Source organism: Macaca fascicularis, chromosome 14 (genome assembly GCF_037993035.2).
Source record: "Macaca fascicularis isolate 582-1 chromosome 14, T2T-MFA8v1.1".
NCBI classification, from domain to species: Eukaryota; Metazoa; Chordata; class Mammalia; order Primates; family Cercopithecidae; genus Macaca; species Macaca fascicularis.
Genome location: NC_088388.1, coordinates 34,693,255 through 34,765,343, shown reverse-complemented (window position 1 = coordinate 34,765,343; position 72,089 = coordinate 34,693,255). Strand labels below are relative to the sequence as shown.

Sequence of the window (72,089 nt, the reverse complement as noted above, 5' to 3'; positions counted from 1 at the left end):
TAGACTTAATGAGCACTACAAAGATAGCTATTGAAGGGAATTACATTGACTCTACATAGAGCCCTTCTAGTTCTTTCGCAGTTTCTTCGTGTCTCTGTTACTTACTTCTCTTTGTTATTCTATGTCTTTAAGAAAAGGTAGTTTCAAGTATTATCAGTGCTCTTAACCTCTTCTGCATTCTCTCCTTACATGATTTTGACCTGTTTTCTGGTTACACTTAGCTCCTGAGTGCTAATGACCCCCAGATCTTTACTTGGGGACTTGATCTATCTTCTGATACACAGATTTGCATTTCTAAGTACCATTTTCAACGAAAGACCCATCAGTATCCTAAATTCGACATGGTATAAATGGAAATATTTGTTCTCACCAAGAAATGGGTGAGATTAGGCAATAACTTGTATCATGGTTAATATTCATATTCCTTTTTATCCTGGCATGTTGTCTAGAAATGGTGGTATCATCTTCAATTTCTCTCTTTACCTCATCCACTTTTTCTCATCTCTGCAGCTAATCAGACTGTGTATGCTAGTTAAGTTGGCCTCTTTTTCAAGTTTCCTGTATTTAAATTCTGGCCTTGACAGGAAATAAGGGAACCCAGGCCAGTCATTCTACCTCTTAAATGTTACTTTCTTTCTTAGTTGGGTTGCACTGAGGATTAAAGGGGATAATGCAAGTAAAGTGCTCAGCACAACTCCTGGCACATAGCATGAACTCCATAAATGCTGCTGTTGTCTTTGCTTTTATTACATTTTCATTTTTCCCCTGTAATCCCTTGACATCCTGTGTTACTTTCTTTTAGCATGTGTATCATTCTGCCTTGCGATATCATTAGCTACTCGTGTATTGATTTTACCCAGGAGACTGTAAGCTCCTGGAAGCAGCCAGTTCAGCTGGGCCCTCAGCAATCAGCCATCAGTTGACCAGACAGAATGATAACTCATGAAAGATCATGTCTTATGGGCTGGACCTGAACATGGCAAGCTTCTCCTCAGCCATTTCAATAACCTACTTTACAATGACCAGAATTAATCACAAGGCCCCATTGTGGAGAGGGAGGGTAAGGATTTGCTATCTTCCCATGTGCTCCAGAGGGAAACAAAACAGTGTGGAGAGCTCATAACAGTGTCTCTGCCCCACAAAGTGTGTGAATGGGGGAGAGGGATACAAAAAATACAAGACAAAACAAAGACAATACAATTGTATTTCCCCCAGATGTCTCAAGTTCCTTTACTGTAATGTTTTCCAAACATTGGTCATTCCAGCACCACATAAAAAGTGTTGCTATGATGCTATGTGTCATTTTCTTTCTTTACACGGATTTATTTGATTGAATATGAGTTTTGTTTGTTTGTTTGGTTGGTTGGTTAGTTTTTTAGGGGGGGACAGAGTCTCGCTCTGTTGCCCAAGCTGGAGTGCAGTGGCATGATCTCAGCTAACTGAAACCTCCACCTCTTGGGCTCAAGTGATTCTCCTGCCTCAGCCTCCTGAGTAGCTGGGATTACAGGTGTGCACACCACCACGCCTGGCTAATTTTTGCATTTTTAGTAGACATGGGGTTTCACCATGTTGGTCAGGGTGGTCTTGAACTCCTGACCTTGTGATCCGCCCACCACGGCCTCCCAAAGTGCTAGGATTACAGGCGTGGGCCACCATGCCCGGCCATTTATTTTTAAAAATAGATTTTTTCATCACTGCGATAAGTAGAAAACCAGTATTATTCTAATCTGTGTCAAAATAAATCATGAGTACTAAAATAAATTCATCCATTGCTCACCTAAAACATTTTGCACAGCACTCACAGCACTCCACATTTTGGGAAACACTGCCTTACTGCATTACACACACACACATACATGCATCTATAAACATTTTAAGTGAAGAATGTTTACTATTGGGCAGATGTGTTGAGGAAATGTAAAACAAAAAAGAAATTGCCAGGTTTTTTCCTCAAAAAGTTTACCCCTTTTTTCTCTCTTTCCCTCTTTCTGCCTTTCCCTCTCCTTCCTTCCTTTTCTCTCTTTCTCTCTCTATCTCTCCCCGCATCTTCCCCTCTTTCTGTCACATTTTGAAGAGGATGAGAGAGGGCAAGATTTTGGAAGAAATACATCTTTTATTAGTTCCCCACAGTACTTTTCTTGAGACATGGTGAATTCTGGTCATGAAGTCAACATCCTAGCACAATGAAAAAGTCCTGTCCAATTAAATGAACTTTGAAGCTCTAGGGTGACCCCACTATCCTCCTTTCCACCTCCCACTCCTATCTTCATTTCATGAGTGAGCACCACCCTCAGCATGCCAGGCTTCTTATCAACATTTGCAACTCCACTCTTTAGAACAGAAAGCATGGCAAACTGTGCAGTCTTTCAAGGTGAATGTTAGCAGAAGTATAATCAGTTGGGGCCTTTGGGTGCGGGTCAGGTTAGCACTGTCAGACTTGGCCACAAGGCTGAAAAGCTGGAGTTGTTATATTTACCTGTCCTCAATTATGCTGAAATGACGAAAGCCTTCTAGCAAGGTCTGGGGATTCAGGACAGGGATCAAAATGGCCCAATAGGAGTGCCTGAGAAAACAGTTCATTTTCTTACCGATGGAGTTTTACATCTAACCAGTAAATTTTATCGGAGCCCTCTAACTCTAGTAAAATACAGCAAAGTGCAATAAATTTCACTTTATGGGTTTTATAGTTTAAAAACAGCCTCAGGCAGTGTGGCTACTGAGGGAACCTGGTTGGAGCAGTCACCAAGGGTTGGTTTCTATATGCAGGAATCCATGGAGATGACCCCATACAGTTTAGCAACCAACCATTCAGGTAAGGTGTTACCTCCCGCTTGAACACCACTGAAGGTACGATATAAGTTCTGTGTCTACACCTGTGAAGCTGGCTTTAAACAGTGAAGGAAGAAAGCAATTAAAGTACTAAGCAAAGGGCTTCTAGCTTCCCTGGGACAAGAATTAATGAAGTTCATCAAAGACAGGGATTTAGTTACTGACTTATTAGAAGATAGCTGACTTCTCCATAAGGTCCCTTGGCCATTTTTTTGTTTTTGATTTTGTTTTTTTTTTTTTTTTTTTTTTTTCCAAGTGGTTTTGGACTTCAATTAAATCAAACAACATTTCTTAAGGGAAACTCTTCCAACTGCTCCTCAACCAAAAATATTTTTATAATTTTCCCTGTGGCAGGCTTTTGTCTTTTCAATTGGACTTTAATTGACTGTTTTCCTTACCTTAATAAGTTGTTAAGACTTGAGAAGTTCTCTAATTCTAACAAGGCCTGGTCACAATAGCAATTTGCATCACATAGGACCTCCCCCTACCCAGACTTCAACCACCAAACTCTGATCCTATAGTTCCTTTATTTTCATTATTATTATTATTTTACTTTTTATTTATACATCTACATATTTTGAGAGGGAGTCTCTATCACTCAGGCTGGAGTGCAGTGGCACGATCTTGGCTCACTGCAACCTCTGCCACCAGGGTTCAAGTGATTCTCCTGCCTCAGCCTCTCAAGTAGCTGGGATTACAGGCGCCTGCCACCGGGTCTAACTACTTTTTTTTTTTTTTTTGTATTTTTAGTAGAGACGGGGTTTCACCATCTTGGCCAGGCTTGTGTTGAATTCCTGACCTCATGATCTACCCACCTCGTCCTCCCAAAGTGCTGGGATTACAGGCATGAGCCACCACACCCAGGCTATTTTTATTATTTTTTAATCAACTAGGATTCATGTTGAGTCCTTATAATGGATCCACTGTCTAAAGCCTTTTGCCTTTATGTAATGATAAAACCCACTGGCATTTACTATTTGGCAGGCATGATTGGAAGCACTTTATCTGTATTACCTTGTTTTATTCTTAAAAACAACAACAAACAAACAAACAAACAAAACGCACATGAGGTAGAGCTTTATTCCTGGCCCTTTTACAGATAAGGACACCAATTTTCCCAGCGTTACAAAGCTACCAAGCGGAAAAGTCAGATTCAACTGCCACTTAACGTCCTCTGTAGGTTCTCAGACACCGCTACTTTAAGCTAAGCGATATACAGCAGGTCTTCAAATAATGTTGTCTTCCTTCAATGTAATTTTGTTATAACACTGATGGAAAACAGATTGGTTCGTTATAGGTCATTTGACTCAAAGTTTCCTTTTTCAAGAACCTGTGGACAATGTTAAGCAAGGACTTAACATACTGCCTTCTGGTGGGCACCTGGGTGGTAGACGCAGTGTTCCCCATCAAAGCATTCATGTGCATGACTTGATAAGTATGAGGGCTTTTGTTTTGACCTGAGAAGGATCGAGTTGTTTTCAAAGACCATTAAGGAATACTTTAGTCTTTACAGTTGGGATGGAGGGGGTAGGGAAAGAACCTAACGGTTGGTTCTAGGTTAATAAAAAGACTAGGAGGCATCGCGCTTTGGGAACTGAGTGGTATCATTAAACCAAGTGGAAAGGGGGAAAATCCAGAATCAGAGTATCCCACTGCACTGGCAACTCCCTCCAACCACATACCACAGGCCCTCCCTCCTAAGAATGCATCAACAGAAGCAGTTATGAAGCAGATGGCTTAAGTGGCCGGCAGATATTCTCAATTATCTGTCCCCAGAAAGGCCTCAGGCACCTCACTCCCCATTCTCTATCTTCTACCCCAACCCTGTTTTATATTCCTTGGTATTCCTCATCATTGCTTAATATAAATATGCTTAACTTGTTTTCTTATCTCTCTTCTCACTAGAATGTCAACTCCACAAAAGCAGGGACCTTATTTGTCTTGTTCACTGATCCCCAGTTCCTGGCATCTGGTATGACTTTAATAAATATTTGTTGAATAAATGAATAAAATGTAGACAGGAGATGTACCTGGAAGTCCCAAAAATAATTCAGAGGTGGTCAGTTGTGGTGAGGGAGGGTGGTTACATGTGCTGAGATGGAAGTCACCAAGTAAGAATTAAGAGGCATAATCATTTTGGATTGGTGAAGTCTTGAAAAGTTTTGTTACAAACCACATTTCAATATAAGCATCACCATTTCCATTTTACAGATGAGAAAGCAAAGGCTCATAAAAATTAAATAAATTATTTGCCCCTGGTCCCACAGGCCATATGTGGAAGAACAGGAATTTGCAATTCTGTCTAGCTGTTTCTATAGCTCATGCTATTTCTACTCCACCTCGTTAGTGAATGTCTACCACTGGGGCCTGTCTTCTATCTATGAGGTGGATGGAGGGGAAGAGACAACATGGGCATAAATCTCTCAAAGAACAGCTGCAACATATCTTTTATTTTGACAGCACTATGCAGGGCCAAAATTAAAACAAAACAAAAACAAACACGGCCAAAGTTCATGGCCTTTGTCTGCCAAAGCACAGCCAAAACAAAAGGGAGATCTCTTTGATGTAGGTGAACTAAAATGATCTCTTCATGGTCAACTTATGACCTAAAAATGTTTATTAAGCTGCAGTTACACAAAAGTGACATTGAGCTATCCTTTTTCATGGACCACATAACTCTCTAGGTACCACAGCTTGGGAATGATAATTTCACAAAGAGAGATTGTGGTATTAAATGTGTGAGGTCTTCTTGTTTAAAGCTAGCTTATTTTCATTGTGGTTGACAATTATAGGATTTGTTGCTTTCACTGTCCTTGAAATATCTTTTCAAACAGCAGTGGTGGCGGTGTCTCTGCCCTGCCCCTTGTTCCCTCACAACTCCCAAGAGAGTTCTGAGCTTTATTTTGCCAAGTGCAAAGAGAGTCAATGAGTAGTCAATGGTTGCAACTAATCAATATCTTATCCCCAGTTCAATTTCAACAATGGAGAATGAAGTGGCTTTTAAAAGGAGACCAAAGGGGAATTCTGTTAAGAACATCTCAGGAAGTACATAAAGATAGGATTAAAATGAAATCTTCTATCTTTTGCTAAGAGATTTCATTTCTATAAACAATTCTTAGGAAAATAATACTAAATGCAGAAGTTTTATGCAAAAAGCTCTTTATTGAAACAGTACTTATGATAACGGGAAATTGGAGACAACCTAAGCAGCTACAGCAGGTAAATGGTATGTAAGTTATAATTACACTCATGCAGGAGACACGAGGCAATAATCAAAAGATTACGAAATAACATAACATAAGGAACTGCTTAGGTTTTAATGCAAAGTGGGAAAAAGTAGAAAACAAAAATTAATATTTGGTATCAGAGTAACTATTAAAAAACTTTAATACATAGAAAAAAGATTGGAAGAAAATATACCAAAATGTTTAAAGGACTAGATTTATGTGACAGGACTAGAGATTATTTTTCTTTCCTCTATTGGTTCATATAAATTTTTCAGGTATGTTTTGTGTTTATATAAGGAAAACATCTTGATACACTTTTTTTAAGCTTTGTTTTTAAAATAAATATTTCCAACCCTCTTGCAGGAAAACAAATTCATATCAAATAATTTCTATTTGTTGAAGAATGTGGCTTTCAGACTGCATGAGATGAATCATCCAACCTTTTTTAAAGCATTGGGTCTGAACTGGGCAGACATCTCTGAATATCCCTGAGAGAAGCAAGTGCTGTTTCAGCGGTATCCTGGTCACATGAGAAAATGAGAATGAGCAGACCACAGTTCTTTTCACTTCTGAGTCCTGTTAACATCACTAAATGAGAGAACACACTGAGCGTGGTAGCCAGAATTCCGAGAGCATCCTCAAAATTCTTGGCTCCTGGTATATACACTCCTTCTCTCATTACTCAGTCAACACTAATTTAAGTGTCGCTTTGAAAGGATTTCACAGATGTAATTGAGGCCTCAAGTTAGTCAACATTAAGATACAAAAAATTTTGAGGTGACTCAATCTAATTAGGTGAACCCTTTAAATTCAAGACTAGAGGGCAGCGTCAGAGAAGCCAGAGATTCCAAGCACAAGAAAGCTTTGATGCAGCCTTGGTGACTTGGAGATGGAAGGGGCCATGAGGCAAGGAATGTAGACAACTGTAAGGGTTGAAAGTGGACCTCGGCTGGCAGCCAGTAAGAAGAGAGGAACCTCCAGGCTATAACTTCAAGGGACAGAATTCAGCCAACAACCAGAGTAAGTTTAGAAATGGATTTTTCCTCAGAGCCTCCAAATAAGAGCCCATTCTTGCCTCTGCATTGATTTCAGACTTGTGAGATTAAGCAGGTGACCCAGCCACACGTTTCTGGTCTTCTGAGCTCCAGAAGAAATGCATGCTGTTTGAAGCTACTAAGTTTGTGGCAATATGTTACTCAGCAACAGAAAACTAATATACTTGAAATAGAATATTCATTGTGAATGAAGGAAGTTTTGAGCTCTATAAAAAGGGAAAACTTTATCTTACTCTTACTTCTAACTCATTTCCCAGATGCATTATCATTTCAGAACATTCTGCAGGGTATTAGCGATGACTTTTCTTCTTTACAGGGATCCAGTATTAAGTTAGAGAATAAATAGTCATAATAATAATAAATAATAATAATATAGATAACATTTAGAGAGTGTTTATCATGTGCTAGCAATTTGCTAGACACTTTATCTGCATTCTCTCATATACTTCCCACAATGGTCATTTTCAGACAGAGATTACTATTTTCATTTTCTGTTTTAGGAATTAGAGAATTGCAGACATGTATAAATCTTCATATATAAACCTGTGATATTGTGATATAATGGGAAATATATATTTTTGTCTCTGCCCCTGGTTCCTGGCACAAAGCTACTAAAACCCTTGTAGTTTCATGACTAATAGGGGTGCTAGGTATATCTTTGGTTCTGATATTGGGTCTTTCATTACACTTCCTGACATGGTGCTCCTAATCCGTTAGAATTTTCTGGGTAATACATGTGTCTTTTTTTTTCCTAAGGAAGTGACTCTTGATGGGCTACTGGATTGGGGATGGTCACCAGAAAGACCAAGCATTGATTAGAAGCTTGGAACTTTCAGCCTCAGCCCCTATCCTCCAGGAAGCAGAGAGGGTCTGGAGATTTTTAGTAATCAGTCTTGCCTATGTGATGAAGCTTCCATAAAAATCCCTGAATTCTGGGATTCAGAGAGATGCAAGGTTGCTGAACATGTGGAGATGCTAGAAGGATGGTGCCCTGGAGAGAGCATGGAAGTTCAAGCACCCCTTTCCCCATACCTTGCACTATGCATTTCACCCATCTGGCTGTTAATCTGTATCCATAGTAATATTCTTTATGATTAAATGGCAAGTGTAAATAAAGTGTTTCCCTGAATCCTATGAGCCACTCTAGCTAATTAAGCAAACCTGAGGGGGTTCTGGGAACCACCAATTTATAGATAGTCAGTCAGAAGTTCTAGAGACCCATACTTGTGATTAATATCTAGAGTGAGGGGCAGTGTTGTGGTGCTGAGTCCTCGCCCTGTGAGATCTGACTCCGACTCCAGGTAGGTATTGTCAGAATCGAGTTAAATTGTAGGACACCCCATTGGTGTCCACTGGAGAATTGCTTGCAGTGTAGGGGGAAAATTCCACAAATTTGATGTCAAAAGTGTTTTATGTTTGGTTGAGAATATAATAGAAGAAAACAGTTGCTTTGTTCATTTGTTTATTTGTTTGTTTACAACCATATAGAACCAAAATCCAAGTCTGTCTGATCTTAAACCCATTTGCCTGGTGGAAAGTTATGGATGGTGCTCAGAGTTCACTGTTCTCTTTCTGTTTCATATGCTCCGGTGTGTTGCTAAACATGAGATGCTGGGAAACTGAAAGGAATATATAAGAAAGATAGCAACAATTAAAAAATGCAATGAGGTTGATCTAAAATAAAGTTGACAACCAATGAAATGGATTCCTTAAAATTCATTTTTCATAGAAGAGCAGATAATGGAATTACATACTGAAGATACATAATTGCCTGGGCTTGGTTCACTGAGATTTTTCAACTGTATTTTATATTTGTGATTTTAAAAACTATCAGAGAAGCTTAACCGCAATGTGTTAAGAACCAACTACATAAATACAAATCATAGACTCCATCAAGAGGGACATAATCATCTGATTCTTTTTATTAAATTATGGTAGCATAGAGATTTAGAAAGCCAAGAAGTAAATTCTGTAGGACAAAGTAGGTCATATCTACACTAGAGCCATTAAGAATTATTGCCAACTATTGACAGTTATTATCAACTATGAGTGACAGGGTTATGTATCTCAGACAGGCCAAGTATGAGGAGCTCACTCCAAAGCAGTGCTGTTCAATAGAAATGTAATGCAGGATGTATATGTATTTACAAATATTCTAGTAACCACATTACAAAAGCAAAATGAAAGAGGTGAAATTAATTTTAATACTATATTTAATTTAACTTAATACACCCAAAATACCATCATTTCAACATGTAATTAATATAAAAATGTTGAGATAATTTGTGTTCTTTTTCATACTAAGTGTTCAAAATCTAGTGTGTATTTTATATTTATATAACATTTCAGTTCAAACTAGCCACTTTTTTTTCTTGTCTATAACTTTTTTAAATTTTATTTTACTTTAAGTTCTGGGATACATGTGCTGAACGTGCAGGTTTGTTACATAGGTATACACCTGCCATGGTGGTTTGCTGCACCTATCAACCTGTCATCAAGGTTTTAAGCCCCACATGCATTAAATATCTGTCCTAATGCTCTCCTTCCCCTTGCCCCCCCTTCCCCCAACAGACCCCAGTGTGTGATGTTCCCCTCACTGTGTCCATGTGTTCTCATTGTTCAACTCCCACTTATGAGTGAGAACATACAGTGTTTGGTTTTCTGTTCCTGTGTTAATTTGCTGAGGATGATAGTTTGCAGCTTTATCCATGTCCCTGCAAAGGACATGAACTCATTCTTTTTTATGGCTGCATAGTATTCTGTGGTGTATATGTGCCACATTTTCTTTATCCAGTCTATCATTGATGGGCATTTGGGTTGGTTCCATGTCTTTGCTATTGTAAATAGTGCTGCAGTAAACATGTGTGTGCATGTGTCTTTTAGTAGAATGATTTATAATCCTTTGGGTATATACCCAGTAATGGGATTTCTGGGTCAAATGGTATTTCTGGTTCTAGATCCTTGAGGAATCGCCACACTGTCTTCCACAATGGTTGAACTAATTTACACTCCCACCAACAGTGTAAAAGCATTCCTATTTCTCCACGTCCTCACCATCATCTGTTGTTTCCATACTTTTTAATGATCACCATTCTAACTGGTGTGAGATGGTATCTCATTATGGTTTTGATTTGCATTTCTCTAATGACCAGTAATACAGAGCTTTTTTTCATATGTTTGTTTTGGCCGCATAAATGTTTTCTTTTGAGAAGTGCCTGTTCTTATCCTTTGCCCACTTTTTAATGGGTTTTTTTTTTTCTTGTAAATTTGTTTAAGTTTCTTGTAGATTCTGGATATTGGACCTTTGTCAGATGGATAGATTGCAAAAATTTTCTCCCATTCTGTAGGTTGCCTGTATATGCTGATGATAGTTTCTTTTGCTATGCAGAAGCTCTTTAGTTTAATTAGATCCCATTTGTCAATTTTGGCTTTTGTTGTCATTGCTTTTGGTGTTTTAGTCATGAAGTCTTTGTTCATGCCTATGTCCTGAATGGTGTTGCATAGGTTTTCTTCTAGGATTTTTATGGTTTTAGGTTTTACGTGTAAGTCTTTAATCCACCTTGAGTTAATTTTTGTATAAGGTATAAGGAAGGGGTCCAGTTTCTGGTTTCTGCATATGGCTAGCCAATTTTCCCAGCACCATTTATTAAATAGGAAATCCTTTCCCCATTGCTTGTTTTAGTCAGGTTTGTCAAAGATCAGATAGTTGTAGATGTGTGGTGTTATTTCTGAGGCCTCTGTTTTGTTCCATTGGTCTATATTTCTGTTTTGGTCCAGTACCATGCTGTTTTGGTTACTGTAGCCTTGTAGTATACTTTGAAGTCAGGGAGTGTGATGCCTCCAGCTTTTTTCTTTTTGTTTAGGATTGTCTTGGCTATACAGGCTCTTTTTGGTTCCATATGAAGTTTAAAGTAGTTTGTTCTAGTTCTGTGAAGAAAGTCAATGGTGTCTTGATGAGAATAGTACTGAATCTATAAATTACTTTGGGCAGTATGGCCATTTTCACGATATTGATTCTTCCTATTTATGAGCATGGAATTTTTTTCCATTTGTTTGCATCCTCTCTTATTTCCTTGAGCAGAGGTTTGTAGTACCTTGAAGAGGTCCTTCATATCCCTTGTAAGTTGTAATCCTAGGTATTTTATTTTCTTTGTAGCAATTGTGAATGAGAGTTCACCCATGATTTGGCTCTCTTCTTGTCTATTATTGGTAAGTGCTCATAGCCACGCATGGCTACTGGCTGTCACAGTATTCAACAGCACCGTTCTAAAGTTCATTCTCATTGGGAGCAATGTTGTATACAATCAGGCAAAAGTTGAAATTGATTCTAGAGTGTGTTAATCTTACTCATTTTATATATAAGGCACAGATGTACATGCAGTACACAAAAATATATACAGGTTATCTGTGGTATTAAAATTCATGACAAGCATATTGGTCAAGAGTTCTCTAGAGAAACAGAACAAATAGGACATACATATAAATATAAAATATATGTAAGTATATATATAGAATTTACTTTTCTTCCTTTTCAAAATCTCATATATTTACATATATACATATGTATTTCATGTATATGAAAATGTAATGCCATAGATAAAATGTATATCTTCTTATGCACTGTATATAATCTTACTCGCTTTATATATAAAATGTGTGTGTATATATAATATATATAAAGTGAGTAAGATTTCCTCATTCTCTAGAATCAATTTCAACTTTTAACCCTTTGTGTACAACATCATCCCCAAAGAGAATGAACATTTTAGAACTCTGCTATCCAATACAATGAGAACTAATAGCCACATGTGGCTATAGAGTGCTTGAAATGTGACCACATTGAACTGAAATATTATATAAATATAAAATACTATGTTTTGAAGACTTTTAGTATGAAAAAGAATGCAAAATATCTCATATATGGAGAGAGAGAGAGAGAGGGAGATTTATTATAAGAAATTGATTGGCTCATGATGGAGGGTAGCAAGCCCCAAATTCATAAAGCTGCTGTCTCAGTTCAAGTTTGAAGGCCCATAGCCTACAGTAGAACCAGGAAGAGCCAAAGTCCCAATTTAAAGGACTTCAGGCAGGAGACTTCTGTCTTGTTGCGGGTAGGGTTAGCTTTTTTGTTCAGTTCAGTACTTCACCAATTGGATGAGGCCACCCACATTAGGGAAGACAATCTGCTTTTCTTAGTCTACAGATTTAAATGTTAATCTTATCCAAATAGACCCTCACAGAAACACCCAGAATAACATCTGACCAAATGTCTAGGCACATTGTGGCTTAGTCAAGTTGACACATAAAATTAACCATCACAAGGTTAACATTAAAAAAAAAAAGTCTAAAAGGCTCCTTAGTGGATAGGGGAAGTAGTAACGCTCAAAGGTTGAAGAAAGCTGTTCTAGAGAGACCACTACATGACTGAGGGCTGACCCTTCCTGTTTTGAAAACACAAAATACCCTAGAAAAGCAGCTGAAGCTTTAACAAAGCACAAAGACCAAGTTTACAGTTCCCAGAACTGTGCCGTCCAATGATTGTATTGCCACTATTCTAAGTGGCAATTTAAATGTAAATTGAATTAAATTAATAATAAATGTGGCACTAGGCACATTTCAAGTGCTCAAATAACTCCATGTGGCTAGAGGCTACCATATCCAACAACAGGTAGAGAATTTTCATCATCGCAGAAAGTTGTATTGAACAGTACTGCTCTTGGGTATGATGAGTCAGGAATCAAACCCCATTTCTGCCACTTGCTATGTGTAAAACCTTGGGCAGGTTGCCATATCTTTCTTTGTCTCTGTGTCTTTACCTGTAACGTGAAATAAACATAAAAGTACCACTTTAGAGAGAGATGTGAGTAGTAAATGAGTTAATGCGTGTAAAGAGCCTAGCACAGTACCTGGGATATAATTAAATATTTCATAAATGGCGGCTATTATTTCAATCATCTTCTTCCTGTCGAGTTTTCTTTTTGTATCACTTAATATTTGTAGTATTATTAAACCTGAAAAAAATAGGAAATAAAACATTCACTCAAATAACTTAATTTTGCTAATTAGACAAAAATTATCTTGAAATAACCTCAATCATTATTTAAGATGTGGTCTTGGTAACTCTATTATCAAAGTATTTAAAATACAATTTTTATTTCGGACTGTTTGTGTGACGGAAAACTTGACCTCATCAAAATTTTAATTAATACCTCAAATACTGATCTACTATAATTTCATCAGTATCAAAATGTAGCTGTTATAATGTCAAGAAAACAAATTGCATTAATTGGTGGTGTTTACTCACTCACACAGAGGTGGCACTGGAGCTGGATAAACCATTGGCAAGTATCATGTGGGAGGTAGCTGCTTTCTCTTCTTTCAGCATTGCCCACTTAGGTCACTTTACATAATCTAATTCAGAGCTTCTGCCCTTGTGTTTTTCTTTCCCCCAGTCACTTTTGCAATGGGTACAAACCTTGGTATTTCTTGTAACAAACCCCAAGCAACTCACCATCTCAGTCGGTATGTATTACTTATAAAATGCCACACCAATGAATACACCAGTTTCATTCCTGCATTTGAATACCTGGTGAAAATCAGAATCTCTGTTTGTGGCTCATGGTGATCAAAATATGTCTGGCTTCTAGCCAGCTAAGTTTGCGTATAGTCTGATGATTATTTAAAAATCTACCCAGAGATGCTTTTCCAGGAGAATGGGTGGTAGTAACATATCTAGGAGTAAAGAAAGTTGCCCAAATTTCAAATTCTATGCGATACAAAAATAGGTTTTATTTGTTTAAAGTGAATGTCAGGCACTGTTGGTTAAAGTAATTCTACAAATGAAATGTGGCAAGATACAACGTCTCCCTTAAGCAGTGGCTGCAAATCAGAATACATTTATAGTCAGTAAAAACTGGGAAAAAATAAAAAGCTGATCAGCAATGAGTACTCCATCTGCTTGTTTCAGGCCTGGAGAATATTTATTGCATAGAGCTCGCGCTGCTATTTTAGTTAGACTTTGGATTTAGATAAACTTTTTCACATAAGATATCCTAGATGCTTGCGTAGTTTGATGGGTTTCTGTGATCTCCAAACTTATTTTTTCCATATGTAATACTGTGTAGAACACAAACATATTTAAAGGAGATGAAAGTGGGACTGTTCTGGTTAGAAGATGGGTCCCCTTCCTTCCTTCCTCAATTCAGCCACCACCTTCCATCCAAATTGCTTAGTGCCCTAAGCCTCTCTCATATTAAAGTTTTGGAGCATATGTCTATGTCCTACCACGAGACAATCTTGTGTGACACCTCTGAGAAAAAAAAAACGTGGAACCTAGGGCTACACAGAATGTGGTTTGAAAATATTGTATTGAAATAGTATTGAGGGGTATTTATAGTGGAAGGAATTATTCAACTTATGTTATTTTAATGGAGAATACTCTCATTAGCTAGAGGTCCTCTTCGGGGGTGGGGGGAAAGCTAGAAAGTTGGAGCCAAGAGATTTGAGTTCTAGTCCTGAACCCCACTCATTAACTGGGTGTTCTCTGGCATGTCATTTAACCTCTAGCCTCTTTCTTATTTGACTTCTTCATCTGTTAAATGAAGGACTGAAATAGATATACATACCCTTGTCGCCAGGAATTAAGTTCTATGATGCCATGATTCAAAACCAAGACACATACAGGGAATTCAATTTGAATGGGTAGGGGATATAAATACCAATTGAATATTGGTAATTTCATATGGTTCAACCTATAGTATCTAGAGGAATCCAGGTAGTCACAAACTGAACACACATATATATTACAATGCTGTAATTTAAGAGTTTATTATATAGAACACAGTAGAAAATTCAAGAAAGAGAAAAGGAAATTATGGCAAATTTGTCTTGACTCATCTATCAGTAACTTTTTCAGGGAATAAAAGTAAGTTCTGAGATATGTAACGTCCCCAAGTCATTTTCTCTGTCATCTACTGTAAGCCAAAGAATGGTAATAGGAGCCTGTGTTAATTCTATCTGAAAACACCATCTGGTTCTAAGCACTTATCTAGGCCATGGATGTCATAGCCTAGATGTGGTCACCATGATATTCAAAGGTCAAAGAGGGGTCTAATTACATGCCCCAGTACTTAAAGGGCAGAGCCACCAGAGCATGAACATAATCACTCAGGCCAAACAAGACCCATTTATAATTTTAATTATCAGTGAATCAGACAACTCTATCAAATACCAATTATTTGGCTGTTGCTGAAAATAACTGTCTTGTCTTGTTAGTCTCTAGAATAACCCCTTGAGGGAAGTTGGAATGTTCCCCTTAATGTAAATATTTGATAAAATCCATCAAGCAGAATTAGACTCATTTAATGACACTCTGTATAGGTGGTTTATTTTATTTATTGTAAAGGAACTTCCAATATAGGAAGAATGTGGTTGAAAGCCTGTTACTGTCCAACATCACCAGCCAGGAATGTGTCTTGGGAACACAAGGCAGCTTCTACTTCAGAGCTCCCTTTATTTTTTCTCTGTTAAAAGAAATATTTCACCTCACAGCTCAGCAAAACTTTATTTGGGGTCTTATTTATCATAGTGATTTGATAAATAAGTAAACCTTTATGTGCCTGGGCACTTGGGCTATACATTAGAAAAGGCACGAAGCTTCCTCTCGAGAGTTCACAGCCTATATACATCCATGTTCAGAAAAAAATGAATACATGCTAAAGAAAAAATTAATTCAGCCTAGAAACAATTTTTTTTCTTTAATTATAAGATTGTGTTCTGCATAAAGAATCCAAGAAATGTTCCACAAATGATTAATCTTAATGTTAAGCAGTGGCTACCCTGAGCACTCTATTAAATGAACCGTATGAAACTGCCTGGTCAATAACAGTGGAAAATCAGTAATTTTGTATAGTTTAACCTAACAGCATCTGGGAGAAAAAAAAAAAAAAAAAAGAATATCCAGACTCTCCACACTTTTAGAAATTGGCTATCTTGAAAACAAATATCTTTGAATAAATTATTTTTCAACATGTCCAGGGCTGTCACTTTGAGATCTGCCTTCTTGCGAGTGGCTCTCAAAGACAAATATGAGCTCCACTTTCTGCTGTCATCATTTCTTCCCTTTGCTTTTTACCTACAGCAATTAAGACACAAGTAATATGTTATCTGCACTGCTTTGATATTTCCATTTCATTTGCAACTTCAGCACTCCTCAGTCATTTTTGACAATCTTATAATTTTTATCTGCAATTACGCTTTCATTATCTTCCTTCCTGATATTTTAGATGTCCAATAAGCCTCTCAATTTCCTTAATTACCAAGTAACCTTCCTTCTTCATGCCGAGGGCTATTTTTATTCCTACAATATTTATTACTAATTAGCACCCACACACTTTTATACTTATAATAATTTTTCTGTTCTGCCCTTTATTTACCCTCTGTTTCTCCCTTTGAGAAACATTTTACCCTCCTTGGTAATACTTGATGCTAATTCGTAGGAGTGGCAATATGATATCAATTTTCCTTGAACATAGTTTGAGGCCTTACTCTAAATTTACAGGTGTCATTTTATGCTTCTTGAATAGTTGCACCAGCTTCCTTCTTTCCTTCCTTCCTTCCTTCCTTCCTTCCTTCCTTCCTTCCTTCCTTCTTTACTTCCTTTCTCAACAAATATCATCATTCCAATCACAGGTCCTGCACCAGAACTGTAAGTTATTCCTATGTGCTGCTACTTGGTCTTGCAGTTCTTTCATTTACCATTCAAGTATTTTGCACTTTGCATTCTGACTTTGGAGCAAAGAGTTTGTAGCTAGGGACACACAGAAGCATTGACATCAATTTCCTGTACATTCGGAGCATGTCTCAGAAATGCTGTCTCAATTACAAGTTCATGTTGTCAGTTGTTTCTTCTTATAAGTAGAAAGTAGACTTGTGTGTGGTACCTTCTACATCGTCGAAAATTCAGTGGATATTAGTATGTTGAATGTGAGTCACCAGAACTTGCCCTTTTAGGAAAAGTAACACTACCTTTAAAATACATATCTTTTGAGGCTGGACACAGTAGTTCATGCCTGTAATTCCAGCACTGTGGGAGGCTAAGGCAGGAGGATCACTTGAGCCCAGGAGTTCAAGGCTGCAGCGAGCTATGATCACACCACTGTATTCCAGCCTGGGCAACAGAGAGAGACCCTGTCTCTCTCTCTCTCTCTCTCTCTCTCTACCCCCCTCAATCTCTCTGTCTCTCTCTCTCTCTCTCTCTATATATATATATATATAAATATATATATTTAATTAAATGAGAAATACTTATTAATTGCAGATATATCTATTCCATCTACATTGTATAATTGCAGATATATCATATGCATCTACATTGTAGATGGAATAGATAACGTAGAATAAAACATCTTGAATGTTTTTAATAACCTTTGTTTTAACGAACCAAGAAGGCTTCCTTCTCTGCACTTTGCCACTTTACAATTTATATTTATTTTTCTCTCTTAGTGTAACGTTTATTATTTCCTCAAGGGACTTATGAGGTGTTTTTGCTTTTTCTTTCATCTAAGAAGTCTAAGTTTTAATTTCTCTATGCCTCAGAATAACTTTCTCCCAAGTTCTTTGAATATATTAACTTTCCATTCAGTTAAATGAGTTTCTTTCTTGACTTTTCCTCCTCTGTTCTGCACTATACCCAAAACCAAAATACTTGGGGATTCTGCTTTCCCTTTACTTTAGATGAAAGTTTTGATTTCACACACTATTAACTCAGAGATTAAAGACCATCTCCTGTTCTTAGGACAGAATGAAGGACAACCAGTGATTACAAGGAGGTATCCGCTTTGCAAGTCAAGCATTTGCCCCAAAGCTGTGTGATTGGGAAATCTAGCAGGCTTGAGTCCAGTAAAAGAAGACTTGAACTAAAAGTGTATTATCCGAAAGTGCACATTTTTATTTAATTCAGGGCAAAGCAGAATGAATCATAATAGGTCAATAACAATGACTTATGGCTTCCTTCATATGGCACATTTACAATAAATGGTAATTTACCATTAAAGAGAGAGATATTTCTTTTGTGTGTGTGCAAGAAAAATTAGCACTAAGTCATACTGAGAAAGAACAGGTTTTCCATTCCTACATTTAGGATTTTATTCAGTTATTCAGGCTTAGAATATCATATGCAAACCACTTTCTTCCAAGTTCCCCCCTCCCTATTTCCATTTAGAAAATACAGGAAGGATTAAAATGTAACCATTTATGACATCATTCCAACTGTACAGTGATGGACTGCAGATCCATTCAGTGGAGCCATTTGGAAAATATTTCATGTTCTAGTCATTAGACTTGCTAAATAAGTTCAGACATGGAATCGTATAGGTAGAGAAAGAGAAAGGTAATATCTATAGATGACTGTATGTAAATAAAAGAAATACGTGCATATAATTCAGGCTCCTATCACTCTGATGGTTTAGGATCCTTTGTGCTTAGATTCCTCCCTCCTTCCCTTCCTCCCTTCTTTCATTCCTTCTATATAATACATGCTGATGCTTTACCTGAGATATGAACTGTTCATTGACAAAATTATAGGCCATTATTGTTTTCACCAATAAATAAAGATCTCAGACTTGGACTATCCTAGCGAAAACTGATCGACTCTAATTTGTTTGGTATATACTCTCCAGGAAAAGAAGAATCAGTATAAAGTAGACTACAAAAATATAATTCTAAAAGTTCAATCTCTCTACTCACCTTTTGAATATTTGGCTAAAACTCTCCTCCAGCTCAGAGAGACGCCAAATTAAATTATAGAGAACATCCTACCACTTTAAAACCTGCATATTTTATGTCTGTGGTCTATAAACTGGTTCACAATAACTTGATTAGAGAAAAGTCTTGAGTAATTGGATGAAGTCAGGCACAGACGATTTGCCCAATAATCAATGAATCTCAGGCGCCTAGCTCTGCTGCTTCCATACTGCTTTTCTATCTGTCCAAATGGTCCTTTGAAAGCTGAAGCTTCAGAGGAAGAATATCAAATCCTCGAAAGTGAGCTAATTTCATAAGCTTTTTGAAACTAGATTGGATTTAACAGGGCTGCGCTTTTGGAAATGAATGGTTGATATAAATCAGAGGTACTGGAAAGGTAATATTTATCTGATTTGATTTAGCAGCAATCTGGTCCAGATGGCAATGTGGAATTTAAAGATATTGAAATATATGGTTGCAGCTGGAGACTGTATAAACCTAAATATAAATAATTCAGATGTGCTTATGCATTTAACAATGTCAGTTTTAAATATAGATAAGAGCCAAGACTTTAGGCTCACATTTGAAAACGGGAAGATGACTAAATGCAGGTGCTCTTATGTATGTGACCATATTTTAATGCCTAATTTAGCTCCAATCTGAAAATCAAGGTGGAGTTCATCAGATGTATCTGTCTGGTCTAAGTGCATGAAGCACATATTAGTATAAGGTTAAATCTGGAATATCAGAAGCAAAAGGGTTGATAAAACAAAACTGTGTACAATGAATACACCAGATTGACTAGGACTTGGAAAGATATAAACTTTCTCTCCATGCTAGGATCACAGAACTATCTTTTTGAAAAGGAAAAAAAAAAAAAGATGGAAATATGTCAGCTTGAGCCAACAAAGGTTTGACACCATCCTAAAAGGAGCTTGAAAAAAATCCCAGGGTGCCAGAATGATGAGAAGAGTTTCTAGAGTTTAGCACATGCCTTCTTCTACCATTCAGAAAGATCTCTGAGTTTAAAGACTTGAGTTCAAATTCTGCCTGTCACTTGAGAGCTCTATGGCTGTGGGCCAAGGATGTACAGGAGATACTCATCCATACCTCCGAGGGAGCTGTGAGGTCTTCTTGGATCAGGAGTATTAAGCCCTGACCCGGCAATAGTTTGTTTCTTTTCTTGCTTTGATTTTTACTTTTCTTTTCTGTCTCTTTTTCCTCTCCTTTCTTCCAATATATTATCACTGGACCTCAGAGTCAGGGTTGGACAGAGACTATGGGCTCAACTGGGGCTCTCCTGAGATTCAATCACTCTTTCTCTCAAGTCAATCCCGCGCACCTTCACTTCCTCAAGGGCAACCCCTTAACATGTTATTTAGGCTCTGTCTCTTCATTCCTCTTCCTTAATCAAGGGCCCACTGATAGGACCCTTGAAATGATGACCTGATACTTGGCAAGATCTTAAACTACAATTGGGGATAGAAAAAAAGCAATGCCTATAGAAAATATTGTGAATGAAAAATTAACAAATTTGTATAGGCTCTCTGAAGAGGAGCGAGGGTTAATAAAGAGGTAATGAAACATCAAAGATGACTCCAGGATTCACTCTTGAGTCTGACTGAACCACACCTAGAATCAAAGACCTGACTTGAAAAAGAAGAGCCTACTTGGGAGATTAAGTGACTTGTCGAAGGCCACAGAGCTAATTATAGTTTGGCTTGGAGAGAAGGTCTCTTGGCTTCTGACAGAGAGCCTGCTCATTCTATCTTCATCGAAACATTGGATGAAAAACTTACTAAAGCCACAGGGAAAGCAAGATTGATCTAGAAGATTTTCATAATTAAAAATAAGTCTATGGGAGGATGATGGAACCATGCCATGCTTTCTAAAATAGATCAATGCCATCATTTTTCCTGGAGACTATTTTAGGAGGAGGAACAGGAAACTTAAAAAATACATATGGGAGGAGGAGGGTCAGGAAGTTTGATCAGAGAAGTATTCATCCTGACACACCTAACATCATCTCATTGCTTAAAATCACTTCATACAGTTATTTTTCCAAATTAAAGGTTTTATTTCATTAAGAATATTCTTGAAATGTCAGCCTTCATCTCACCTGCCCATCACAGATAACCGGTTCACAGCCCTGTCTCAGTCCCATAAGCAGAGCCCAACCTTACCAGCCAGCAGAAGAAAACAGTGCTCTTTCTTGTATCACATGCCCTAAAGCGGTGTAAATGAATCATTCCTTTACATTGGTATATTACAATGCTTTCTGAAGGGCTCACCTCTATACCTCATTTATAAGTCCATGGAGCTGCACTCTGTGGTAATTATCCACTTACATGTTCTATTATGAGTAGGAAGCAGAAGGAAGGTTCTTGTCCATCTTCATATTCCCAGCCCTTAATACAGAACCTGAAACAAGATAGTCACACTCTAAATGTTGGTTGACCAATATCATGGCAACCACTTACATCTGCACAGTAATTTAGTAATTCATTCATTTGTTTGTTTATTCAAATATACATCCCCAGAGTACTCTAGTACTGGGGTGACTACAGGGATTACGGCACAACCCTACCCTTGAGGGGCATGTAACATCTTTCGTTGAGACAGTTTAAAAAGCAACTTCACTGGAGAGTAAAACGTGTTGTGATAATAAAAGTGCAGGGGGCTCTATGGGCTCTATGTGGGAGGACACAGAGAGGTATACAGCTCACTCTTAGGGACAAGGAAGTCTTCTCTGAGGAAGTCATAACTAGTCTAAGATCAAGACTAGGAAGAAAAGGAAAAAGAAGAAGAAGAAGAAAGAAGGAAGAAAGAAGAAAGAAAGAAGAAGAAGAGGAAGAAGGAGAAGGAGAAGGAGAAGAAGAAGAAGAAGGAGAAGGAGGAGGAGGAGGAGGAGGAGAAGAAGAAGAAGAAGAAGAAGAAGAAGAAGAAGAAGAAGAAGAAGAAGAAGAAGAAGAAGAAGAAGAAGAAGAAGAAGCAGCAGCAGCAGCAGCAGCAGCAGCAGCAGCAGCGGAGGAGGAGGAGGAAGAGGAGGAAGAGAAGAAGAGAGGAAGGAGGGTGGGGATGAGGAAGAGGAGGAGGAGGACTAGGAGAGGAAGGAAAGAAGGAAGGAAGGAAGGAAGGAAGGAAGGAAGAAGGAAGGAAGGAAGGAAGGAAGGAAGGAAGGAAGGAAGGAAGGAAGGAAGGAAGGAAGGAAGGAAGGAGAGAAGGAAGGAAAAGTGCATAGTGATTAACAGGTGGCAAGATAGTAAAAAAGATATTACAAGTATTACAGGTAAAGGTGGGAAGGCAAGAGTATAACACATTCAGGAACTGCATGGCCTTCCATTTTCAAAAGGACTTTCATTCCCGTGAGCTCATTTGACCCTCATAGTCACTTTCTGGGATAGACAGTGGTTTTCGAGGGAAGGGCTGAGTTAATTGTTATGTCTACTTTACAAGTAAGGAAAGAAAGACCCAGACTCTGAGAGTTTAAATAACTAGTTCAGGTCACACTTGCCAGGGTCTTCGGGCTCCAGTCTCTGTGCTCTGTGCTCACTTTACCATATCACAGTGAAAATCATTTAGGCCTTACTTGATTCCTGAGGTCCGTGATTTCTGAGTGATCTAATCCAGGACTGCAGGCTGGTCCCTGGGCTTGAAGGGCATGCTGTCCCCATGCTGGGGATAGTGGTGACCTCGCTCAGCTCTGTGGCCTCTGGCCTTTGCCTAAGCACACAGATGCCCAGAGGCTTTAACTTCAAAGACATGCCAGGCCAACCCTTAGAGCCTCCAGCTCCCTGTGGCTTCTTCTGAGATCCACACTCTTTGTGCCAGAAACTCCAACTGCCAACTAAGGAACAACTTGCTCCTGAGCCTGTGCTAATGCACTCTCAGTAAAGGCTCTTGGGGAACAGGGATTGACTGGGCAGGTCACCTATGCTGAGCTGCCCCCTCAGCCCACCCCTAAATGGACACCAAATTGCACCAAAGGCACTGTCCTTCTGGGACAGAGATGGTCACCAGAATTTCAGTACTTCTTCCTCTCTCACCTTATGCATTCAGTCAGCATTCAGAGAACTTGCATCCAGAGAACTTGCTTCTGAAATTCCTGTAGCATCTATAACCTGCCATTCATAACTGCCATGGTGTTCAAAGCACGCCCAACCAATTCCACTCACTACATGGCAGACACTGTTCTAATTGCTTTATGTAAATTAACTTGTTTAATTTTCACAACAACCCTATAAAGTAGGTAATATTACTATTCTCATTTTACTGACCAGAAAACTATATCAGAGAAAGGTTAGGCAATCTTCCAAAAATCAAACAGCTTAATGCATGAAACAGTTGGGTTATGAACCCAAGCGGCCTGACTCCAAAAGACACACTTTTAACAACTAGGTTATATGTCATGTCATAGATGGAGCAGCTGAAAGAAGAGGAGATGGAGCCTGCGGATGGACTGTCATATACCTCCTTGCGTGCTCTCACACCATCACCTGTGCCTATGATGCCCTTCCTCACTCTATCATCTTTCCATTCTCTTTGTCCTGTGGACAAAACTAAATTCAACTCATTTATATGGCAACAAGTAAGTGTACTGTCCCTGTTGGGAGACTTCTACTTCCCAACAGACACCAAATCAGGCTGAATTCATTACTCCTTAATCAGTGTCCCCATAGCTATACAGTAATGATGTCATTATGAGCCTGACCCCTCATACCCCCAAAGGGCGCTACTTTCTTTGAGAGTAAGGGCTCCTTCATTTTATACCCCTTCTACGGAGCACAAAGCCTGGCATATGCTGAGAACCTCACAAACGTTGAGTTGATCAAACAGAGAAATATGCAAAGGCTTCCAGCAAAAGAGGGTTTACATTTGTACCTCGACCAAAGCAGTGAGAAAAACAGCAGATGAAAGCTGCCCCAAGCCATAATTAACTTAATAGAAGTAAAATCTAAAGGTAGAGTTAGCCAGCAGGAGGTGCTGTGTCCCTCGTCACCGACGGTCTTCAAGTAGGTCTAGGCGGTGCATACAGAAGAGGTTATGAAGGGGATTCCAGGTTTAGCTGGGAGCTAGATAAGGTTCTGAATGGAGACTGTGATTTCCACTGCCAAGGTCCCAGGAGGCTTGCCTGGACTAGCACAATAGTCTCCTAACTAGTCTCACTGCCAAATCTGTTTCCATGCTAATGCCAATTCACACACACACACACATATGCACACACATACACACTCATAAACACACACACAGACACACGTGCCTGACACTTTTACTTTTTTATGAAAAACCTCCTAAGCTCCCTCTTGCCCATAGTAGGTGTTCTCTAAACTGTTCTGTGTTTGGTCTTCTCTAGAGTGTAATTTAGTGGCTTCCCTGTGGAGTAGGAAGATGGTGCTGGGAAGACTGAACCAAAAGGTTGGTCTAAACCCTTCCCTGTGTGACCACAAAAGTAACCTTATGTCTTGTATCTATGTTAAATATTGGGAGTCTATGGGAAATTTTAGTTAGGAAAAAAAAAAAGCTTTGCTAATTGAAAAAAAAACATCTCAAAACCCCTGGCCTCTTGCATGAATCCAAATTACTAGGCACTGAAAACCCCACCACTGCAGCCCAACATAGCCTTTCTTGGCTCTACACTCTCTGTGCCATGTTGGGTTTCTTACTTTTGCCCCAAAATGCTCTTAAGGTTCATATGAAGCCTGTGTTTCTGGATATGTTGGAAGTGGCAGGGATCCCTCCATCAATCATTTTCTTGTTTGGTGAAATATTCTTTTCTTTAAGGGCTCCATTCATTTCTCATGTCCCCTACGAAGGCTCCTACATGACTTGCACTGATGTGGGTACTTAGCACAGGTTTAGCATGTGATGACTTAGGCATCATTCCCCTGAAACCATGGGCTCTTCGTACCTCCAGTGCCTCTCACATCTGATGACACATGGTAGGAGCTTAATAAATGCTTATTAAGTTGATGACTGTGCCAGAAGAAGGGTGAGGGATTACACAAAGTTTTAAGAAAATCTCAGAGTAACTCTTCAGAAGCAAAAATAAAATAATAACATTTAATAAAAGTGCCTGCTCAGGGCCTGCAGGCCAACTCCAGTTTTGCTCCAAATGTTGATGGCCTTGAGCTTTCTTGTGTGAAATTCAGGACTGGCTCCATAGGAGAGAACAAATGATGAGTAGGACTTGAGGAGCAGTTTTAGGTGGGGCTGTTTTCCAGAGCTTGCAATTATACCCTATTCCTGCATGTTTGTACCCTAACCTAAATCATACATTATCCTGGCTGTGTGCAGACTTAAAGGAGGTGAGAAAATATATAGCCCTACAAGTAAAGGAAGAATGCCAGGGAAATGATAAAAGATTCCAACCTGAGCCTCTTCCAACTCAATGAGGCTCAGGTTGGAATCTTTGGAAACACAGTATCCAAGTGTTGCCATGCCTGGAACAAAGGCGTTGGTGCCAGTTCTCACCAAGTGAAAAATACCCACAGATCACAAGAAGAAAATGATGTCAGTTCTTTCAACTCTTCCAGGAATAAACTGGGCCCTTGAGCTGTATTTACTCGGTGAAACATGTACTTGTCTGAAGTCAGTACATATAAGGAAAAGTGTGGGATTACCCAGAAGAGCTTAATTTCATTTCCACTCAGGAAGAATGCTTCCATTGTGAAAATTCAACAGGCAGTAAAGGAATTGTGACAGTATGTGTGTTTGTAGAGGTCAAGGAGAAAGTTTTGGCTGCATCTTTCCCAAATTACTTTGCCACATCCAAATTTCTAGCAGCTAATATTTTAAAGTTATAGCGCCAAGGTTGTCTAAGAGTCATTAATACCAGGAACTTTAATTTACAAAAGCCAAATCTCAAGTAACTCAAAAGATCTCACCTTCCCCCACAGTGGTTCAAAGACAAGACTAACGAGAGGAATTCTGATCCATTCAAGGCTGTAGTAGCCAGCCTCCAATATGGTGCCACATGATCCCTATCTTCTGGCATTTCATCCTTTCAATTAGTCCCCTCTCACAGTGAATCAGGGTTGATCTGTGTGACAAAGAACAGTTTAGTATCCTCCACATGGATTAGGACTTTCAGGAGTTATGTTATCAGAGGCATTGCAATTTCTACCTTGTTCTCTTGGATTACTCAGTCTAGGGGGATCCAGTCACCACGCTGCAAGTCACTGATGTACACTGTGGAGAGACCCATGTGGAGAGGAACTGACGACTGTCATCAACAGACAGCATCAAATTGCCAGCCATGGGAGTGTGCCATCTTGGAAGCAAATCCTCCAGCCCCAGTCAAGCCTTCAGATGACTGCAGCCCTGGCTTACTTCTGACTCAGTCTCACGTGAGACTCCACCAAGAATGGCTCAGACAAGGTGTTGCCAAATTCCTGGCCCACAGAAACTGTGAAAATTAATTAATGTTTATTGTTAAGCCACTAAGTTTTGAGGGTAATTTGTTTCACAGCCATCAATAATACACAAGGCATTAAGGTATTCATTCATTTGTTGACTCAATATTTTTTTCAATATCTGCTCTGTACCAGGAGCCTGACTGATCCTACCATGAACTCTAACAAAGGGAGAATAAGAGAAGAGAATCAGAGCTTGGGGTGACAACAGGTTACTTATTGCCTTTTGCAAACTGACTGGTCCTTAGGTTCACCCTGGGCAGAGACTTGAAGTTTGATTTCAACAGCAACTGAATTTACTCCTTGGGTACCTGTATTAGCTACAAGTGACACATACTCAATCACTCTTTTCATTTTTTTTATTTTTTAAGGGATTATCAGCTTATGTAAGTAAACAATACAGGTACTGGTTAAGTGATTTATATGTCTTACTGTGTGTAATTCCGAAACAATTTCATAAAGGAAGTACTCACGTGATCCTCACTTCATAGAATGGGAAAACTGGGGCACAGAGAAGTAAAATACTAGTTGAATTTAGGTGCTCAAATGATCATCCATAATCTCTTTCTCCAGCTCTTGGCTCTGTTTTTTCTTATTGGTTCAGATTCAGACAGGTTTTCCCTAAGTGGTGGCAGGCAAGGCCCTCAGCAGCTCAAACTTACCAGCTTAGTACTCCCCAGAGAGAAAGTACATCTCCTTCCCAGTAGTTCTTGAAAGTGTCCCGGGACTGGCACTCATTGGCTCTGATCATCCCAGTTTGCTCCCTGGCCTGCTGTGTCCTAGTTGCAGCCAGACTTCTGTCACATGTCCACCCAGGAGTGAGGTGATGGGGTAACTCCACCTGAACTTCACATACTCAGAGCAAGGGAGGGGAAGCTTTCCTAAAGGAAAATCCATAACTCGTTGCCAAGATAAAGGAAGGTGAATGCTGTTGGCAGGCAAAAGTAACTGATGTTCACCAGAGCACCCTTCTCACTTTGTTGACTGGAGTAGAGGGTGCACTGTGGGAGAGGGTAGGAAAGAAAACTAGTAAAGTCATTTTGGATCAGATAAACCCTTGTGTTTATTCCTTCATTCCCTAAATGTTTATAAATACGTTTTTGCTAAGCCTTAGGAGTAAATGCAATGGTGTGCTGGAGTTGGGTTGCATTGACTTGTGAGAGCCAATCATTAATATTTCAGAAATTTTGCAGGATGATACCAAACATAGCCATTTTTAGATTTATATAGGCCAGGAGCCTGTAATTCCAGCACTTTGGGAGGCCGAGGCTGGTAAGATTGTTTGAGCTTAGGCGTTCCAGACCAGCCTGGACAACATAAGATAATCAGGGATGAATTTATTTTTCTATTGATTATCTAGACTCAAGAAAGTGATTGAGAAAGTTAGTGATGCAAATGTATCCATAACCATTACATTGTAAATAGCACAAAATATTGAACAAATATTCCTCTGGTATTTGCAAATGTCTGATTCAGTAAAGATGACTCACATCTTTGATGATAAGTGAAGTTTCAGTGTTTCCCCTTTATATTATGTGCTAAAAGAAAATATCAACTGACACGTTGGAACTACACTTGTTCATCAATTGCAGCTATAGATTAGCAACAGACACAGGAGTTTAGCAAGAATTAACAAAAGCATTCTGTAAGAATCGATTGGCTAAAGGAAGTTTACAAGAGTATTGTACTTTTTAATTATTTGTAAAGAGTGAGCTACATATCTGTTATATCAATAAACTTTATAACTAAATAATATATACATATACATGTATAAATTCCCTGCCCCTCCTCCTCCAGGATACAAGTTATTCAGCATTTACCAGGGCGTTACTTTATAAAAGAGTAAATATCCAGTATTATAGCAAGCTAAAAATTTTAGACTATTTTGTAGTCAGTGGGAGCCATGGGGGTTTTTTGAGCAGAGGCACGGCACAATTAGATTAGCATTTTAGAAAGTTCACTCTAGCAGTGATATGGAGGATAGATTGAAGATAAAGTAGTTAGGGAGGTCTCTTAGAAAGTCTATCAAATTCAAATGCAATTAATAATATCCTTCAGCTAAATGCTAGACATTATGCTAAGAAATTTCATACCCTATTTCTTTTACTCCTTATAGCAGCTCTATTGAGGTAGATATCATCATGACAAAGGCATTGAGACTAGATATAAAGGTACAGATTTAAGAAGGAAATAGACTGACTAAGCATTGCTGACTGTAGCCTAGGTGTAGACTTATTTAGTTGTCTGGCAATCAGTCTCTCTAGTGAACGACAGCACTAGTGTCTTTTGAAAAGTCACCCCTCCCATTGTACCTACCTGTCTTTGCCACCCAAAGAAAAACCACATCACCCAAACTAAGCCAAACAGCCTATCATACCTTGTATGAAAATTAAAGAATGGGAAAACAGGTGGAGGGCATGTATTCCAGAGAAAGTACTTAGCATAGCTGGCTAAATTGTTAGTTCTGCCTGCACCCAGAACAGCACTGGTTTCTGTCCTATTTCTAAACCTAGTTTCCAGCCTCCAGTAAATTATCTTTTTACTGAAGTTTTCCAGATTTGGCTTCTATTGTTTGCAACTAAAAAAACTCCCACCACTACTGTGCCTAATTAGAAGAAAAGGTACAGGACTGGGTGATGTTTAAGGCTTAATAAACATTAAAGAAAGAAGGCAGTATATAGTCCCAATTTTGTAAAGCCACCAACACAAGTGACTACAATTTGTTCTATAGGTCTCTTTTGCTCTGAAGAACAATCTCCATTTTAACATTTGTATACGGTGGGTTTCCTGAGCTCACATAAAAGGGAACCTCGGCTCCTTTATTTCTATCAGTTTCCCCACCAGCTGCACTGAGGTGCATATTAATGATGGCTTGGCAGACCCTGGTCTGTGAGGCTCAGAAGCATGAAAGACACACCTATGTGTGTGTGATCTGTGCTATCAAAGGCCACAGAAACATCAGTGGGAAGGAAAATTGACACAGCGACAGAATCCGCCCCTATCAAACAGAAGGTCTTGACAAGTCCTCATTAGAGAGGTCTCTGTGTTTTGGACTGATTGAAATGTCTCAGTCTGCAAGGATCCTGAAGCAAAGGTCAAAGTGGCCTTGCAATTGGGCCTTCTAGCTTCTCTTTCTGGGGAGGGGATGAAGAGAGGCCTTAAAATCAGTCAGGACCAGACCCTGAGCTAGCAGGAGTGCTTAATCAGCTGCCCTAGGTCTCAGACAAGAAAATTCTGACTGTTGCCAAGAAGGTATTAATGACACATACCATAAAAGGCAGTGACCTCATAGCTCTCAACTTCTCTGTCAAACCCCTAGTTGGCAACAGATGAAGGAGGCAGGTTGCCACACTGATCACATCTGGCTGCGTCTATAAGAAAGATCAAAGTGGCAAGCCTGTTAAGTCCGAGAGAGGCCCACTTGCCAGTTTCCATCTCAGCAGCCCACTGCCTGGCACCTGGGGGATGCTCCATAAGGGTTTGTGGGTAAAAGGCAAGCAGTGGAAGAAGGAAAGGATCTGCTGCTGCTCTGAGTCTGGGGAGAAATCTCTTTCTCATCATTGCAACTCCTGGGGCTTTGGTCCAGATGGGAAGAATTGCCTCCTGTTCCACTCCTGCCTCCTCACTCCCCAAATCCTGAGTAAGATTCAGATTCTTATGAAGGCAGATGGAGGCCTGGGACTCTTCTGACAACACTTCTTTTTATTCATCCTGGAGACCACTCGGAAGATAAGCATAGGAGAGCTCCAGGCCGGAACCCCTGCCTTAGCTATTCCAGCTTTGCCTCTAACAGAAGCTCCATCAGGCTTTAGTCTTTTCATTTGTTGAAAGGAAGTATGAGCCTGATTATTCTAAAGGGTCCTGTCCAATAATAATCTTCCATATGTTGGGCTAACAGAATCGCGTCTGTCACTGCAGAGTGTATCTTTACTTAAAACACAGATTCCCCAAATAGGGTTGCATGCCTTCTCCTCTTGACAACGGCCTTTCATGTTGTTACCATTATAACCTTCCACTGACATTATCAAAGTCCAGAAAGCAAAAGCTTGATGCCAGAGATAACAAGGCAAAAGAACCCACCCCACAAGGCCCGAGTCACGGTCATGCACTGACAGCCACCCCAGCCACCGAGGCCAGGAATACAGTCTCTCAGTTAAGCCATCTCCTGGAGCGAAAACCAGCATTTTTCCACAGAGCCAACCATTCAAAGCTGCCCTCTCTGCCCTTTCAAATTTAATTTGTTTCAAATCTTGTAGGAGCCACAGAATTATTTCAGGATTGGAGTCAAGTGAAAACAGGTGTGCCACTCTTTCATCCGCCCCCCTCTCCCCTTCAAAGGGGCCTGATTAGCCACCAGATTAATCGACCTGGCCAATGGGGAGAGAGGAGCCCTTCAGCTTGCCTGAGCACCAGTCACTGGGATGCTGACCCAGAGTTTGGGGGTCCCAGCATAGGACCCCTGACCTGGCTGAACTTCTCATGCCCTATCCAAGTGCCCATGCAGTGACAAGACTTGGCTATGGCATCATCTGCCCTGTGCCAATATCTTTCTCTGCCCTTGTGCAGGCCATTCTGGCCTTGAAAGCCAAGGCATGGTGGTCCTGCCTTCCAAGATAAACCAGAGTTCTGCTCTTGGCTATCCCAGCATTTGCTTTGGCAGTTCCATTTAGGCTGACCTTCCTGATGTGTCAATATTTAGGGGGCTATGCATGGAAAACATTTGCAAAGTTTAAAATGAAATAGAAAAGTCTTATTCAAAGACAAAAATTGGAGTTCAGCAAAAAGTCAAACCAAAGGGAAAATTATTTTCACTGTGCAATCCCTGGAAGGGGAGCTGTTAGCACTCAGGGCCACTGTAAAGCGACATCTTTGCCCCAGATACTACTGGAGAGGGCTGCAGGGCTCACATCTGGTTTGGCTTTTCTCTTCTATCTGTACAATCCCCTTTGGTTTCTTCATTTCTTTTCAGGCTAAATACCATCTTGATGCTGACAACTCCCAAGCTTAAATCTTCAACCCATGCCTCTGTCTCTTAAACTTCAGGCTTATATATTAATTATTGATTCGATATCCCTTCTCAGCGTCTAAAATATTCAAAACTATTCTATCCTAAATCTTGCTTTCCCTCAGTCTTCTCTGTGGCAGCACTGTCCTTTCATTTGTTCAGGCCCAAAACCGTGGAGTCATCTTGCCTCCTCCCTTTCCACACCCCACATCCAGTATCAGGACATCTCATCTGTTCTACCTGCAGAACATGTCTCAAATCCAACCACTTCTCACCATTTCCATCACTACCATCCTGCTACAAATCACCACAATTTTCTGCCTAAAAAATGTAGTAGACTCCTAGCTAGTCATCCCACTCCCACCCCACCCCCTCTACCCCAACCCTGGTTGCAGAGAGAAATGAAAATGGTTATTTTAAGATACAGTTAGGTTGTATCACCATCTGCTCATCACCTTCCGGTAGTTTTCCATCTCATTCACAGTAGAAGCCAAAGTCACCACAAGGGCCTCAAAGATCCTCCAATATCGGTTCCCTGTCCCACCTCCCACCAGTTAACCCCTGATCTCATCACCTGTCCTCTTCCCCTCGCTCACACTGGCCTTCCTGATGGTCCTCAAGTTCAGCAACCATACTCCCACCTCAGGACTTTGCTCCTGCTATTCCCTCTGTGTGGAATGCTATTCCTCTTCCCCCAGGTATCTCTGTCTGGTTTGCTTCCTCAACTGCTTTAGCTCATTGCCAAGATTTGCTTTAGCAGAGGCAGCATCACCAACCACTCTACATAAAATAGTAGTGATCACACCTCCCTCTGCATCATAGCCCTCACTATGTTGCTCATCCTACTTTATATTTTTATGTGACAATTATCTCCACCAGACTTATTATAGACACATGTATTTGTTTATTTTCTGTATCCCCCAACTACAGAATAAATTCCAGGGGATTGAAACTTCATTTTGTTCACTGCTGTATCCTCAGAACCTAGACTGATGCCTCGTACCTCATAGACATGAATATGTAATTTTTAAGATAATTCATACCCAACAGCCTTCAAATCTTCTGGCACCTTCAACTTTTCTTTGCATGATCACTCCAGGTTTAAGGGTAGAGCATGATTCTCAGTGCTGACCAATTATAACACTTTGTGCCCCCCTCCACCACATACACACACACACGCAAAGGGATTGGAGCAAGAAGGATCATGTAACTCACTTGAATCCAATGAGACGTGATGACATTTTCTCTGACTTCTGGGAAAAGAATATTGCTCCTTCCCATTTAATTTAACATAGAAGGGACTGGATCTACTATAGCCATTTGGACACTGTGAGAAGAGTCCAGGCAGCCTTGGAGATGAATCGATGGGGAGCAGTCACCAATCTTAAGGACTATATGATTCCATTGACCGTGACCTACACATTTCACATAGAGAGACTTGAACTTCAGAGAGGAAATGAGGAAAAATAAATGAAGAAGCCCTTGTCCTTGCCTTTGTCCTCCCGCTGAGCCTTCCCACTTCCGCAGTTTTGAACTGTGATGATGCTTCAAGGTAGAGCAGGGATGGTAAACAGGTCATGTGCCATATCCAACTCTAATTGACAAGTGGTCATTTCCTGGAGTTTAACACTGAGAAATATTTAGAAACTGTGAACAGCTCAGCAGGAGAATGCACCATGATTGACCAGTAATGCCTGTTATAAGCACAAGACAGAGGAGGGATGTATTAATTTCTTTGTGCTTGGATAAAGCACAAAATTGAGCTAATTTCAGGGAAATGATATAAAATATATACATAATAAGAGGATAGAGAAAAAAAAAAAAAAGATGTGATTAGATGAGGAGGAAACCCAGGGATGGTTTCTGGAAGGTGAACCATAAATGGAAGCCAGGAAATGCAGACAGTCCCCCAACTGTTTTATCTGGAGCAGAGGGGCCATGTCATAGAAAGGTTCAAGATAAGGCCGGAGATGTTCCACCAGGGATAGAATAATTGATGATGGCCTTGAATGCTAGACTAAAAAAGGTGGATTGGATGCAAGCAGCGATAGGGAGTTTCTGTAGGGTTTGGAGCATGTGAGGGTTATAATAAGATAGATGTTTGAGGCAGATTATCCTGTCAGTTGGATCCAAGATGAATTGAAGCCATGGGAATTGGTGGTAGGGAGGCTGGTTAGCATCCTGCAGCAATGAGTCAAGGAAATGCACTCTGGAAAATGTCTTAAGCAGACCCGTCATGAGTATGACCACAGACTCTTTAGCTGTGTCCAGACCTGTGCTCTGGACATGCTCAGAGAAGTCTCAGAACCTCCATAGCAGAGTTTTCAGAGCAAGGGACCTGAGCAGTTTTGGAAGGGTCTTTCCATTCAGTTCACTTGACAGTGGCCAGGGCAAGGAGAGAGGCCATTCTGAAGGAGCTGTGAAAGCTTCTGTGTGAAAAGAATTGTGTGCCTTTTGTTGCTGTGGTGCCACAAAGTCAGCTCACTAGGGTCTCTTGAAGTTTCCACTAAATCATACCTAGGAAGGGATGATTTGTTAATCACTAAACGTAACTCATATAAATGTAGGCTATATACTTAGATTAGCCATAGTAACGGCAAGGGGTACAAATGCAAATGTTAGCAGGGTCCGGGTTGGTAAAATAACAAAGCAAAGCAAGCTGGAGACTTTGGCATACCAGGAGGCCACATTCTGAAAAAGCAGCAGCCGCTCAGCTCTCACTGGGGGTTTACATCAACTAATGTAGGCTAAATACTTCAGTTTTTACACGAGAAGTCTTATATCTAGTGTTTCATGTGAAATTCCCTCATTCTTAAATGTTCAGAGCTATTTTAATTTTATTTTAACTGCTGATTTCTCTATTCAGATCTCTCGACTCAGAAGCTACAGATATGGGTTTAGTCCCTATTATTGGGTGTAGTGCTTGATTTGAGGGAGGCAGATGATGAGCTTTGTAGCAGCAGCCTGGGATGAAATCTCGACCAGCCCACTTTTTCTCTTGGTAACTGTGATCAAGGGACTCAACACTGCCCAGCTTCCATTCCATTAGCTGTCAAATGGAGAAAATAACAAAGTAGTTAAGCATTTGCCAAATGCCAGGCAGTGTCTTAATGATTTTATGCATTCTATGAGGTAGTTGCTATTATATGTTCTCCATTTTTCAGATGAGAAAACAGAGACGCAGGAAGTTTTAAGTACTTCTTCAAAGGACTGCAATAATAATAGATGTGAGGCAGTTGTGGTGGTCACAAAGCACATTCTAAGCATTAGTTATTATTGTCATTATTGAGTATGACTCAGAGAAAAGGTGTTTTTAAAAATCGCAACTGTTGGCAGCTCTTTCTGCCCTCAGGGAGTGGAAACTTCTTTGTTGACATGGCTCTGTATTTTGAAAAATGCCTGGAAAGTCCTCTTGGAGTCTAATGCTGAAGCTTCCAAAGGTTTGGCCCAAATGATGCATCTGGGCAAATGGCGATGTTGAATTGTTCTTCAAAACAGTAGGGGGATTTGGAGGGTCTGAGCAGAGGGAATGAGGGGGCTGAGAAGAAGGAGGGAGGAGGAAGGGATAAGGAGGACATTGAAGGGGAACAGCTCAAGCACCCTGGTGAGAGCCTGGAGGGACTGGAGGAGGAAATGGTCAGTGAGTGCTCTTGTGCTTTGCAGAACTGGAGGAGACGTTGTAATTATTGACAAATCAGGCTACAGGTACTCACCTCTATTGCTGCTGAGCCTTGAGTACAATCCTTCTACCTACAAAGGCTGCTTCAGGAAAGCAGAGATAAAAGGGCTGTGTACCTTTGGGTAGAGGTGAAAAAGCGGGATAGTTAATGCTTACAAAGCTTTTTTGCTGTGGCAGTTGTTTTCCAAGTGCTTTATGCTCATTTAATATCAAAAACAACCATGTTCTATTAGCCCTTTTTTTTTTCTTGTGACAGTGTGACCCTCTGTCACACAGGCTGGAGTGCAGTGGTGCCATCTCAGCTCACTGCAAGCTCTGCCTCCTGGGTTCACGCCATTCTCCTGTCTCAGCCTCCCAAGTAGCTGGGACTACAGGCGCCCACCACCACACCCGGCTAATTTTTTGTATTTTTAGTAGAGACGGGGTTTCACCGTGTTAGCCAGGATGGTCTCAATCTCCCGACCCCGTGATCTGCCTGCCTCGGCCTCCAAAAGTGCTGGGACTATAGGCATGAGTCACCACACCTGACCTCTATTAGCCCATTTTTACAGATGAGGAAACTGAGGCAGAGTTACTCAGCTGCAACTAACTCCAGATTCTATGCTGTTAACTTCTATGTTATCCTGAAAGAAAGACATAGCTGCCAGAGCGGAGATCCCTGTGAAAGCAAGGATTCAAAGGAAAGAGGTAGTAAGAACAAAAGTGACTAAAAAGACTATAAGCCCCGGAGAATCTCTAGGGATATTGGGAGGCTCAGGGAGGAGGTTGCTTGTTGCTGGTTTTTCCACTAACCTGCTCGGTGGGGACTTGAACCATTTATACTTAAACACTAAAACAAAGTGATCCAGCTTCAACTGATCTTTGGGTGACACTGTTTATTTTCAAGATTCAAATAGGATATCCAAGTGACTAAGTCTTGCCATTCTAAGTCAATTCGGACATGAACCTTATCCTTGACCTGTGCTGATGAGTGACTAGTATACCCAGGTAGTATGTCCCACTTGTGTTAGCTGCTTCCTCAAGTGTGGGAAGAAGGTGATAACACCTTAAAAGCCTCCTAGGCATCGGAGTAAATTTAACTGAGAATGTTCTGAGTGAGGAGGGAAGAGATCATTTTGTTATGTAGAGGACTATCAATCACTTTCAAAGATACAACTAATACCTAGATCTAAAGAGAGAAAATGGTTGAGCAAATTCATCAGGGAGGCTTTGATTTTATCTGATTATGGACAGAAAAGAGACAAAACTGTTGCATGTTTTGAACTCTGTTAATTTGTATAACACATGCTCTACTTATGTTTTTAAAGGGATATAGATCTACATGGTAGCTACTTTTTTTTTTCTTATTGATTTGCTAAGCACAAGCATTGAAATTACTTTTAACTCACAACAATGGAAAAACCTTTTAATGAAAATAGTATCCACCAAAGGTTAAAAAGTTAAGGTTTGTCACAGAGGAAAATGAGACCGGCATGATCAAAATGCAATGCATTTTGCCCTTAGAGAGATCGGGCGGTCCCCAGATCTGTTTTGTCTCTGATCTCTCTTTCTCTCTCTCTGTCTCTCTTTCTCTCTTTCTCTCTCTTTCTCTCTTTTTTTCTCTCTCTCTCTCTCTGCTACTAATCCACTAAGGAAGTGTCAAAAACTTGTATTTTACTGATGATTCATTATCAGGTTTGGCTATGTAGAATCTGCCTCCTTCTTTCTCTAATGCTGTTTTTGTTTCCCAGAATGGAAGCTGAAGGGAGAAAAGGCACATGAATTATGACTTCTTTGAAATGCCCCCATCCAGTACATCAAGGGTTACCTCCCAAATTCCATTTTCTCTGATCAGGAATGGATTACTCTTTGCACTTACACACTTTGCATCTGTATTTTCTGTCTTGGAAATGACACATGTGAAGCAACTACAAGTGGTGACTGAGCTGAGGGATTGGCATCTGTAGTAAGCATTTACAAAGAGAATCAGATCATGTGACCTCAAAAAGATGAGCTTCTTTTAGGTGGGATTTTGTTAGACCAATTGTGGTGAGCTAAAGTAGAGCCAAAAGGGAGGAAAGAGACTCAAAGTGAGAAAAGGGCGCTTATGGAAGCTCAGAATTAAACAAAGAAGTCTTTTTGAGTATTAAGAAATAAAAACAATGGATCCAGAGCCATGGAATGGTGCCCAGGCCCCCAAAAGCTCATTTGCTTTTAAGATTGTTTAGGCTTTAATTAGTGAAGCCTTGCCCAGAAGGATTAAAAATCTTGAACTTTGAAAAAGAACAATTTGCAAGGCCAAATGGGAAGAAGGCTGAGTGGATACAGATGGCAGTATAGAACTCACAGCTTGTTTAGTCAAGGATTAGAACTCTAAACTCTGAGGTGGGGCTGGTAGTTTTATTTACAAGAAAAGTTCAGACCACTTTATTCTGCTTAGGCATGAGATAAAACCTATCGTGAAGAAACCTACAGAAATGATGTCCCTCTGTTTGTAGTTTTAATCTTTCTACATTTATCAAGCATCAATAGCTCACATTTTCCCCTACTTTCAATGCTCCAAAGTATATTGAATTCTTTACAATCCCTCCAAAGCCCAAACAATTTTATGTGTCTAAACCCTCTACATAAAATTTTTTTTCTGCCCCCACCTGTAAATTCCTATGAAACCTTTAGAAACATATCCACTCATAGCCTCTTCTCTGAAGACCTGTCTGAATCTTGTGGGCAGTGGATCATGTTCTCCTTTTTGTCATCTACTTAAATCCACCTGTGCAGTTGCACTTATCACTTTGTGTTACATTTATTTGGTAACATGTAGAATATATGCAAAAGAATGTATATGGAATATATGTCCATTTTAAATATTAATAATTTTAAAACACCTATGTACCAATCAAGCAGCTTAAGTTATTGCCAATAACTTAAAATTCCTGCGTGACTCACCCATCCCTCTGCCTACTTGCCCTGAAGAGGAAACTACTGAAGCACTTTTATGTTTATTCTAACCTCGTTTTTCTTTCTAATTTTACCACATATATTTGTGTTCGTAAACAACATAGTGTTTTGAGTTGCCTATTTGGAACATAATAATGTGATATTAGGATTCATCTATATTGATGATTGAATCATGCTTTCTTAATGGGAGTGATATCGCCCTCGAGGGGTAAAATTTGGTTCATAATGTGTACAACAGAGTTATATATATGATCTATATCTTAGTCTTAATACTTACAGCAAAGTTGTATATATGATCTATAAATATACAGTTTGTCTGTGACTTTAAAATTTCACCCAGGGTTGTTCAGAAAAAATACCTAAAAAGATTTCATAGGGGTATGATATAAAAAAAAAAAAGATTGAGGAACACAAGTGTGGGTCATATATTTTTATTGCTGTATAAAATCCCATCAGATGACTAAACCACAATTCATCTATCTATTTTAATGATTATGTATATATGGGTTGTTTCAAATTATTTTTATTATTAAAATGGTGTTGTGCTCATAAACTTGATAGCTTAGACGAAATGAACCAATTGCTTAAAAAACACAATCTACCAAAACAAACACAAAAATATATAAGTAATCTGAATAGGTCTACATCTGTTAAAGAAATTAAATCAAACATTAATAACTTTCCAAAACAGAAAGCACCAGTCCTAGATGGGTTCACTGGTAAATTCTACCAAATATTTAAGGAAGAAATTATACCAATTCTTTACAACCTATTTCAGAAGATAAAAACAGAGGGAATACTCCCTAATACTCCACGAGGCCAATGTGACCCCAATACCAAAACCAGACAAAGATATTACAAGGAAAGAAAACCATAGACCAATATCACTCATAAACACAGATGTAAAATTCCTCACAAAATATTAGCAAATCAACTATAATAATGTATAAAAACATTTATACACCACAACCAAGTGGAATTTATCCCAAGTATGCAAGACTGGTTCAATGTTCAAAATTCCATTAATGTAGTACATCATATCAACAGTCTAAAGAAGAAAAATCACATGGTCTTATCAATGGACACAGAAAATTATTTGACAAAACCCAACACCCACTCATAATAAAAACTTGATCAGCAAACTAGAAATAGATGGGAACTGCCTACATTTGATGAAGACCAACTACAAAAATTTACAGCTAAAATCATATAATGGGGAAAACCTCAGAACTTTTCTGCTACGATCAGGAACAAAGCAAGGATGTCCCTTCTCATCACTACTTTTCACCATTGTACTAGAAGACCCAGGTAATGCAATAAGACAAGAAAATGAAATAAAAAGTATACAGATTTGGAAAGAAGAAATAAAACTTCCTGTGTTCACAGATGACATGATAGCCTATGTAGAAAATCTGAAAGAACTGATTTTTAAAAATTATAGAACTAAGTGATTATATCATTTTGTAGAACTATAAATGCAGCATACAAAGTTAATATATAAAATTAACTGTTTTCCTATATGCCAGAAATGAATAAGAAAATTTGAAATTAAATCACATGACCACTTACATTAGCACGCCCCAAAATGAAATATTTAAGTAACATCTAACAAAATATGGACAAGATCTATATGAGGAAAACTATAAAACTCTGACGAAAGAAATAAAAGAAGAATGAAAGGAATGGAAAGATAGTTTGTCTTCATAGATAGGGAAGACTCAATAGTGTAAAGATTCAGTTCTTCCCAAGTTTATCTGTTCATCTTATTTATATATCTCAGCCAGTTATTTTGTGGGTATCAACAAATTGATTGTCCAAAGTTTATGGACAAAGGGCCAGAATAGTCAACTCAATATTGAAGAACAAAGTTAGAGAACTGACATTACCTGCCTTCAATATTTGATATAAAGTTACAGTAATCAAGACAATGTAATATTAGCAAAAGAATAAACAGAGAGATCAATAGAACAGAATAGAGAGCCCAGAAATAGATCCACATAAATACAGTCAGCTGATTTTTGACAAGGAGCAAAGATAATACAATAAAGCAAAGATAGCCTTTTCAACACATGGTGCCACAACAACTGGATTCCCATATGCAAAAAAAAAAAAAAAAAAAAAAAAAATCCAGACATAGACTTTACACCATTCACAAAAATTAACTCAAAATAGGTCATAGATCTAAATGTAAAACTAAAAACCATAGAACTTATAGAGGATAACCTAACAAAAAATCTAGATGACCTTGGATATGGCAATAATTTTTTGGATATAAGACCAAAGTCATGATCCATGAAAAAAAAACTAAGCTGTGCTTTATTAAAATTAAAAGCTTCTACTCTGCAAAAGAAAATGTCACGATTAATTAGATGACAGCCTGGGAGAAAATATTTGCAAAAAGGCACATCTGATAAAGAACTGTTATCCAAAAAATCTACAAAAAACCCACAAAATCAAAAGATAATGAACGACTTGATGTTATAAATGGGCAAAAGGCCTGAACAGATACCTCACGAAAGAAGATACACAGGTAGCCAAGAAGCATATGAAAAAATGTTCAACATCATATGGGATTAGGAAATTGAGAATGAAAATAACAATACAATTCCCCTACACATTTATTAGAATGGCCAAAATCTAGAATATTGACAACACCAAATGCTGGCAAGAATGTGGAGCAACAGGAACCCTCATTTATTGCTGGTAGGAACACAAAATGATACAGGCATATGGAAGATGATTTTTCAGTTTCTTACAAAACTAAGATATTCTTACCAACTGATCCAATAGTTATGCTGCTTGGTATTTACCCAAATGAGCCGAAAACTTTTGTTCATAGAAAAACCAGCACTAGGATGTTTATAGTGGCTTTATTTGTAATTGCCGAAACTTGAAAGCAACCAAGATGTCCTTTGGTAGGTGAATGGATAAGTAAACTGTGGCACATCCAAATAATGAATATTATTCAGCACTGAAAAGGAATGAGCCATCAAGCCATGAAAAGACATAGAAGAAGCTCATATGCACATGTAAGTAAAAGATGCCAATCTGAAAAGGCTACATATGGTATGATTTTAACTATATGTAATTCTGGAGAAGGCAAAACTATGAAGACAGTAAAGAGATCAGTGGTTGACGTGTGTTTGAGGGGAGGATGGATCAATAGGGAGAGCACAGAGGATTTTTCAGGCAGTGAAGCTACTCTATATGATACTAAAATGGTGGATACATGCCATTACACATTTCTCGAAATGCAGAGACTGTACAACATCAAGAGTGAACCCTAATGTAAACCATGGACTTTGGGTGACAATAATGTGTCAATGTAGGTTTATTGAGGATAACAAAGGTACCCCAGGGTTGCAGGACGTTAATAGTGGAAAAACTGTGCCTGTGTAGGAGCAGGGAGTATATGAAAACTCCGTACCTTCTGCTCAATTTTGCTCTGAACATAAAACTGCTCTAAAAATAAAGTATATTTACGAAAATGTTGCATGGACATTCTTGTACACAGCTACTGGTGCATATGTGCATCAGTTAATTTAGGGAATGCCTAGAAAATGAATTGATTGGTCATATGTATGGCATATGCATATCCAAATTTACTGGGTTATTCACAAAAATTGTTTCAATTTACATTACCAACAACAGTACATAAATCCTCATTACTCCACCTCCTCACAAACATTTGGGATTGTCATGTGTTAAAATTTGTCATTCTTGTGGATGTCAACAACAACAAAAAATTGGGGATTTAGTCTATTATTAATAAAGTAGAGCATCTTCTCATATGTTTATGCCAGTTCAAGTTTCTTCCTCTGTAAAGTATTTATTTATTTATTTATTTTGTCCTTTTTGGTTGGGTTATTTGTTTTATTGGTGGGTAGGCATTATTTATGTTCTGAATACTGTTCCTTTGCTGCTAATATATGCTATAAATGCCATTTCCAGTATATGTTCTTTTTTCATTCTGTTATGCTTTTTGGTGAACAAAATTTCTTTATTTTAATGCAGCTGAATTTATTTTTTCATTTTTTATTAATATTTGCTCCTATTTTTGACACTTTCTGTCCTCTTGTTGGGTTTAGACTGTTCTTCTTATTCAAAATTCTTAATTTTAAGCTTTCCTTCTTTTTTTATATGGAAATTTATAAGGCATCAACTTTTCCTAAAATAGTACTTTACTTTTTCTATTATTTTTCAGATATAAGTATTTTTAAATTTCTATTGTGATTTCCTCTTTACTCATGAGGTTTTTTTTCTCCCAAATGTATGAGATTATTTTAACTGCCTCTTTGTCATTGATTTCTAACATATTGTATTATTGTCAGGAATGTGGGCTGTAAGATACCCTTTGAAATTTGCTAAGCCCTCTTTTATTGTGTAAAATATGATCTGGGATCCATGTGTGCTTGAACAAAATATGTGTTCTCTTGTTATTGGTGTGATGGCCCATGTATGTCTGCTAGATCAAGTTTCTTAATTGTATTTTAGAAATCTATATTCTTATTCCTGGAAAGCATAAGCTATCACTTACTGAGAGAAATGTGCTAAATATCACCCATTTAAAAAGTGATTTTTTCTGTTTTTCTTTGCAGTTTTGTTAGTATTTGCTGCATATAACTTGGTAGATTACTAGGTACGTACTATTTAGAATTTTGTTATATTTTCTTATATTCCATAATTGTGTTAAGTTATATGTTTATCTCATGCATGTTTTTTTGCCTGAAAGTCCATGCTGTCTAATGTTAACATAATTATACCATCTTTCTTTTTGCCAATATTTGCCTATAGCATCAGTAGGGGTTGAATTAGAAAAACAGAAACCCCCTTAAATATCTAAACAGAGGGAATTTAATTCAGGAAATGGGATACACAAATGATAGGCATTCAGAGAAACCCAACAGGGATGGTGAAGCAATGTAAAGATTAACAACAGCAAGAAGTTGCTACCATGAAGAGGGCGGGGAAACAAAGGGGGAGAGAAAGTGATAGTAGAGCCCAGGAGTCACGGTCACCCACATTAGCTAGAACCACAGAGGGGCTGTAACAATGCAGGAAAGATCCCCCAGAGCTGGAGACTCCCTGAAAGAGAGGAAACCCCTGGGCACGGTCTTCCACTGATAGTCCAGACTCAGTCTCTCATTGATGGAACTCAGACAGAAGCCAGTTGACCTGGGGAAAGCAGCTATTAGGCATCAGCATCACTGAGATTTGCCCAGTATGAGCCCCTTCACACTGGCTTCTATGTCCTTTTGACATGTCCCTAGTATTCTTTGTGCACTTTCTTACTTCATGGCACAAAAAAGATGTTTCAGGCTCATCTTGTTCTTTCCTTGCGGCCCTGCAGGAGACCCTGCCATCCAGCTCAGCTGGTCTTATGCAGGGCCGCCATCCTGAGCAGAGACTCCTTCATCACTTGGACTCTGGGACTTCTTGCTCCTCCAAAGTCGAAGCGCAAAACGGGGTCCAGGAGCTTTTTATTTTTTATTTATTTATTTTTTTGAGATGGAGTCTTGCTGTGTTGCCCAGGCTGGAGTGCAATGGCACAATCTTGGCTCACTGCAGCATCCAGGACCTTTTCAAACTTTCTGTATCCTGATGTTTCAGGTCAGGCCTATGAACTGCATATAGGTGGAAGTCTGTTTTTATGTCCAGTCTAATTATCTTTATCTTTGAATGACATAATTTGAATCTTTTTCAATGATTTTGATTACTAACATATTTAGATTAAATTCTACCAACATATTTAGCACTTTCTATTTGTCTCTTTTTGTTTGTTTCTTGTTTTGTTCTTTTCTTGCCTTCTTTTGCATTTAGATTTTTCCTTCTTATTCCATTTTTTTTCTACTAGCTTTGATGTTACACACTTGATCTCTATCCTTTTAAGGATTAACCTCAAATTTTCAACATGCATTTTAGTTTAACAAGCTTTAAAAATAAAGCTCTACCTTTTCTACTTATTTTCCCATTTTTCCCTCCGCTTCTCTCTTCTTTCCTCCTCTTCTCTCCCTGCTTCTCCCCTTTTTTCCTTGCCTTTCTTTTCCCTTCATTCCTTTCCCTCCCCAAACAATTTACTCCTAAATCCATTAGGTGGGCCGAGAAAGCTTGGAATCCCCACCAGACTGAAGCTGGCAGAGCACAACTGGGGTGAAGAAGGTATCTACACGGAGTGAGCAGGGCAGCTCCATTTGGCATGGAGTGTTAGAACTGTGTTTGAGTGGGAGGTTGTCTATGCAGGAGGTTGCCTGGGCATGATGTTGGAGCCTGTTCAGAATGAGTGAAGCAACTCATGGAAGGGCAATGTGATGAGGAGTATCAGAGCTTGAGTGGGGGAGGTTGTGTGTACTCTCCAGAAAGTGACCTAGGCAGAGCAAGGAGGTATCCGTGTGGAGGTTGGGAAAGGTTCAGTGATAAAGGCAGGCTTCTGGTTCAGGGTATGGAAGCTCAAGAGGGGTTAGGAGAATGCTCATGTGGGAAGGCAGCCTGTGGGGACGTTGAAGTCCAAGTGGTGATGGAAAGCTTCTGATCAGGTTGGTGGTTCTGCATAAGGAGAAGGAGTGAGAGCAGGGTGAGGGAGATCTTCCCATGGGGGCTACAAGGAAGGAACAAGGTGACATCTTTTTCATGCCATAAAATAAGGAGTTATTCAAAGAATGCTGTGGACATTCAAAATAACACAAAAGTGCACCTGATGGAACTCCCATTGATAAAACCAAGGACAATTTAAGCATCAAATTAAGTAAGGAGAATAATGGATTATAACCCATTTAATAAAATAAAAAGACATGAGTCAAAATGAAATACAGATGCTCCTCAACTTATGATAGGGCTACACCCCAATAATCCCACCGTAAATTAAAAATACCGTTAAGTTGAAAACTCATTTAATGCACCCAATCTCCTAAACATCATACCTTAGGCTAGCCTACCTTAAACGCGCTCAGTACACTTATATTGGCCTACAATTGGGCAACATCACCCAACATATAGCCTATTTTATAATAAAGTATTGGCTACCTCACATAATTTATTGAATACTATACTGAAGATGAAAAACAGAATGGTTATATGGGTACTCAAAATACCGTATCTATTAAATGTACATTGTTTTCTCACCATCGTAAAGTTGAAAATTATTGAGTCAGGCACCTTCTGTACATACATGCATGAAAATCTGATGAAGAATGAGCTATTTTCATTGTTTCATTATACCTTCTATCAAGTACTAATTAACTACCAAGGAAAAAATAATAATAGCTTTTCCATAGTGGGTGGAAAAGCCAGGCAGATATCACCTCAACCAAGTGGTCAGATTTAGCATCTTCAGAAAGGAACAGCCACTTAACAGCCACTTAACAGGATGCAATAACACAGTACTATGTCTATGCTATTTCTACCAAACATGCATTAACTTAAATCATGAGAAAACATCAGATAAATCCAAATGAGGGACATTCTACAAAATAACCAGCCTATAATTTTCAAGTGTCAAGGCCATGAAAATCAGGGAGAAAAAAAATATTAACTTAAAGAGATGTAACAATTAAACACAGCATATGATTGTGAGCAGAATCCTTTTTGCTATAAAGAATATTATTAGGGCAATTGGCAAAATTTGAATAGGTATAAGGATTAAATATAGTAATGTATTGATGTTCATTTATATTCTTGTTTGTAGGAATCACACACTTAAGTATTCATGGGTCATAGGGCTTCCAGTCTGCAACTTACTTTCAAATGGTTCAGGGAAAAAAGTTACTTATGGTGTCCTTACAACTTTTCTGCATGTTTCAAAATAATTTTTAAAAAATCAATATATTTCCCCTTTTTGGATAATTTTGAGAGAACTTAGATCACTATATTAACTCCATTCATTTCCCTCCTGGCTTAAGGGCTACTTTCTAGGGTTTTCATTTTATCTTTATTTTGGTTTGCCCGACATATTAAACATTATTATTACTTTATATATCAATGTTTCTTTCAATTTTCCCATATTTGTATCTTTTCTTTGCTAACAATTACTTCTAACATCATAAATTTTCCTTCTAGGATTATTTTATTCTCTCACAAGTCCTGTAGGAGTCTATATTAGTGACAGAGCACCTATTGGGTGGCACGCACTGCTTTTATTTACCTGAAAATGTTTGTACTTAACCTTCATTTTTGACATATGATTTTAGAAGTTATAGAATTCTAGAATAACATGGTTGTCTTTCAGCACTTTGGTAATACTGATTTTCTGTCTTCTGATTTCTGCTGTCACTTCTAAGAACTGTGTTGTCATTCTAGTGGTTGTGTCTTTGTAATTAAGTTGTCTTTTCTTTCTAGATAGTTTTAAGGTATTCACTTTGTCTTTGGTATTCTGAAGTTTCAACACAAAGTCCACTTGACTTTCTGAATTTGGTTATTGATATCTTTCATAAATTCAAGAAAAATAATATCAGCTATTATTTTATTGAATATGAGCTGTCTCCAATTCTCTCTATTAGCAATTCTGGAACTCCAGTAGACATTTATTGAACCCTCACAATCTGTCTTCCATGTCTTTTCAATTTCTCTCACCATTTCCATCTCTTTGCATTCTTCAAAATTACAATACTCTCTTTTATTTTTTTAAACATATTAAATGATATCATTTTATATTCTGTATCAGATAACTCCAGCATCTGTAGTTTTGGCAGTTCAGATTCCATAGTTTGTTGTTTCTACTGACTTTTGATAATAGTGGCTTGTTTATTCATGCATTTAGTCATCTTTTATTGTTTGCTCATGTTCCTTAGAACTATTATCCATGGTAATTCTCTAAAGCCTGATTTTGAAGTCTAATCCTCCAAATAATATTTCCATTGCTTTTCCCAGACATCTTTGGTTATTGTTACCTGAGATCACTTTAAATTATTTATTAACCTTGTGTTGTTTCAGGGCCAAATCTGATAGAGTGTGGGCTTATGGTTATAGATTCATAGGAGAGACATTTCTCTCACTTGTAACCAGAGCCAAGACCTAGAAATGCATATATTCCTATAGCATTTTCTTTCAGAGTTGACTTTTATTTATTTTTCTAGTTTACATACTGGAGGTATTATTCAACAAGGTTTATACTGGCTTTATGTAAGAAGCCAGAAGAGCCGGGCGCGGTGGCTCAAGCCTGTAATCCCAGCACTTTGGGAGGCCGAGACGGGTGGATCACGAGGTCAGGAGATCGAGACCATCCTGGCTAACACGGTGAAACCCCGTCTCTACTAAAAAGACAAAAAAAAAAAAAAAAAAAAAAAAAAAAACTAGCCGGGCGAGGTGGCGGGTGCCTGTAGTCCCAGCTACTTGGGAGGCTGAGGCAGGAAAATGGCGTAAACCCGGGAGGCGGAGCTTGCAGTGAGCTGAGATCCGGCCACTGCACTCCAGCCTGGGCCACAGAGCGAGACTCCGTCTCAAAAAAAAAAAAGAAAAAAAAAAAAAAAAAAGAAGCCAGAAGTTCCTCAATCCCTTTTCCTCCTATCCTTCTTCTATTTTCCATATCATGCAAGCCTTCTGTATTAGGTCATTCTTGCATTACTATAAATACCTGAGACTGGGTACTTTATATATAAAAAAGATTTAATAGGCTCATAGTTCTGCAGGCTGTACAGGAAGCATAGCATCATCTGCTTCTGGAGACGTCTCAGGAAGCATCTAGTCATGGTGGCAAGCAAAGGGGAAGCAGGCACATCATATGGCAAGAACAGGAGAGTCAGTGGAAGATGCCGCACCTTTCAAATGAACAGGTAATCATGTGAACTCAGAATGAGAGCTCACTTATCACAAGGGTATAGTCCAAGCCACTCATGAGGAATCTGCCCCCATAAGCAAAACACCTCCCACCTGGCCCCACCACCAACATTGAGGATAACATTTCAACATGGGATTTGGGCGGGGATAAATATCCAAACTATATCATTCCACCCTTGTGCACCTGCAAATTTCATGTCCTTCTCACATTGTAAAATACAATCATGCCTTCCCAATAATCCCCCAAAGTCTTACTTCATTCCAGTGTTAACTCAAAAGTCCAAAGTCTCACCTGAGACGAGGCAAGTCTCTTCCACTTATGAGCTTGTAAAATCAAAAACAAGTTATTTACTTCCAAGACAAAATGGGGGTATAGGCATTGGATAAACATTCCCATTTCAAAAGAGAGACATGAGCCAAAAGAAAGGGACTATAGGCCCCATGCAAATTCAAAACCCAGCAGGGCAGTCATTAAACCTTAAAGCTCCATAATAATCTCTTTTGACACCATGTCCCACATGCAAGGCACACTGGTGCAAGGGGTAGACTCCCAAGGCCTTAGGCAGCTCCACCCCTCTGGCTTTGCAGAGTTCAGCCACCGCAGCTGTTCTCATGGGCTGGCATTGAGTGCCTGCAGATTTTCCAGGCACAAGGTGTAGGCTGCAGGTGGATCTATCATTCTTGGGTCTGGAAGACAGTGGCCCCCTTCCCACAGCTCCACTAGGCAGTGCCCTGGTGGGGACTCTTTGGAGGAGTTCTAACCCCACATTTCCCCTCTACAATCTCCCAGTACAGATTCTCTGTGAGGGCTCTGCCCCTGCATCAACTTTCTGCCTAGGCAACCCAACTTTCTCATGTATCCTCTGAAATCTAGGCAGAGGCTCCCAAGTATCTTTAACTCTGGCACTCTGTGCACTCACAGGCTTAACACTGCATGGAATTAGACAAGGCTTATGGCTTGCATTCTTCAAAGTGGCAGCTTGAGCTGTACCTGAGTCCCTTTGAGTCCTGGCTGGAGTTAGTGTGGCTGGGATGTGGGAAGCAGTATCTGGAGGCTGTACCTGGTAGTGGAGTCATGGGCCTGGCCCATGAAACCATTCTTCCTTGCTAGGCCTCTGGGCCTGTGGTGGGAGGGGCCACTTTGAAGGTCTCTGCAATGACTTCGAGGCCTTTTCTCCATGGTCTTGGATATTAGCACTTGGCTCACGTTTAGTTACGCAAATTCTCTACCAAGTGGTTGTTCCACAGCCTATTTGAATTCTTCTCTTCCCCCTCCCGCCATAAAAGCTATTTTTTTCTGTCCCTGCCACATGGCCAGGCTGCAGATTTTCCAAACTTTTTAATCTGCTTCCCTTTTAAATAGAAGTGCCAACTTAAGTTATTTCTTTGCTCCTGCATCTGAGAATGTAGGTTGTTAGAAGCAGCCAGGCTACTTCATGAATGCTTTGCTGCTTAGAAATATATTCTGCCAGATACCCTAAATCATCACTATGAAGTTCAAATTTCCACAGATCCCTAGAGTAGAAGCACAACACAACTAAATATTTTGATAACGCATGACATGCATGACCTTTGCTGCAGTTTCCAATAAGTTCCTCATTTTCATCTGAGACTTTGGCAACCTGGCCTTCACTGTCACTATCAGAATTTTGCTTACAACCACTTAACCAGTCTCTAAGACATTTCAAACATTCCCTCATCTTCCTTCCTTCTGAGCCTTCCAAGCTCATCTAAACTCTGCCTGTTACCCACTTCTAAAGATGCTTTCACATTTTCTGGTATCTTTGTAGCAATGCCCCACTCCTCAGCACTAATTTTCTATATTAGGCTGTTCTTTCACTGCTATAAAGAAATATCTGAGACTAGGTAATTTATAAGAAAAGAGATTTAATTATTGACTCATTATTCTGTAAGCTGTACAGGAAGCATAGCAGCATCTGCATCTGGGGAGGTCTCAGGAAGCTTCCAATCATGGTGGAAGACAAAGGAGGATCAGGCACATCACATGGCAAGAACAGCAGGAAGAAAGAGGGAGTGTGTGTGGGGGGTGGTGGAGGCTGGGCAGGTGCCACACACTTTTAAATGAACAGATCTCATGTAAACTCAGAGGAAGAGCTCACTTATCACCAAGGGGATGGCCCAAGCAATTCATGAGGTATCTACCCCCATAATCCAAGCACCTCCCACCAGACCCCACCTCCAACTTTGGTGATTTCATTTCAACATGATATTTAGATGGGGACAAATATCCAAACTGTATCACCTCCTAAGTAGGGTGTTACTTTGAAGGGATAAAGGACTCTAGTAATCGCCAATACTGAGTTTTTTCACCACTTCAAAGTGGTGAAAAAATCAGACTTGAATTTTTTCAAGTCTGTTTCAGACTGAATCCATCAGGTCAGGAATCAGACTTGATGTGACTTAAAGAAAACAAAACACTGCCCTAGGCACTAATCAAAGAAAAATGTGACATATTTTCTCACTTTGAACATGAAATTGTTCTTTTTCTTTGATCTTCTATAGCATTGAAAAATCAAAGCATCTAAAAGAAAAACAAAAAAATAATTAACTGAGGAGAAAAGACAACTACTATCAGAGAACAGGTCATAACAAGATACTTTTACCCAAAGCCATTGCTAGCTACTATATATATTCCCTTTCCCTGTAGTTTCTTCCAAATTTCAAGTGTGATGATAGTTTATTTGCACAAATAAGACAGACAGAAGTTATTGTAAACTAGAATGCATGCTCTCTGAGAACAAGACTAATACCTCTGATTCTTTCAGAGAGCCTAGGACATGTCTCTTGGGTGTGGGAGGCCAGATTGTGCCACCCCCAAATATGAAGTATTACTGAGCTAAAGACAATTAAGAGAAGCAAATGCAGGAAAGCTCTCTACTCTCCCTCTATTTGTCTTAAAGCAGGACATAGATTTATACAGCCAAAAGGCATCCCACCCCGTTTTCTCCAAGAACAAAGGTTAACCACTAAAGACAACTTTTGACCCTGATTGTCTAGAGATGGTCCTGGAGGAATTTTCATGCATAAGTTTCACTAACCAGCCTTTATCTGCCATTGTTTTGCCTTCTTACAACTTGCTGCTCTTGGGAGACTCAAAGTTCTTTGCCTTTGTCTTGTCACTTCTCTAAAATGTACTGTTCTTTGTTGAAGATGCTGCTGGGACAACTAAGTTTCTCTTCAAAGACTCAACCTCCTGGTCATAAGTTGTAAAAGTTGTAAATCAACCCTACCACTTTCTTCCCCACCTTCTTCTTTTTGCAAATCATACATTTACCTTACTTAGAAAAGTTTAAGTCTCAGTCAATCGGGATCAGCTTAGATTGTGTGGTCCAAGCCCAGCCAATAGGCAAAGGACACAGAAACAGGAACTGCATTAGGATTAAAAGCTCCTTACTCCTTTGTTGGGTGTGCTCTTGCGATTGCATCAGGTGCAAGCAGTACCCTTCTGCAGAAGTAAAGTTGCCTTGCTGAGAAATTTTCTGTCTAAGTGTGGGTTTCTTTTGGCTATGCTGAGCACTTGTTTCCAATAATGCTATATAAGCTAGAATTCAATTCCACCTCCTTGAGAACTACTGATTTTCTAGGTTTCTCCCACGAGATATGAAATATACATATTAATAAACATATGATTGTATCCTCTTATTGTCTTTCACTATAGGGATCCATTGGAACAAAAAGCCTGTGATGGTTGAAGAAAAAAATTATTTTTCTTTTCCTATATGGGCATGTAGAAAAGAAAGCAATAAGTATAGATTACTTGATAAAGTATATCATCCAGCCTTTAATAAGAGAAGACAATGTAATGTAGAGATAAAGCACACTGACTATGAGTCAGATATCTTGGGTTCAAATCCAGGCTCAGGTACTTGCTAGAAATATGATCTTAGATGAACCCTCTCTAAGTTCAATTTTTAATTAATTTAATCAATATCTTTGCTTTGAGGAAGTCCTGAGCTAATTTGGGTGAGATAATTGTTATGAGACTCCAGAAAATCTCTCAAGGAAGAAGTTATGGAGAAGTGGGTGCTAACCAGACCCTTGAAAGATGGTGACAAGTTAGACAGTGGGAAAGGAACCTAAGAAACTTTTCACAGAGAATGCTTTTGACTTCCTGATTCCAGAGGAGTTGGGAGAGCTTCTAAAGCCACTTTAGTTTTCAACTTCCTTCCTGATTCATGAGAGTAATGCCAAGTAGTAGTTATATTCCCACCCTCTGGATTCACTGCCTGGGATCAAGTCATAGAATCATAGTTCTACCTAGTTTGTTGCCTATGTTAAAGAGAAAAGGATGAAAGGTCAGATTTTTTAATCTAAAAAGTGAGAGAGTACCAACTTTCCAGGGTAGTTGAGAGGATTAAGGAAACAACCAATGTAAGTGGCTAATATATTGCAACTGCAGTGAATATTAATTTTTAACTCATTCCTATTAAGATTGTCACGTTCCTTAATGTTTCCTTCTCAAGTCCTGAGTCTCTGGAATATTGCTAACTTGCTTGATCTGCCTTCCTCACCCACCTTTTGCCCTAGGTCGAAGAACATATCCCTGATTAAAGGTTACATCCTGTGAAGACAGACTGTGAAGGCCAGGCCACAATAGATGGAGAGACAATGCATTTTTTGTTCAGAGCAGCCACCAACAGTGATGACAACAGCCATCAGTGGGCCAAGGTCAAAGATCAGCAGTCCCTCTGTCACTTCATTCTTCTTCTGGCTCCCAGTGGAGTCCATAGGAACTCAATCTCAGTTCTGAAATCTAATCAAAGCTCATCCACCCAGACCCAAGCCAAGGACACCAAAGAACAAATTCATAAGGCAAACAAAGTCTTCACTCAGCCTTCTGCATTTTGTGATTGTAAAAACGTGGTGCAACTGCCAGCTAGATGAGAGACTTTGGAGGAAATGGGTGATTCAAGCCTTGGGAGTGAGGATTAGCAAGAGAGATTGATGAAGATTCTGGACACACTTGGGAAGCACTAGAGTGAGAGCCTGCCATGACTCTCCAGGTGGGCATCTGAGGAAGCTTAAAATGCTGAGCCAAATTAAAAATGGGAAATGAGAGCACAGAGGATGTTTTCGACAAAATTCCTTTCTTGTCTCTGCCTCATGGAAAACAGGAACATCAGCCCTTCCTAGACTCCCCCAGGCATGTGTGCGACATTTGTCCTGGATGCAGCTAGAATCCATCCTTTATGATACAGTTTATTCCTTGATGCCATTGTCTGCTAGGAGATTTCCCAGATACTGAAAGTGTGCAAGCAATACTTTTCAATTACTGTACATACACCCTGACACACCATGTGGCCTTCACCAATTTGCTGCACAATCTATCTTAATAGTAGCCACAAAGCATGCTTCTTGATAGTGTGAACAAAGTCATTTCTCTCTTTTGTTGCTTAGGAATTCTGTTGTAGGCTCAACTTGCTAAGCTAGTTGTGCAGATCAACATATGAGAGAGAGAAGCCTCTCCACTAAATGAGGGTGGGAATGAAAGTGAGTAATGTCTTTGGGGCTCTTGGAATGGGCCTTTGCTGGTGGAGACCCTGCTCAACAAAGAGAAGGGAAGTATCCAGAACAGGGCTAGGCGTGCATCAGCAAAGGGAAACCCAGCAACCACATTAGTATAAATGATTCTGCTATTCTACCTGGCACCCATTCCTCTTAATATGGTAGCTTAATTTGTCTTGGAGAATAATTATGTTTTGAGTGCTGACTATTGCTAAGCATTATGCTCAACACTTTAAATAAATGACTTCACTTAATCCCTACAATAATCTTACAAAACTGATATGATCTTGATTTTGCAGATAAGAGAATTGACATTTGGGCTTTAAAAACTTGGTTAAAAGCTGGAATTCAAACACAGGTCTGTGTGAGTTCAAAACCCATACCTTCAACCATATCATCAACAACCTCAGTTTCCAGAAATACAAATCTTACTCTTTCCTCTGCTGAAGTCTGAAGTAATTTCTTAGCAGCTAAGGCTGTCAGAAAGAACCTCTGCAGGACTGTGGCAGGGGATTTGGTCACTTTTTATAGCTCTTGGGATTCATTATGATATATAATTTCTTATTAAATTTCTATAAATCTATATTGCTTCAAGATAAAGTTGTTTTTCCCTGTTGTGACCCATCTTATGTATCATCACTAGAAGAGTCTCACTAAAGTATAGCTCATCTTGTCACTTCTCTGCTCAGAAACCTCCCAAACCTCCTGGTTGTCCCTGGGGCCACAGTCACTCTTGGATGTGCAAAGCAGGCTGCACCCTGCCTTTCCAGGATGACTTTCTATTCTCTGGTTTTCAACCCTGGGGTTTAAACCAGGCTCTGTAGATCTCTAGTGCAGCCAGGATTTTAGACCAGAGTTTTGTTCTAAGCACATTGTGGGTCAATGTAGAATCTTACTTCAAGAAGGGTCCTTTGGTTTCATAAAGATTGGAAAGTGCTTCTCTAACTTGACCATATTGCAATTCGTTTGACAATCCCCTGCCTACACCTCTGCTTAAACTCATCCTTCATGTAAATTGATCTTCCTTCCAACACTGTCTTCTGATATCCATCCTTCAAGGCCTGGTTGGAATGCTACTGCCTCCATGAAGCCTTCCTCAGTAACCCAGACAGAAATCCTTTCCCTCTGCTTTATGTACTTCGACAGCTTTTTTCTTAATACTACTCCTGTAGGACTTGCCACACTAAACCTTGTAGCATGGCTCTTTGTGCCCATCTCATCTCTCCCACCTGACTTCGATGTCCTGTCCTGGGGTTGAGCAGGCAGAAATCATATGTCTTCATTATGCCTGTGTGTTACCCTAGCATCTAACACTATGTCTTGATCATGCCAGGAATTTAATAAATATGCATTGATATAAACCGAATTAATATTGATTATTGGGCATCGTTTCAAAAAATGGCTCTGGTAAGTTGTCTGGTTGGTGAACACCATCTTTATTTCTTTGAAGCCAAGTGCTATGGGGACAAAAAAATAAAGCAAAATGTGCCCACCCCTATAAGACTTTCTCGTTCATAGTGATAAGGCAGTAAGTGTTGCTTTCATTTTCTTCCTTCAGCTCAAGACATCTTTGTCCAGGCATGAAATTGGTGCTTTGGTGTTTTTGTTTTCGTTTTTACAAATATTCTTCAGGATATTTCTTTCTCCAATTAGAAGGTCTGTTGAGGGCCAGGCAGGGCGATCGCTGGTATATAGACCGAAATCACTCATGGCTTCAATTTTGTCTCCCTCCAAGTTTCCAAACTCCTTAAGTATGTAGGGGACAAGGGAGAGCTTTCCCTTTGGCCTTTTGAAGGTTTGCTGAAAAATCAACTCATAAAAGGCAGATTAATTGGTGAAAAGACATAAAAATGTATTAAATATGTGTACACGGGAGCATTCAGAATGAAGATTGACAGATACAGGAGAAAGTGTCCATTTTTATGCTTAGGTTAAAGTATGAACAGCTGTGTAGAAATATGATTAGACAAAAAGGATATGACCTAATGCTAGTGGACTAAGTGGGGATACCAAGTGAGGCTGGTCTGTCTAGGTCCTTCTTGGCTTCTCTGGGCAGCTTTCCTTCCTTCTGGGTGTGGGGCAGCCCCTTCTCTAGAATGGGGAGTCTTATGACCTACAATTAAACAAGGTAGGTCAGATAATTAATTTTAGGGCAGTTTTTACATTGAAAGGCAGAGGGAAAATTAGAGCAATACTTTTGTGTTTTATGGTGCGCTTGTGGGCAAAGAGGTTCTAGTTTCTATGGCCCACCTTGGGGAAAAGGGATTATAGTTTCTATGGCTAAAGCTAGCCTCAGGGGAGAACGGGACTGAGAGACAAGAGGGAAGGAGAAGGTCAAAAAATCACTTGCTTCTGAGGCCTTCATTTCCAACAAGCACAACAGTGGCTTCCATTTTACTTGTATCCTCGCTAGTGTGTCTGGAATTGGTGGGTTCTTGGTCTCACTGACTGCAAGAATGAAGCCACGGACCCTCGCAGTGAGTGTTACAGTTCTTAAAGATGGTGTGTCCAGAGTTTGTTCCTTCAGACATTCAGATGTGTCTGGAACTTCTTCCTTCTGGTGGGTTCGTGGCCTCACTGTCAGGAGTGAAGCTGCAGACCTTTGTGGTGAGCATTACAGCTCTTAAACGCACGCATCTGGAGTTGTCCGTTCTTCCTGGTGGGTTCGTGGTCTTGTTGGCTTTAGGAGTGAAGCTGAAGACCTTCGTGGTGAGTGTTACAGCTCATAGAGACAGTGCGGACCCAGCGTGAGCAGCAGCAAGATTTATTGCAAAGAGCAAAATAACAAACCTTACACAGTGTGGAACGGGACCCGGGTTGCCACTGGCTACCTCGGGCAGCCTGCGTTTATTCCCTTATCTGACCCCACCCACATACTGCTGATTGGTCCATTTTACAGAGAGCTGATTGGACCATTTTGACAGGGTTCTGATTGGTGCATTTACACTCCTCTAGCTAGACATAAAAGTTCTCCAAGTTGCCACTAGGTTAGCTAGATACAGAGTACCAATTGGTGTATTCACAAACCCTGAGCTAGACACAGACTGCTGATTGGTGCATTTTCAATTCTTGAGCTAGACACACAGTGCTAGACAGAGAAGTTCTCCAAGTCCCCTCTAGGTTAGCTAGATACAGAGTGCTGACTGGTGCACATAGCATCCTCCAGGTAGATATAAAAGTTCTCCAAGTCCCCATCCAGTTCAGGAGCCCAGCTGGCTTCACCCAGTGGATCGTGCACCAGGGCTGCAGGCAGGGCTACCCGCCATTCCCGAGCTGCACCTGCATTCCTCAGCCCTTGGTCTGTGGATGCGACCGGTCGCCACGGAGCAGGGGGCGGCGCCCGTTGGGGAGGCTCAGGCCGCGCGGGAGCCCACTGCAGCCGGGGAGCTCAGACATGGCGGGCTGCTGGTCCCGAGTCCTGCCCCGCGGGGAGGCAGCTAAACCCGGCGAGTGCAGCACCGGCGGGCCGGCACTGCTGGGGGACACGACGCAACCTCCGCACCTCCTGGCCCGGGTGCTAAGCCCCTCACTGCCCTGGGCCGGCGGCGCAGCCGACCGCTCTGTGCGCGCTCCGTGTGCGCGCGCGCCCGCGCGCCCGCGCGCCCGCCGGAACTCGCACTGACCCGCCAGCGCCACACGCAGCCCCGGTTCCGCCCGCACCTCTCCCTCCACACCTCCCCGCAAGCAGAGGGAGGCAACTCCAGCCTCAGGCAGCCCAGAGAGGGGCTCCCACAGTGCCGTGGCGGGCTGAAGGGCTCCTCAAGCGCCGCCAGAGTGGACGCTGAGGCCGAGGAGGGGCCGAGAGCGAAGGCTGCTAGCACGTTGTCACCTCTGACTAGCATCTCTCCGTCTATATGGGCACACAACGTGAGTCCTGAAATAGTATTAGCAGCGACTCCCTACTCTGAATTCCACTGTGCTATGTCTCTCCCCTCCGACTCTCATCACTTTCTACCTTTTAAAGTTACGTGTATGTGCATGTTTCACTTTTCCCTCTACACTGCAGATTTTTCTGAGGTAGAATGTATGCATTCTCAAAACCTACTACTTAGCAATCAGTGTCTGTTGAATAGACAGATAAATGACTAAATAAATTGGGGGAGGCACCTAATATTGGGAATAATAGAGAGAAAAATTTATTCTAAGCAGGAAAAGGAGGTAGATGATTATAGTGGCTCCTGATTTCAATACAAAAACCTAGCATATTCTTGGGGCACATGTATACTTATTTGTAGGCACAGCATCAGTGTCTAATGGACAGAACCAAAAGATATATGAGAGAACCTATGGAATATTCATTTTGGCTGTCATTGACTACAAAAGGCTTCTAAGAAAAGCCATTCTGATAAATAATAATGATAATAATATCTAATGTTTATTGATCTCTTGCTATGGGCCAGCCACTATGCTAAGAGCTTATGCATGTTATTTCATTTAATCTTCCCAATAACCCCATAAGATAGATGCCATTTTTACCCTTTTAAAACTATAGCTTCATAAGAGGTTAAATAAAGTACTCAAGGTCTCAAGACAGGAATTGGTAGAGCTGGGATGCCAATCCAGTTGATACAATGTCAGAGACTAAACTTGTGACCTCTGCTACGAAGACTCTCATTTATAAAATTTCCTTGCCAGAAGCTGCTAGAATCCCCAGTCCCGTTTGCAAGGTTGTCTTTGACAAAAATTAAGAAAAACTTTGTTGCATAATGTACACTGTTTCCTGTACATCCATCCAAGGGTATCTAATTAAAGAAAAATGATAAGACCTTTTGATACATAATAGTGCATTTGGGAACATCCCTGGTGAGGGTAAAATACCAAATATTTCCTGTACAGTTTGGTTCTCATATTTACTGGTGGTCAATAAATGTTAATTTAATTGAAGACTTTCAATTTGGCTTGCACAGCCCAAAGTTGCTTCTGGGTGGCGGTTTTTGGATGCTATTTGCTCTGGTGGTGACTTAAAGCAGAAGGCCAGAATCAGCATAACAATAGAGACTGGAATCTGGGAATATAAGGAAGGGAATAACTTTGAATTTTATGTTATAGAGGATCCCTTGCAAACATTTTAAGACTTTCAGTTTAGAGGTCACTATATTCACTTTCTTCAGAAGTCATTTTTGTTTAGTCAGCAAATACCTTTTTAGTGCTAGGCACTGCTATGCATCCCCCTGACGATATAGTGGTAAGCAGGGCAGCCAGGTTCTCTACCCTAGCTTTCAGTCTAGAGGGGGAGACAAGTCTTAAACAGGTAATGGTCCTGTGTAATTGAAGAAACATAGGGTGCTGTAGAAGCACATTGCAGGGGGTAACTGACCCAGGTCTATAAAGTCAAGAAAAACTTTCTAAAGATCTAGGATCTTAGAGTAAAATGTTTAAAGAACTGAACATTTTTAAACAAAAATGATAAATATTATTTCTTAAAGCATATAGTTATTAAAGCTATTTTTATTAAATTTGAAAGATGGCAGGAGGTCTTCAAAATGTACTCTTGGCCAAATTGCTAGTTATCTAAACAGAACAAGGGCCACAGCTGAGAGGTTGTGTTAAAGAAAAAAATATTCATGATGCTTGTTAAAGGGCAGTGAGACTGACTTTATTCAGGACCATTGCAATAGAAGTAGGACAACTGAGATGGGGTTCTGCGGTGCAAGAGAGAGGTGACTGTACTTCTAGAGGTGAAAGGAGCTTTTTCCTTTTTCCCTCTGAAGGTTTGGTAATTTGAGTCTATGAAATAAACTGACAGTAAACAGATTAACAGGAGAAATGGAATACAAATGTATTATATGCACATGTGCATGGGAGCCACACAAAATATGATACTCAAAGAAGGGCCAGATGGTTGAAGCTTAAATAGCATTTTGAGCTATAGAAAGAGGCTCCTGGAGGGTAGTGGTGCCAAGCTACAGGAGGGTGAGGGGAGAAACTGCACTGCAAACAAAGGTTGTCTTATTACGCAGATAAAACCTTCTGAGGGTTACTACCCTCAGAAGAATAGGTGAAAAGTCTATCTGGCAATGTATCCTGGGCCTGGAGGCCTTTAGTCTCCTCTCCTGCATAGGAATTAATCTTCTCTGGTTAATGTAGTTTCCAGGGAAAGAGTTTACAAAAATTGCATGCCTTATGGAGGAGGGACTTCTCTTAATCAGATGAGGAAAAACTCAGAGAAAACCCCTCCTTGCACTTCAGGAGAGAAACAGGACTGAGGGGAGAGGGAGATCAGAGAGACTTTGTTTCTGATGCTGCTTCTTTGGATCAAAGTCCCCAGCATGTCAAAGCACCATACTCTGGGGTATTGTTTTCTGAGTCCAGTAGCCTCAACTCTGAGTACAACAAAGAAAAGTGGAAATTTATAGCCAAGAAGCAGAGTTGTAGGGGGTGGAGAGGCTCAGTGCAAAAACTGGTAAGAGGAAACATTAGGGATAAGAGGGGGATAGTAGCTAAAGCAACCTAATGGGATTCTCACTGAAGTCAGGCCAGACCAGGGTGACATCACCTGGGGGATTGTGGAGCATGATATTAAAGGTGATCAAAGATGGAGAATAGCTGAACTGACTTAGCAGTGTTCTTGCTAGAACTAGACAATGCGGAGATGAACACAGAAGTCCAAAAATAGAAGACTAATTGAAAAAAAGAGTTCAGAAAATAATGAGTAGAGTTTGGTCAAGGAGAAACCTTTGTCATTTAACAGGCACAGCTGTGCTCCCACTGGAGGAGGGATTCTTCAGGAAGCCTTCCTTTCCTCATCCAAACTACTTCCATTTCCTTAACCCAGAAATGCTGAATGCTGGAAGAGGGCTGCCATGGTTTGAATGTTTGTCTCCTTCAAAACTCATTTGACATTTTAACTGTTATCATAACAGTACTGGGAGCTGAGGGCCATGAGGGTTCCACCTCCATGGTGGGATTTGTACTATTTGGAAGGGTGCCTTTAGCTTCCACTTGCTCCGTCTCTCACTCTCTCACCTTCTGCCATGTGATGATGTGGCCAGAAGACACTTGCTAGGTGCCATCACCTTGATACTGAACTTTTCAGCTTCCAGAACTATGAGCCAATACATTTCTGTTCATTATAAATTACCCAGGCTATGGTATTCTGTGATAGTAGCACAAAACAGACTAAAACAAGGTCTTTATTGTGTTTCTAAATCTGGCCTAAATGATATCAAGTAGCCTGTTAATTTTTTATATAGATACCCTTTGTGTCACATTTTCTGCTGGCTTATGTGTCTTTTAATCACACCTCACAGCAATGGGAGCTACTTGACAGGGTGCCACTGTACCAACTTTTTCATCCTTGGATGCAATTTCAGAACGGTACTCCATCAAAAGGAGCAGCAGGATTCTATTAGGACATCTCTTATCTAATACAGAAACACAGTTCTTTCACCACCGAATTTTCCAGTTCACAAATGCAAAAAGTTTCAATACTATTACAACCACATAGTTCAATGTGATTCGAAACCTATTTTTAAAACAGTAGACTGGATTCATCTTTAATACATAGACCGAGTTTTCCATGTGTTCATATGCCACCTAGTGGGCTATATTACATACAAAATGTAAAACTGATCTTTTGAATTATAATCTAGCATTTTCTTCTTAAAATTTGAGGTCCAAGTGACAAACCTTAGTCAGTAAAATCTCTAAATTTAAAAGGTGACGTTACATATTCAGCATAGAGTCAGTGTGAAAGAGACCAAAATTTGGAATTCCTTTTAAACATTTCGTTTGTGGAGATGTATCTACATCAAAAGGTTTAGGTTTGAGTTACCATTGACAGTAGTGGAAAGACAAACTGGTGAAAAATAAAAGTAGCCTATTTTATCTAAGGGGGCTAAGGTGTGGAGCAAATAGAAAAATAAGACTTCACAATTCCAAGTAGCTGACAATTAAAGATACATGATGTTTCACAACCTCTTGAAGGATTAGGCATTTTTAAGGCACCTCTATGTTAGATTAAAGCTGATGTTCAAAAACTATTTATTGACTGTTTACCATGTGCTGAGCACTAAGCTAGGGGCTGAGACAAAAGAACGGGCAAAACTGAAGGGAACTCCTGCCCTAAACAAGAGAGATGCTACTTCAGAACACTCTGGATTTTGCCACTGAATTTTACAATTAGTATTATGACACCATTTTACACGTGTTTTTACTGATGCAATCCTAACAGAATTAATTTGTTTCTAAAGGGCAGAGTGAACTCAGTTACGGTGATTAGAGCTTACCGACTTTCCAGAGTTCTAGGACTGTTAGGACAGCTGTAGCAGCTATGGAAGTAAACTTTTTTTTTTCAGAGATGGGGTTTCACTCTGTTGCCCAAGCTGGTCTTGAACTCCTGGGCTCAAGTGATGTTTCTGCCTGGGCCTCGCAAAGTGCTGGAATTACAGGAGTGAGCCACCACACCCAGCTCTAAGAAAGCAAATTTGTTGAAGCAGTTTGGTCTTTCCTCTGACTGAAGATGAGAGAAATCTTATCAACTTGCTATCATGTGGTTTTGGGAGAATTCTTCATACTTGCCTGGGGTTAGCTTGAGAATTGATCATCTTCCATGGAGTGCTTGAATCATTTCCCATAAGGCCCAGAAACAGAGCAATGAAAAGAGCTTAGGACAATGAAAAGGGCCAGTGTCCACCAAGTTGGAAATTCAGTGTATACCATAAGTCAGAGACTTCTGCAGGATTAAATGAGTAAAGAAGGGGAGAAGCTAGGGGACTGCACTGAACTTCCTAATGTTCTGTTGTTTTGGTTAAAGCAGTAATTGCCCTCAACTCTTTTTTGGTTTCTGAAGCCACTCTCCAAAAAGCACCATCAAAATTTCCAAAGCACCCAAGAAGTCTAAAGAGCAACCTGATGCTTTGAGTAAAACACATGGAGTTAATCATGGAAGTTTAGGTGCAATACTTCCTACTCTCCCACAACCTATTTTTGATATACCCTTCCTTTCAGGACCTGGCAGTATAATCTCTATCAAAAAATGTTTCATGCAAATGACTACCAGAATGAGAACCCTGGCACTGGATGATATCAGATAATTTGCTTAAGGTTGGTGAAATCTTGGTGAGCGCTCAGGAGAAATGGCAAAAAGAAGAGAGTTGATATGGTTTTTACCTGTAGTAAGAGAAGTATAGTGAAGTGGGTAGAGCGGAAGCTCTGGTCTCAGGGCCACCCAGGTTTGAATCCCATCACTACCACTTCCTAGCAGTGGAAATTTTGGGTGAGTGACTTAACCTCTCAGAGGCTATTTCATCATCTATAAAAGGAAAAAATGACAGAATCTCTGAAAGGGTTGTTATGATGATTAAATATTATAGGTAAAGTGTTTATCACAATGCCTGGCATATAGTAAGTTTTTAATTTAGTTGAGGCAGCTATTTTTATTATGACTTTTATGATTATTAATACTTATCATTCTAGTAAGCTTCATTTGGAGATGTTTGGCTACTACATTTAGTTCTGGATGACACATTGTAAGAAGGCTGTATAATACAAATGAGAGATAAATTAAAGAAGTTTTCACCAGATCTATCATGAAATCATGTTGCCCAAGGACTGAGTGTGAAAGTTACAGCCTTGGAGAAGCATCACCTAGGACTTCAACTATTGACAGGCCTTTCACTTGTAAGAAGGGTCAGGCTTGCTCACTGCAGCCACAGATATAGAACTAATCAGAGGGAATAGAAATTACAAGTACCTATATCTCAGGTCGATGTAAGAAAGAATTTTCCTCAGAACTATCAGAAGGGAGAAGGGCTATGTGGTAAGGTGGCAAATTTCCTGTCCATGGAGATACTTACATGTGGAAGACCAATTGCCATGGGTATTATGCTCAACTATTCAGTGAGTATTGGATTAGGTGGTTGTCCAAGGCTCCTTCAGTGTTGAGATTTTCCAATTCAAGGAGAAAGAAGAAGAAAAAGAAGAAAAAAATGCCAAAAGGAAGAAATGGAGGGAGGCAGCCATCCCTGTTGCATTTGTTTTCTCCCTCCTTTCTGGGGAGTGTGGAATTTAGCAAGGGCCACCACTAGCCCATAAAGTCTACTTTGGCCAACTTCAAAATTGGCACCCCTTCTGAGCTGATGTAACATGATGCATTCAGGGCTTGACAATGTGCGGTGTCCTCGTGAAAATTAAAAAAAGAATTTTCCTCCTCTGGGCAGAGGCATCTTGAGAGGAATGAAGACTGAATTTCAGCCCCCTCTTGCTTTCTCAATCTGCACCACTGTATGTGGCAATGCTGGCTTTACCTTTCTGGCCCTTTCAGTGTGTGTGTGTGTGTGTAGATAGTCTTTCTGCCCAGACCATTGTTACCTGGTTGGAGATGGAGTCTAGGCACTGATTTCCCTTTCTAAGTCATGCAAGAGAAACTGGTAGTTGCCTTTAAGTCTTTTTTAGCTTTTAGAACTTGGGAGTGTAACTTGAGCAACATGATCATTATACCCAAGAGCATGTGCTTAGAAGAAAGCAAAAATCTGTGGAAAGTGTTATAGAATATTGGATCAGTAATGATGGATGTTTATGAGTTTCGGCTACCAGCATACCTTTTCCTTCTTTATAGTATCCCAGTTTCTCCATGTGTCTGTGACTGAGGTGAGAGGTTAATGCTGGGGGCTCATCTTCTACATATCTTTCCTCTCCCTGTCCTCTCAGACAGGAGTTCAGCATGTGAATGGAGCCTGGTCCGTCAGGCACGATCTTCTCTCTTGAGACTTTGAATGTTGGGCTGCTAGTCTGGAACCAAGGTAAATAATAGGAAGTTATTTACCTACCTGCCTTTCTGCCCCAGGTACCATAGGTTTCTATGTCTCCTGCTCTGCTTCTTGCCTTCAGCTTCTTGGGCTTCCTGTTTATATACAAGTCTTGTTCTCCAGCATCCCTTCAATTCTGTGAGCCCCCTCTTTCCCTTCATGTAATCTCCTGGTTGCTTTTGTTGTCAATTATAGATTTCTGTTGCTTGCAACCAAGAACTCTGAAATACCAATATTAAAGTGGAAAATAGCAGCACTTGTTAATGATATGAATGGCTCATAAATCATAAAATCTCTACTACTAAAAAGATTAAACTCTTTTCATGCTGAGCCTCCTGGCGCAAACTCCATTCCTGAAGTAACAAAAATTATGATGTTAGCTTTATATTTATTGAGCATTAATTGAGTGTTGAGCTAAGTGCTTTACATACAACATCTCACTTAATTCTCACAACTCATCCAAAATAAATATTAAGATTTTACTCATTTTATAAATAAAGAAACTGAGGCTGAGAGTGACTTGCTCAAGACTGAGGTAGAAAGTGGCAGAGCTAATATTTGAACCCATGTCTGAGTCACTCCAGAAACTCTGCTTATAACTACTGTGCTCTTCTGTCTTCTTCTGCCTGACTGACTTACACATGGGGAACATTTTTAAAAATATTTCTTCAAATGATGAAATAGTCATGATAAATCAAATAATGAGAAATTGAAAAAAAAACCACATATAAATTGTGAATTAGCTTCAGGAAAAGGCAAATTCAGCTTATTTACAGAGTAGCTGTCTGTGTCTTAGCTTTCGATTATTTATGTGTTACCCTTGGGACTCCCCGTTTCCCCCTGTTTTGGGTGCACAGTGCATGGGAGCAGCCATGTATTTCAGCTGGGTCTTTCCTGACTGTTAAATATCTATTGGGCTAAGCACTCTCCAAGCTCCCAGCAAGTTCATTAGTTACCTGAAAATATCTACCTCATCTGTCATCAGCACTCAAATGGCCTGAGGGATTTTTCATTTCCACTCCATTTTCCAAACTCTTTCTAGCATTTACCTCCCACATCTGGAATCAATCCTGACCAGCAGCAAAATGCTGAACAGTCGGGCTCCTCTCAGGGCAGCCTTTCTTTCTCCCAAGGAGAGACAAGAATACGTCGCATATGAATTAGCCATTCTCTTCTAGAGAAAACTGGCAGCAGAGGCAGCTTCTGCATTCTAATTTGCTCATCTAACCCCTTCGTCCTTACTTGTTTAAGCAAAATATTTAGTTTAACATTTTCAGTCATTAGAGCTGAAAAAACACACATATTTTAACACTAGATTTTGTGTTGCAAATTGTAAGTATCCTTCAAAAATATCCCAGCTCGTTATCCCTTTACTCCCTTGGTAGAAAAGATTTTTAGACTACAGTCTTAGGAAACATCACCGACTTCCAAGCCTCAGTACCATTGCCCCACCACTGTTGCTGTCACTACTTCCTAGAGAAAAGAGAGTATCAGTTTGCCAATGACAGCTAACTCAATTCCAAGGATGATTTCAACATTTGATTTTATGTTGTTTTGGGGATTGTTTTTGTTTTTGTTTCTAGATAGTGTGGGGGCCAGCTTCACAGACTTCTGGAATTGCTTTCTAGTGGACAACATTCAGATCCTCGTGAAGGAAATATCGTTAATTTATTATAGATTGTTATTTTCCTTTTAGTGGGGAAGGACTGCATAGGAAAAGCTGACCTCAGGAAACTAAACTCCACACATCTTTTTACAATTATTCTTGAGAATATCTTCATGAAAAAAATCACAAAAAGTAAATGGCACCAAAGCTGCTTTCTGAGAGCCCCTAAGAAAATATGTATGGGTTATGTAGATGGGAAAAGTGAAGTCAATCTCTTAATTGGATGAACTGCATAATTTTACTAATACAGCACATCCTGCCCTTAAGTTTAAATCATCCAAAGTTTTTTTTTTTTTTTTAGTTCTAGAAGAAACAGCAATATAAAAAAATCCAGAACGCCCAATATATCTCAAGTTATAGCCCTCAGCACCTGCAGGGTGATTATCTCTGCTGACGAAGTGAAATATTACTATGAATAATAGAAAATTACAAAATACTAGATAGAAAAACTAATGAGAGGCAATCAGTGAGCTAGAAAGGCAGCTTTCTACAAAAGATTTCATAATTTAAGATAGTGAATAAGGTGCTTCTGCTCCCTTTAAGGTCCATAATCTGATCATCAAGTGTATTTAAAATACACTGAGTTGTAAACAATTTTGAAATATCTACACTGCACCGGGCATTGTGCGAAGACTCTTCTCAAGTTATCGCATCCACTGTGCTCCCAGTGCGTGCACCAGGCACTATGGGGATGTAAATGAACTGCAAGAGCCTGCTCTCTGTCTTTTTCTTACGTAACTGGCCAATGCAATGGTGAAACCCCTGAGAAAGCAAATCCAACCTCCGGATTGAGGGGATAAAAACAATGTGAACAGTAAGCTCTTTGAAAAGAAAACCGCTTCCCTATGGTAGAAAATAAGGGGGAAGGGGGCCCATCCAGGGAGCCCAGCAAGCAGAAAAGGTGGACCCTAGGGAGTGTGATATTACACAGGAACATAATGGGGTTGACTGCATACTTGTCTAATTACTGGAGCTATTAAAATCTCTATAATTTAGATTCAGGCAAAAAAAAAAAAAAAAAAGGCTCGTATAAATGCACACACATGCTCCTGATTGGATTTTATGAATCCATTCCTCTTGATTCTAAAAGGACACCACCCTGCTGTGTACATGTGGCTGCTAAACCTGAATGACCTTCTCCCCTGGCCCTGCCTTTGCCCCCTGACTAGGGTACTCTGTTACTGTAATAAGCAGTTCGGTTAGATAAGGCGATGGTTGATGGGATCATCTGTGTTGAAGCCGAATTATAATGCCTCAGTCAATGGATTTAATCTAAACCAAATGTTTTGGGATTCTGAAAGCTCCAGGAGTAGAGAAAATATAAGTTTTATATTTGCTGAAGTTCAAACAGAGAGCAGACGGAAAGATTCCAGAAGCTCAGAGAGTGGTAGCAAAAAAAAAAAAAAAAAAAAAAAAACAAAAAACAGTGTTGTTTCTCCTGAGTTCAATCAAAGGAACAAGTAGGGTACGCTTTGCATTCACCTTCTCCTTTTGTTTTCTCCTCTATGAGCTTTCCTTTCTCTTGACATATTATCTGCTAATGTCAAAATGAACTTGATACAGTAAGTATGTAGCATATGGTAGGTGCTCAATAAACATTTCTGGAATAAACAAATGGGCAATGGTTAGTATAGGGGTTTAATGTCCACACTGTTAGTCTCAGATTTCACTCAGCCCCTTCTTAGCCATGAGTTGAGGCCAATTTACTGAACATCAGGGCCTCAGTTTCCAGATATGCAAAGTGAAGCTAATAGTTGTGTGATTAAACAGGTCAATGCATCTAAAGTACTAGCATAGTGTCTGATACATAAATGGTCATTTCGTAACTAACCTTCATTAGCTTTCACACCTGTGTTCTTACCTACTGGGTAAGACTTCCCCTTCTGAGAACGCTGGCCATTTCCTTTTAAATGGTCTTCTCCACACCCTTCTTCCTTTGTTTTAGTTAAAGATGGGATTTAAGCCTGAAACTTAGGCCACCTCTTTGCGAATTCCTCATTTCCTGGGTACCTCCCATATATAAATGGGATATACACATTAATAAACTTCTGTTTGTCTTTCTCTTGTTAGTCTGTCTTTTGTTACTGGTCTGTCCCAGCTAAGAACTCAGAAGGGTTGAGAGAAAGTTATTTTTCTTCCCCTACAGTACCTTCTCCTTTTGTTTTCTCCTCTATGAACTTTCCTTTCTCTTGACATATTATGTGCTAATGTCAAAATGATTATCTGCTAATGCCTAATTTTGAAGACTACTACTTTCATTAAAAATACAGAAAAAGTACTTTTCCATGCTTCATTTTATCTGATGCTAAAAATAACTTTTTGGGGCTGAAGGGAAATATTACTATTCTCATTCCACAGATAAGAAAACAGATATGTCCCATAGGTAGTGAGAATCAAGCTAGAGTTGAAACTCAGCTCTACATTTGATATTCAACAAAGGTTTAATGAGCACCTACTGTGTTCCAGGCACCATGCTGGGCTTTGGGAACAAAACAGTGGATAGCGGTCTTGAAGGGCATCTTCAGGCTCCTAGTCTAGTGCTCTTAATAATCTGATAACTTAGCCAATGACATTGACATTAATTCATAATCCAGTATGTTTTTAAATATCAAAATTTAATAGCTTTAAGGATGTTTCTAAATACCTTAAAAGCAGTCAGAAGGCATTTTGTGCAGGATTTATAACTGAAACTACAGTAAACAGTGACTAAATTAACAGAAGTATAGTTGTAACATGAATTAGGAATAAAATCATTGGAAAGTTATCTGAACATTTGGTAACATCACCATCTTAGATAAGACATAAATGCACTAAAAGTGCAGTAGTGGAGATAGCTGGGGGTTCCAACCCAAGGTGCCCCATTTTTCTATGGCCAAACAGCAGGGATTTCCATGGAGGCTCCGTGGGTTTACCGGCCACTCCTCTGCTGAGTTTCAGTCCCCAACTGCCAGGCCTGTCAGTGTTCCCTATTATTCTCCTGACAGACAAAAGGAAAGCAGCATGTATTCCTTCTGCCTATAACAGGAGCCAGCAAAATGGCTTTGTGATTGTGAGACATGTCAACTTAATTAGCTTTTTTTCCTTCTAGGTAATAAGGGTTTTCTCCAAGGAACGACCAAAATTAACAACACAATTTGAGGAAGTTGATATTTCCTTCACTTTTCCCACTTCAGATTCCTAGATGCAAAAATCACACCCACAGATGCTAAGAAATCTACATGGTTTATTGTTTTTGAATACAGTGAAAGTTAGAATCACTTCATCTGACCTGTATTTAGAAATCATGCACTTGAGAAGTCCGGATTACGTGTCCCCCACACCTTAAAGATTATGGAAATGAGAAATATCATCTCTTTTATCAGAACTTATTTGGAAAGTTCATCCATAGCTCTGTGAACCCCCAAATATTGCATGAAAAAACATTTTTTGGGCCAGGTGTGGTGACTCATGCCTGTAATCCCAGCACTTTGGGAGGCCGAGCCAGGTGGATCACCTGAGGTCAGGAGTTCAAGACCAGCCTGACCAATAAGGTGAAACCCCATCTCTACTAAAAATACAAAAATTAGCTGGGTGTGGTGGCAGGCGCCTGTAGTCCCAGCTACTCAGGAGGCTGAGACAGGAGAATTGCTTGAACCCTGGAGGCGGAGGTTGCAGTGAGCCGAATCGTGCCACTGCACTCTGGCCTGCACAACAGAGTGAGACTCCATCTCAAAAAAAAAAAAAAAAAAAAAAAATCGCATATGTATATTTTGTGAGATTATGGTTTTCCAAAAGATTCTTAAAGGAGTATATAAAACAAATCCGCTTGAGAACTGCTTCATGATTGTCTGTCGAAGTCTCAAATGTTGTCAATTCATTTATAAGTAATTTCACATAATTTTTGGGCGTTTCTTCAAACGTGGGTTTTGAAACCAAAATGTATAATCATCAAAGATTTATTTTAAGGATATAAGATGTCTAGTTTATACTATGACATTTCTTTCATTTGCACTATTTCGAGAAGTGTTTCTTGCCTCTGAAAAGCAGAGAGGACTATCCAAGTATAACTCCACTTAATTTGACTCCGAGGATTGTAGTTTCTGAGCAGCTGACTGAAAGGAAATTTTATAAAGCAGATCCTCTATTCCCATTGTACTATTGTAATTTTGGTTTGCGGCTCAGGCCAAGAGTAGAAGAACCGAACCTCATGTCCCCATCATGTTGCTGTGGGGTGGGGACTGATGAGTTTTATCAGTGAGCCCTTGTGGGTAGAGCTCTGTCCCAAGTAAATAAAACCAAGCATCTTCCTGCCCTCTAGGCACTTATCATTTAGTTGGGGAGACAAAACATGCATTCAATATATATGCGGTTTTTCTTCCAATAAGCCACACTATAAACTGGAAAAATCTAGAGAATGTATACAGATTTCATTAGCATACAAAAATGTCCATGGTGAACAATGCTCTCGATTATGGTATGTCATACGATGAATTTATGGATCTATTGTCTGATTTGTCAATGTTCATTCTTCAAAATAGGCCCATTGAAAAAACTGAGTTATTTTGAAGGATAAATTTTACGACTAATTTTTTTTTTTCATAAACTATGCAGGATTGTTATTTAGAAGATTTGCCAAATTTAGAGTCTTCGGCGATGGAAATAATTGGCCTTCTTGTCACAGTCTTCTGTTTATAAGTAGATGAAGAATGTTTTCTTTCCTGTAAGGTAGAGAGAGGGGGAAAAAAACTATATATATGTATATATATATGAACACACACACACACATTTATATACACACATAGCATATATGAAGTTCAGTAGAATTTGCTATTGAAAAAAATTATCAGAATAGGTGCATTAAAGCTTGATAGGGTTTGTAAAATTTATGGAGGCATCCCCTCAAGGCCTGATGTGAGTTATGAAATCTAATTTTGTTTTCATAGCTCTGTGATAAAATTTTATCAATGTTATAAAAGGGGTCTTTACTAAGACTGACCGGAAATCTGAACTATCTGGCCAGGCAATAAAAACACATTCCTTAGCAGCAAAGTGTCAGACAAGCAAGGTTTAACTAAAATTGATCGATAAGTCTTCCTTTTACAGTTGAGTGCATTCACTTTACTTCATAGGATAATAGTTTTTTTTTAATGGTTTTTCCATTAATATCAGACATCAGTGTTAGTAAGGAACAAACAAGAAAGACATAAAAGAGAGAGGCATGCCATCAAGAAAGAATGTTGCAATCTTTAATGGTAGGGCACTTGTGCTATGGCAAAGGCTTATGTGGGTGAGGTTTGGGGATTTTTGTTACTGATTATTACGGGTTGAACTGCATTCCTCCAAAATTCACATGTCAAAATCCTAACCCCCAGCACCTCAGGATGTGATCTGATTTGGAAATAAGATCATTGCAGATGTAATTAGGTAAGATGAAGTCACACTAGAGTAGGGTGGGTCGCTAATCCAATATCACTGATGTCCTTTCAACAATGGGAAAATCTGAACCCAAGGACACAGGAAGAATGTCACATAAATATGAAGGCAGGGATCGAGGTGATGCTTCTACAACCCAAGAAATGCGAAAAGATTGCCAGCTTTTCTTAGTTTGTTCAGGTTTCTTTCATGAAATAGCTTAGACTGCGTAGCTTAGAAACAAGACAAATTTATTTCTCACAGTTCTGGAGGCTGGGAAGTCCATGATCGAGGTGTCAGCAGATTTGGTGTCTAGTGAGGGCTTGCTTCCTGGTTCATATGGTGCCTGGTTCCAATGGTGGCTTATTGCTGTGTCCTCACATAGTGGAAGAGTCATGGCAGCTCTCTTGGGCTTATTTCATAAGGGCACTAATTCCATTCATGAGGCTACTGCCCTCATGACTTAATTAGCCCCTAAGAGTCCCAGGTCTTACTACTCTCACATTGAGGATTGGGTTTCAACATAGGACTTTTGGAGGGACACAGATATTCAGTCCACGGCACCAGCAAACCATCAGAAGCTAAGGAGAGTATGGCACAGATTCTTCCTCATAGCCCACAGAAGGAATCAGTGCTGCCAACACCTTGATCTTGGACTTCTAGCCTCCAGAACTGGGAGACAATACACTTCTGTTGTTTAAGCTACCCGTCTTGTGGTACTTAATTATGGCATCTACTGTGGTCTGCTATGACTTCCAAAATTCATGTTCTGTAAACTGACTCCCCAATGCAACAATGTTGGGAAGTGGGGCATTTTGAGAGGTATTTGGGTCATGAGGGACTTACCCTCATAAATGGATTAATGCTGCTATAAAAAGGGCATGTGGGAGTGGGTTTGCTTTCTCTTTTCCTTCTACCTTCTGCCCTGTGGGGAAGCAGTAAGAAGACCCTCACCAGACACCAGTGCCTTGATTGTGATCTTGGGCTTCCCAGCCTCCAGAACTGTGAGAAATAGACTTCTGTTCTCACACCTTGGGTTGGGCATCCAAATGTAGCTTACCTTGCCTAACTCAGTTGTCATCAGGAAAGTCATCCAAATATGCA

At 39.7% G+C, this 72,089-nt stretch overlaps 1 protein-coding gene across 1 annotated transcript in view; it reads right to left on the bottom strand.

Annotated features, from left to right (window-relative positions):
* Nucleotides 1–70,159: 70,159 nt before the first annotated feature.
* DCDC1 (doublecortin domain containing 1) overlaps nt 70,160–72,089 on the bottom strand; it is a 499,491-nt gene continuing 497,561 nt past the window's right edge. The window contains exon 40 of the mRNA XM_005578290.5: nt 70,160–70,291. The gene's annotated coding sequence lies outside the window, so the exon portion shown is untranslated. The remainder of the gene's footprint in view (nt 70,292–72,089) is intronic.